This window comes from Quercus lobata, chromosome 6 (genome assembly GCF_001633185.2).
Source record: "Quercus lobata isolate SW786 chromosome 6, ValleyOak3.0 Primary Assembly, whole genome shotgun sequence".
NCBI lineage: Eukaryota > Viridiplantae > Streptophyta > Magnoliopsida > Fagales > Fagaceae > Quercus > Quercus lobata.
The window spans coordinates 29,483,053-29,555,141 of record NC_044909.1 but is presented as its reverse complement, the minus strand read 5'-3'; the positions used below and the strand labels follow the sequence as shown (position 1 = coordinate 29,555,141).

General features: G+C 37.0%; 3 protein-coding genes across 3 annotated transcripts; all 3 read left to right on the top strand.

Annotated features, from left to right (window-relative positions):
- The first annotated feature begins 23,441 nt into the window (after positions 1 to 23,441).
- On the top strand, positions 23,442 to 29,545 carry LOC115993965 (probable Histone-lysine N-methyltransferase ATXR5). Its single transcript, XM_031117963.1, has 6 exons — positions 23,442 to 24,067; positions 24,162 to 24,266; positions 27,294 to 27,523; positions 27,654 to 27,754; positions 27,843 to 28,055; positions 29,039 to 29,545. The coding sequence occupies exons 1-6, from the start codon at positions 23,731 to 23,733 to the stop codon at positions 29,196 to 29,198; spliced, it is 1,146 nt and encodes a 381-aa protein (XP_030973823.1). The 5' UTR covers positions 23,442 to 23,730; the 3' UTR covers positions 29,199 to 29,545.
- A 9,003-nt stretch (positions 29,546 to 38,548) lies between these two features.
- Positions 38,549 to 39,133, top strand: LOC115950089. The gene has a single exon (XM_031067339.1). It carries the CDS (start codon positions 38,549 to 38,551, stop codon positions 39,131 to 39,133), a length of 585 nt encoding a protein of 194 aa, XP_030923199.1.
- A 22,315-nt stretch (positions 39,134 to 61,448) lies between these two features.
- Positions 61,449 to 63,373, top strand: LOC115949932. Its single transcript, XM_031067192.1, has 3 exons — positions 61,449 to 61,799; positions 61,900 to 62,089; positions 62,702 to 63,373. Exons 1-3 carry the CDS (start codon positions 61,665 to 61,667, stop codon positions 63,169 to 63,171), a joined length of 795 nt encoding a protein of 264 aa, XP_030923052.1. The 5' UTR covers positions 61,449 to 61,664; the 3' UTR covers positions 63,172 to 63,373.
- The last annotated feature ends 8,716 nt before the right edge of the window (positions 63,374 to 72,089 follow it).

Sequence of the window (72,089 nt, the reverse complement as noted above, 5' to 3'; positions counted from 1 at the left end):
GAAAATTAGGGCCCCAAACCCACTTAGAATAGTGAAGCCTGTACCACCTAACTAGGTTTAAATGGATAAAAATTTGTTTAGAGAGTGGATAAAATAAGTCGGGCTCAAGTTTGAAGATTCAAATAGGAAGGGAATGAATATTAGTTAAGAACATGTATATTGATGGTTCATTACAAGCTCACCCGAGGACGATGTTTTTATGCAAGGATGTTTTTATGCAAGCATTCTTGGAAGTGACTTGTTGCTCTGCCTCTCTCAAGCGTGTTTGAACTAGGGGTACTGTGTCCACAACCCTCTTAAATTTAATTATTTAGCTTTAATTGGAAAAGGACGGTCCATGTAGACTAGAAGAGGGAGAAGCATTCTTACGAAAGTCCTTACCATTAAAAATAAGATGAAACAAAAAAAAGAATATTGTAGAGAAACAAAAGCATGAAGGAGAAAGAGAGAACATGATAAAATATGTGATTCTACCTTTATGGCCTACATCCATAATGTTAAGCCTTAAACAACTACATATTTGAGATATGAGTGAAGTACATGATACAACGAACCCTAGCAGGGCTTCTATTATAACAAAACTATCACCACTCCCTACATCTGTCATCTGTGCAGCCAAGGACAATAAATCTTGCTAATAGCAACATAGAGTTTGTAATTCGAAAATGTATATTTTTTGTAGGTTCTCTTATTGGGCATTGGCTCCATTTGCACCAATATGAAGGGCAAGCAGATAGTAGAAGCTTAAGTAGATGAAATTTTTTTATGATACTTTCAATTGAAAGCAGTCCACCTCTAACACTTAATCAAGCTAACCTCATTTGGGTAAAATCCAATTAACCATGAAAGGGTATAGAGAGAATGTCTACAACCATAATCAGTCGTCGGGCCCTACAAAATGTTGTGGACATATATATAGGTGATTGCAAGGTTGCTAATGTTTTCCTTGGTCACCACCTTGATGCTTTAACTGCTAGCATTCACACAAAATACAGTCTCTTCACATTGTGTTTAGGATTGGAAATGTAAAGGTTGTTATGCCCTGTTATTTTGATATTTCGAGCTAGCACTATGATGACATCATTTGTTGTAATATACTTTGGTTTGGCATATTGTATAGATATTTCATTGGATCTTCTAAAGCATTTCCTTTCCTTTGATTGGCTACTGCTTAGGGCCTCAGGCTGTTGCTGGGAAAGCTACTACATATATATGTTGGCACAAATGGCTTCTGCATTAATATTCCCCAATATATATATGGGTGGATATCAGTATATAATAAGAACTTTTATCATTTTCTACATTCATCTTAATTAATTTCTCTTTTGGCACCGACATTGTTAGTTGAAAGTCCAGTTACCAATAGATCAACAGATATTATTAGATTACCAAAATCCAAAGGTAAGCGCCACATTGTAAATATATATTGGTAGAGTTCGTAATGAGACGTGGACTGTTACAAAATAACACTGCTTTTATGTAATGATCGATGCCAAGTGTACGTTGTATCCATCAGTTGTGCACTCTAGCTGTCAAATTCAGGATCACATGATACATGTGGCATGCATAACGTACAACAACTCATGACTCATGACTCATGGGAATAATGATACAATTTAATTTTAGTATCCCGATCGATCGAGTATTTATTTTCTCCTAATTGATGAGAAATTGGAGTGTACGCTACTGTGCTAGTGCTAGTTTCTTCATTCTTCAGTGCAATTTATATATATGGAAATCCATATATATATATATATATATATATAGCTGAAACTTTTCAATATGCAGGCATCTTGATGAGTCAATTTGCCTTGTTATATATTAACATCCTAAGATCTAACACAAGTAGGTGATTAATTTCCTGCTTTATAATTGGACATCTCCATGCAGCTTATGTTAAATGGAAGTGTAACTTTGCCCCAAACATAATTTAGTTTTCAGACCAGGCTTAATTCTTTCAATTCGCTGACATAGTTCTTCTTTTAAGGTATTCCTGGACAACCACTTTCTGCATTCGTCAACATCCATGGAGATGGAGACTTAAAAAAGTGGCGGGCATCATTAATATGTTTGAAACTTTATGTTTGGTCAATATTTGCAATATGTATATATTTGTGCCTAGGCCGTAAGTTAGTTAGTGGATGTTATTTTTTGCAGCACTATATATACCATTTGCATTGACTGATTTGGAATCTAACAATTCATTGCACTATATATACCATTTGAAAAACCAAAGAATGCTAAGTTGCATCTGCACAAAAATATCTACATTATGTCACTAAGACTATGAAATATATTTGGATATTGGGAGCCTGGTGCAATGATGGTGATAGACGGAGCCTTTTCTCGCATGTAACTGTTCAATGGCAGGAAATTTTTTTTTTTTTTTTTCATATATTGGGTGCAAAGAGAAAAAATAAATATATTTATTTATACACTTACATTACTACATAGTAAATGTGTAAATATACACATTTATACACCCATTGGTATGAATAATTTTTGTGCAAAAATGTGTAAATTTGAAAACTTTTTCTATTATAACCATACTGATATATATAAATGCTCCAAAAGAGAAAATCGAAAATAAATTTGGCTAGTAAAATTTTAATTAAATAAGTAATAAGATAGAAATCCATTAGACAAAAATTTAATTTTCACAAAATATAATGTAAATACAAATTGTTATTTATTTTTTTATGTGCAGTGTCAATTAAAAGATATTTACAAAAAAAAAAAAAAATCAATATATATATATATATATTTATCAATTGATCAACATAATAACTTAAAAGAAAAATCCAGTACAAGAAATTTAAATAGATAATTTGATTACATAAAAGTCAATTGAGAAAAAAAAAAAAAAACCGTACAAGCTTTAAAATTTTGATATTTGTATCAATTTTTTTTTTTTTTTTTTCATAATATACTTGAAAATTTTCCAAGATAATCTATAAGCGCCATTAATTTCTTTTTGAAGTTAAACAATGGCTATCTTTCTTATTTGTACCTTAAGATCCTAATTTTTATTTACAATTATTAAAAACTTGGGTACAATAGAATGCCTTAAAAAAGGTATTGCGGTATTGTAAAAGGCTGAGATTTTAAAAAATAAATCAACAAAAAATAAAAAGGAGTACTCATCAATTCAGGTGTACCACTTTTTTTTTTTTTTTTGAAAAATTTGAATGGATCCCATTAAAAAAGGGAGTAGTAACTTTTAAAAATAAATTATGATAAGGAAGTCGAAATGCAAAATCTTTTATCATGTTTTTTTTTTTTTTTTTTTTTTTTTCATTTATTTTTGGGAGAGAGTTTCAATCTATGCGTCCGCTTCTGATAATAGTTCTCTATCATCAGATCAAGATATCAATCAGTTTTTGGTGTAGACGGGAATCGAACTCCAGATCTTTTATTCAACTATCAGAAACTTTACCATTTGAATTAGAATCCAATTTTTTTTTTCCCAATTTCAAATGTGATTTGTACCTAAAATATATATAAATAATAAATAGTTTGATAGACTGGAGAGGGGAGTGACATTTAAACCCCACTACATATAAAAGTAAGAATATTAATTGGAAGGTAAACTTATCGGAGGAAAAGGCCTTAGTGATAATTTTGATGAAGGGGGATGGGGAATGTCTCTTTTTCACCATTGCAGAGTGGCTTCACTCAATCAATGCTACAACATTTAGTTGAGTTAAAGAATGTGGTGTTTGCTCATGGATTGGAGTGGCTTCGCTATCCCATGCAAGTAAAGGGCTAGTCCTCCTATCGCGAACCTTCCCAATTATCTATCGCATCGCGGTGAACATTTCGGCTTTGCTAGAAAGCTTTTATATAGCAAAAAATTAGTAGGCCCGAGTTTTTCCTAAGGCCAGAAGGATGGGGTTTGTTTTGTCCATTCGATTGGCTAGACTAGCTTTCCCCCTTTTCTCTTAGTTTGTGTGTTGATCATCCTTTGAGTCCCCCAATTTGTAATAGGGGTGACCCACTAGATAAAACAAGTGTGTGTATTGGCTTGTCTTCATCTAAATCGATTTTGTGCCGCAATGCTAGATAAAACAAATGATTCATTGACATGACAAAACCTTGAAAGTTCTTTGGTCAAGTGTCAGTAGCAAAACATCTGTCGATCGAGGAAGGTTTTTTGTGACCACACCTAGAGAATATTTCTGTAAATGGTCTTATTATGCGTCCTATGCTAGGAAGCATTACTGCTCTTTTCATTCCAATTCAAGAATGCGACCAATAAGATTGATTGGTCTATGTGCCACTCTTATTAATTTTTGCATCCCCCTATTCCTCGTATATAATTGATATCCTTCTACGACCAAATCTCAATTTGTGGAAAGCCTTTGATCAGTTTGATGGCTTCCTTATGAAAACATCAACTTTTATTTGGGTATAGACGATATTACTTTATTCTTGGTGATATTGACTACATTTTTTTATCCCTATTTGCATTTTTGTGGGTTGGTCTGGTATGAGAAGTTATGGGAAATAGTATTGTCACGCCTTGAACCCAACTATAAATATAGGTACGTGACAACCGCTACATACTTATAAAGTAAGCCCTTTACAAGTGTGCAAGGCCTTCTTAGCAACTAAAATTTATCCTCAAAAATTAAATCAATTAAATCCAAAATACCTCAACAATTTCTTTATGAATAGGTCTCCAATAATTTAATAGGAACGAGATCCAAATCTTATGTACGTAGTGCCAATTGGCCAATAAATATAAAACTATTAGAAGACCATCCAATCCCAAAATCACTAAGCTTCTTTTCGCGCTCACAACACAACATCAAAACTCCCAAAACTTGTTATTCTTCATAATCTGAAATTGGAGGGGAAAAATGGGTGAGCTGACAACTCAATAAATAACCAAAATCCTAATAAGTTCTATCAAGCAATAGATCTATAAAGTAATAAGATGTAATATGAGCCTTCAAAGTTATAATATGCTATGGGTTTTCAAAAATAACTAAAGAAGTTTCACAGTCTTAAAATAATAAGTTGCAATTAGATCACATACTTTAATCTTACAAATATATCATAGATGGTTTAGAAAATAGTCAGTTTTTCATATATTAAAAGCTATAACTTACAATAAGTTCTGAAAATACATAAGCAGTTTTAATGACTCGAAATAGTTCAAATACTCAAACATTTTCAAAATCACACATGTAGTTTTAAGAACTCAAAAAAGTTCAAATGTTTATACGTAATTCATATTCTTAACAATCTTATGACTATGGTCACGCTATATCCCAGTGACTGGGTATCAGAGTACCAATGAATAACTCCCATTGGTTTGGGTATCAGAGTACCAATAACTAACTCCCATTGGTTTGGGTATCAAAATCGATTCATAGTCCAATTGTCCATAATCATATATATGAAATCGTAGTTTCTAACAAAAATATATCTTATTCAAATACATACATATATATATATATATATATATATATATATATAATCATATATTCAATATTCAAATATATTTGTGATATTTTTATATTCTTTACTTTAATTCAATATAGCTAAAAAATATCAATTAAATAATATAAATCTTATATTCAATGCTCATATGTATTTGTGAAAATTCTTTATTCTTTACTTTGAATCAATATAGCTAAAAACAATTAAATAAAATACATCATATATTCAGTAATCAGATATATTTGTGATAATTCTTTACTTGAAATCAGTAATACAATAGAAATAAAATTGTAACAACTGTAAACAAATTTTAGTAGTTAAAATACGCAAAATAAAACCAATTAGGATAAGATTACTTACCTCCAAAAGTCATACCAAACGAAACTTCTTCTTAACACTTCTTCTAATATCCTTAATTATCACCTAATTGAAGTATGGCTGTGTGAACTTCCTGGCTCCCTGAATGTAAGGATCTACCATTTTTTTTACCTTTATAACATGTGGTACTACAGAACTCTTAGATGCATGGTAGGCCTCAAACGTTTTAGCAGTAAGTGAATGAATATGTGGTTCAAGAGAGGTTACAAATGTCAACCATTGTTCCATCATACTTGGTAGCCATTTAGTCATCATTGTTTCAATGTAAGGCCCAGCCCACTTTTCAACTTGACCTTTATTTTCCTATGCCCTTTTGGATTAACAAATCCAAGGCTGGCCTTTCATGATCATTCCAGTGAGTCACTATATAGGATTGGAAATAGCGTAAGTGGACTGCAAGCCAATGTGGAACCCACCATCTATGGACCTTCACTAACTCTTCAGATATTGAAGCAGCCTCCAATTTTGCCATCAGCATCTCTTCCTTCGCCACTTTCAGAAGATGTTCAGCTATACGAACTCTAGTATTTTGTTCATCACCAAATTTTTTTTTTTTTTTTTTTTTGTTGAAGATTTTCTAGTTTTAAATTCAGTTCATGAATCTTTTTCTCAGCTACGTTTGCCCTGGCTTCCAACACATCTTTTATCAAATTTTGGTGTTTCAATTTCCTTTTTAAGTCTGCCAACCTGCCAAGAACTGTTGAACTTGGAGCATGTGTGCTACCCCTCATGGGCTCCTTAACATGTAGTGATCCTTTTTGCTGGAGCAAAAATGCAATGCTATTTGATTTCTCTTCAATGATTGTCTCCATCTGTCTGATACCCTCATCCTTGCTTCTCAATTCACGGGCTAGAAATAAGCTTATATAGCTAGGGTTTCAACCCTATTTTTCTAGAAAACTCCCTTATAATTATAAATTATAAAATTAACCCCACAAAAGGTTTACTTAAATACCCTTACTTTTAATTTTTTTTCCGGGTATTACAATCTCCCCCACTAATAAGAATTCAGTCCTTTGAATTCATCACAAGCTAAACGAATTATCACACTTCTAGTATGCTACTCTAAAGCCACAATTGTATCGATCTATACAAATTTATCACTCATCACCATAGTTCAAAAATATTTCACAACATATGCGTAGACTTTTCCTTCCAAAGATTTGTAAAATAAAAATTTCTGAAGCAAATGGAGCCATGATGCCTCCTCTACATAATACAATACCACTATAAAATCTCTTACTCAATTACCCATAGTTTAAGAACAACCATATTACGAAAAAATATAAGATTCTTTAAAGAAATACATATCTCTAGTCTAAATAGCTCTCTAAATTCCTTTCAATATGAATAAAAGTTCCAAGGCCCATTCATTTAGATTAACCCCAATAATTGATTTCCATCAATTATTAATTTCAACAAAATTCCAAGGCCTACGTAGTCTCCAAAAATTACAATAAGGGAAATCCACAATTTTGAGATTCACCATAGACCATTGAATGCTAGCATCCATTTAATTCTATACCTCAAAATTAAGTAGTGCATCCAAAGTAAAGTTCCAATCTTTTACAAGTTCAAATCTAATTTACAAAATATGTGTATATCACTATATCTTTTCTTCCTCAAGTTTTGTAAGAAAAAAAATAAACTCCAAAGTCTCCATAAATAATCAATTGCGCTACTCTAAAGCCACAATTGAATCGATTTATACAAATTTATCACTCATCACCATAGTTCAAAACTATTTCGCAACATATGCGTAGACTTTTCCTTCTGAAGATTTGTAAAATAAAAATTTCCGAAGCAAATGGAACCATGATGCCTCCTCTACATAATACAATACCACTATAAAATCTCTTACTCAATTACCCATAGTTTAAGAACAACCATATTACGAAAAAATATAAGATTCTTTAAAGAAATACATATCTCTAGTCTAAATAGCTCTCTAAATTCCTTTCAATATGAATAAAAGTTCCAAGGCCCATTCATTTAGATTAACCCCAATAACTGATTTCCATCAATTATTAATTTCAACAAAATTCCAAGGCCTATGTAGTCTCCAAAAATTACAACAAGGGAAATCCACAATTTTGAGATTCACCATAGACCATTGAATGCTAGCATCCATTTAATTCTATACCTCAAAATTAAGTAGTGCATCCAAAGTAAAGTTCCAATCTTTTACAAGTTCAAATCTAATTTACAAAATATGCGTATATCACTATATCTTTTCTTCCTCAAGTTTTGTAAGAAAAAAATAAACTCCAAAATCTCCATAAATAATCAGTTGAGCATTGATATATGGTTTTTCATAGAACCTCTATCTTAACCATAAATTATCTTCTCAAATAAGCAACATTTATTCACCTTTAATCTCCAAATGATTCTTGGGCTAGAACTCATTGAAGAGCTGGGTTCCTTATAATTACATTGCCTATTATGAAAACAAATCTCTAAGTATACATCGGCTAGAAGGGAATAGTCCATGAAGTATCTCAACCCCCTTTTTTTTTACCTTGAAAATAATAGTCCTAGCAGTTTAGAACTTAAGAGTACACTACAATTTATAATCACTAACCATTTCCCAATATAAAACAAAAGGTACAACAATTAACTATAATTCAAATTATAATAGTCTTCCAAAATAAACTCTCTTGCCATCCCAACTCCTTCAATATCCAATCAAAAATATGGTTCACTAGTCCAATTCAATACTACCACATACTTGTCTTCTATCCACTTCATTTTCTATTGAGCCAATCCATTAACTCTTATCAGTTAAATTCAAAGAATTACATTTCTGGCATCAAAACTTATTTCCCTAGGATATTACACAATCCTCCAACTCCATAGAAAGAAATTCAGGACCTCAAACTTCTAAGTAATAGAATATGTTTCAAAAACATTTAGGGACTACCTCACACATAAATTAGGCTATCGTAATCCATGTAGGTCAACCCTAACAAGAACAATGATCCCAAAAAGTTGGTCCTTAACATTGGAATCCAAAGAAGTCACCGATATATTACTAAATTCTTTAAACACCCTTAGAATTTATATAATAACATATAATATAATGTGAACTACAATAACCACAAATTGATTTTCCCCTCACACTACGAACTTTCCATTAATTTCCTAACTCCATATAAACTAAAATCAAGGAATTGTAGCTCTAACATCAAACCTTAACCCCTAAATAAAGTTTTGCAATTTCCAATTCCCCAAATGCACTCCAAATTTGGAATAGGACATATAGTAAACTATCATTCAATAATAGACAAAAGAGAATCCCCTACAAATCAAACTAACCTTAGATAGGTCGACTATATTAGGCAAAACTATCAAATGAGTTTTCAAAGGATCAATCATAAAACAGCAGGAAGATTTCCTTTGCCTGTTCTTTTCTCACTCTTTTATTTATTTATTTTTTTTATAAGAAGAAGAAGTTTTGATAACCAATCTGATCAATTACAAAATTTCAAGAATACAACACACCCACTTAATACTAGTATAAGAATATAGAAGTATATCAATTAAAATCATCCTTTTTGTAATTATAAGTCATGTATGCATAACCACATAGACATAAATATCAAATCCTTCAAATATGACCTAACAAATCATCATATGATGGAACCTCACCTATACTTCTCATCAAATCATCAAAAGAACACTATCTATGGCTTAGTAACCTTCATAAACAATGATTATAACCGTAATCCCTAGTGCGCAAACCTTATTCCAAATCAAATCCTAGTATAGAGTCTACAAGATCATAACCTGGCTCTGATACCATTACAATTGCCACGCCCTGAACCCAACTATAAAGATAGGCACGTGACAACCGTCGCACGCTTATAAAGTAAGCCATTTACAAGTGTGCAAGGCCTTCTTAGCAACTAAAATTTATCCTCAAAAATTAAATCAATTAAATCCAAAATACCTCAATAATTTCTTTATGAATAGGTCTCCAATAATTTAATAGGAACAAGATCCAAATCTTATGTACATAGTGCCAATTGGCCAATAAATATAAAACTATTAGAAGACCATCCAATCCCAAAATCACTAAACTTCTTTTCCCGCTCACAGCACAACATCAAAACTCCCAAAACATGTTATTCTTCATAATCTGAAATTGGAGGGGAAAAAGGGGTGAGCTGACAACTTAATAAGTAACCAAAATCCTAATAAGTTCTATCAAGCAATAAATCTGTAAAGTAATAAGATGTAATATGAGCCTTCAAAGTTATAATATGCTATGAGTTTTCAAAAATAACTAAAGAAGTTTCATAGTCTTAAAATAATAAGTTGCAATTAGATCACATACTTTAATCTTACAAATATATCATAGATGGTTTAGAAAGTAGTCAGTTTTTCATATATTAAAAGTTATAACTTACAACAAGTTCTAAAAATACATAAGCAGTTTTAATGACTCGAAATAGTTTAAATACTCAAACATTTTCAAAATCACACATGTAGTTTTAAGAACTCAAAATAGTTCAAATGTTCATACGTAATTCATATTCTTAACAATCTTATGTGTAATGACCTAAGGAAAAACGCTAGCCACATTTGCGCTATACCTCAAAAGGACTAGTTACAATTGAGACTCCTTGCAGTTGATAATAAAGCCCAGTTCAACCCAGTAAATACCCGATGTGGGACTCATCACACACCTACACACATTACACAATCAATCAAATTAGGGCATTACAATCTCCCCCACTTAAATCCCTAACGTCCTCGTTAGGGCCCACTTTGTGGGGTAGTGTCTCTGAGTCCACATGGGATTACCGAGCCGGTTTTGATACCATATGTAACGACTTAAGAAAAAGCGCTAGCCACATCTACGCTATACCTCAAAATGTCTAGTCATAATTAAGGCTCCTTGCAGTTGTTAATAAAGCCCAGTTCAACCCAGTAAATACCCGATGTGGAACTCATCACATACCTACACACATCACACAATTAATCAAATTAGGGCATCACAAGTATATTACAACATCTCCAATTTGTGAATTTCTAATGATCATCGTGTTCTACATGCTAGATCCTCTACTAATCTAAGTTCTTATTGAAAGCATGACTCTAACTGATATCAATCGTCTAATTATTTTCTTTAAAAAAAAAAACTCCAATTAGTATATGAGGCGAGACTTTTTTTTTTTTTTTAATAAGAATCAACACACAAGATGTTATAACGGAGGCAAGAAGTTCTCTCCTAAAGTAAGAAACTTAAATGATGGTTTGTATTGTTGTATTAAAGTGTGTATTCTTATAGGTTAGGAGGGTAAGTGTAAAAGAGGGTATAGTTTAGGGGGTAAGTGTAACTTTTTTTTTTTTAAAATAATCATAATTAGTAGTGTGGGGGCTGTTCGATCAATGGGCCCATAAAGTTCAGGATTGATTCAGGAATGTTGGGCCCGCGGCCCATCCGAGGATGCATATCCGTCCGAGGAGGCCAAGTCAGGTCATAATGTGGTTACTGAAGGCGATGGTAGTCAACATCACAAGGGTAGGGTTCTGTACTCGTCCGAGGACACCATACTCCTCGGCAGTGTGCGTCCGAGGACGGTTAGGACGTGGTCCTATCGCAACCAGACCTCAGAATTAGGTCATTGTAAAAGACAGGATGACCGACCAAGGACGAAAGAGATAAGGCAAACAAATATCTATCACTACAGCTACCTTCGCATTAATGACCTCTTAACCAACTCTCTGGCCGCATTAATGTGGAGGTGATACCTGAACAGTAAGGAAGCAGGCTTACAGCTGCCCATAGGAAGTTCCAGGGGGTGCTAGATGGGACAGAAAGAAATCCTCCGAACCCAACCTACACGTGTGCAGTGAGGATGGAGCACAACGGGGGGTACATAAACTAAAAGAAGAGCATGAAGACAGGGATCGAAAAGAGAAAAAGAAGAAGAGAGAGAAAAAGAAAGAAAAAAGTAAGAGTAGAGAAAAAGAGTTGCCTTGATCACTAAAGAAAAGGATTGCTGTACCAATTTTAGACTTTTAGTATGCATGGGAACGAATCTCTATAAGGGAGACCACAGTTAACCTAGCTCTTTACATCTACGCTCTACAAATCATATTGTCTGGGCCTTTTTACATGCGAACCCAATACTGTTTAGGTTCGTTACAAAATTGTGTCCTTACAATTGGTGCCGTTTGTGGGAAGAGCTTGTGTTAGCTTGTAGAACTTCCGTTACAACGCTTCCGATGGAAGGAGTTGAGCAACCTCACTCCGCGGTGGGACCGCATCAGGATGGTGTCAACCTTCATCAGGCGAAGTCAAGGGGCTCTTAGCATGGGGGTCCTCGAAGGAGTCCCGAACGAAGAGAAGTCCGGGAGGGGAGTATACATACAACTCATACCACCAGGAGCCATTCACGGGGGAAGAGTCACGTCTTCCACGCGAAGCGTGATAGGAATCTGCAACGTGAGATTGCAGACTTAAAGAGAGAGTTGCGCCATGCACGGCGGGAGCGTTCCCCACCTTGCTCCGAACCATCATTTGGGGAGTTGGATGGAACTAGTTACAGGCGGAGATCGAAAACTCCGCAAAGCGAAACTTTCTCTTTTGAAGAGGAGCGTCGCCATCGATGTAGGCGTAGAAGTCCAACTAGCAGGGGCTTGGGAAACGACGCCATGAACAGGGCCTTAAGTCAAATTTTCAAGTCACCCTTTACAAGGAACGTAGATGATGCTGCCCCTCCTCGGCGATTCCATCAGCCTACGTTCTCCCTTTATGATGGTCATTCAGACCCGGTGGAACATGTAAGCTATTACAACCAGAAGATGGCTATTCACTTCAGAGATGATGCTTTGATGTGCAAGATTTTTCCATCGAGTTTAGGTCCGACGGCGATGAGGTGGTTCAATGGCTTAAGAACCAATTCTGTTGGATCTTTCAAAACACTGACTCGAGCTTTTGGTGCTCGCTTTATTACCTACAGCCGAACTCCTCGGCCTTTGGGTTCCTTGTTTACGTTGTCTATGCGAGAGGGCGAGACTCTCAAGAGTTACTCGGATAGGTACTGGGAAACATTTAATGAAATAGAGGGAAAGAATGATCCTGTGGCGATAACCACTTTTAAGTCTGGCCTCCCAGCTGATCATGATTTGAGGAAGTCCTTGACGGGTAAACCTGTCACTAGTGTGCGTCAGCTGATGGACAGAATAGATAAGTACAGAAGAGTAGAAGAAGATCAACTACAGGGGAAAGGAAAGGCCAAGATGGTCCCTCAGGAGAGGAGGGATTTCAGGTCGGATCGTTATAATAACAACCGACCAAGGAGGGACTTTGGTGGGCAGTCGGGCTCGGCGAACGCCCAAGTTGTTAATGCAGTATTTTGGGAGCCTGTTCAGCAAGTTTTGGAGAAGATAAAGAATGAGCCATTCTTTAAGTGGCCGAACAAGATGGTGGGAGAGCCTACAAAACGCAATCCGAGTTTGTATTGCCATTACCACCAGGATCATGGGCACACGACAGACAACTGCAGGAATTTATGGGACCACTTGGAACAGTTGGTCCGTGAAGGGAAATTAAAGAAACTCCTACATCACTCCAGCGGAAGGGTGAGCCAGGGAGGTTCCGAGGTGCGTGGGGACGCTTCGTCAAGGCTCCCCCTGGGTACGATTAACGTTATCTTCGCGGCCCCGGGAAGGACTGGATCTTGCCCCTCCAGAGTGTTGTCGGTGTCCCGATCCCAGGCTGAGGATCATTCTCAAGCATTGAAGAGAGCCAAGAGGAGTGTCCCCTTAATTTTGGGTTTTTCAGATGAGGATCTGGTTGGAACCATACAGCCCCATGAGGATGTTTTGGTGGTAACATTGAGGATCAGCGGGTACAATGTCCGAAGAGTAATGGTTGATCAGGGAAGCGCTGTGGATGTGATGTATCCAGACTTATACAAGGGGCTAGGTTTGAAACCAGAAGACTTAACAACCTATAATTCCCCTCTAGTGAGTTTTGAGGGAAGGTTGGTCACCCTTATGGGGCTAATCAGGCTGCCCGTTCAGTTAGGCACAGATGTGGTGGAGGTGGATTTTATTGTCGTTGATGTTTTCTCTCCGTACACTGCCATTGTGGGCAGACCTTGGCTTCACACCCTTAAAGCAGTTTCGTCCACCCTGCATTAGAAGGTGAAGTATCCATCTGGAGACCAAGTGCTGGAGATAGTAGGGAGTCAGGCGGCCGCTCGGCAATGTCAAGTAGCTACTATACAGCATCGGCCAGAGGCAGAAACCTCGGTTACCGCCGATAATGAGTTATAGCAATTAAAGTCCCCAATATTAGGCTTAGACGTGCCAACCAATGGTGTGGAGTGTGAAGATCTGGAAAAGGCAGTTGTTGCTGATGATCCAGAAAAATTCTTCCGGGTTGGGGCCAAGTTGCCTTCCCAAGAAAAAATGAATTTGCTGGAGTTCCTCCGAGCCAATGTGGACGTTTTTGCATGGGATCCGTATGAAGCCCCCGGGGTGGACCCGAATTTCATTTGCCATCGACTCAACGTGAACCTAGCCGTTGTCCCCAGGAGGCAACCTTCTCGGCGACCATCGAAGGAGCATGCCGAGGCAGTTAGAAGCGAAGTTGCCAAGCTCAGACAGGCTGGGGCTATCAAGGAAGTTTTCTACCCTTAATGGTTGGCCAATATGGTAGTAGTAAAGAAGAAGACTGAAAAATGGCGGGTGTGCGTGGACTTCACGGATCTTAATAAGGCGTGCCCCAAGGATCCATTTCCTATGCCGAAAATTGACCAGTTGGTGGATGCGACAGTGGGTCACCCTAGGATGAGTTTCTTGGATGCCTTTCAAGGGTATCACCAAATACCACTGGCCGCCGACGATCAAAAAAAAACTGCTTTTGTGACCCCGATTGGGAACTACCATTACAAGGTGATGCCCTTCGGCTTGAAAAACGCTGGATCTACCTACCAACGCATGATGACGAAAATGTTTGAGCCACAATTGGGCAGAAATATTGAAGTTTACATTGATGATATGGTTGTAAAGAGTAAGGTAGTATCCGAACATGTGGAGGATCTCACTAGTATCTTCGGGATACTGAGAGAACATAAGTTGCGCTTGAATGCTTCGAAGTGCTCCTTTGGTGTAGGCGCCGGGAAGTTCTTGGGGTATATGGTGACCCATAGAGGAATTGAGGTGAATCCAGACCAAATTAGGGCCATTAACAATTTGCAAGCTCCTCGGAATCCAAAAGAAGTGCAGAAACTAACTGGGATGACTGCTGCGTTGAACCGGTTCATCTCCAGGTCGGCTGAGAGGTGTCGTCCTTTTTTCCGCCTATTACATAAGTGGCAAGGATTTGAATGGACCAAGGACTGTGCCGAAGCGTTCCAACAGTTGAAGGATTACTTGTCCAGGCCGCCTATCATGTCTAGCCCTGAAGTAGATGAGGTGTTGTATGCCTATTTGGTGATAACTACTCATGCAGTTAGTTTCGTCTTGATTCGAGAAGACAATGGCGTCCAAAGGCCAGTTTATTATGTAAGTAAATCCCTCTATGAAGCCGAGGTGAGGTATCTGTCATTAGAGAAGGCCATACTGGCGGTGGTCCATGCAACACATAAACTTCCGCACTATTTTCAAGCTCACACTGTGGTTATTTTGACCCAACTGCCTCTTAAGTCCATACTCAGAAGTGCTGACTACACTGGTAGAATTACCAAGTGGGGCACGATTCTGGGTGCGTTTGACATCAAATACATGCCCCGCACCTCTGTAAAAGGCCAAGTCCTCGCCGATCTGGTGGCTGAATTCGCTGAGTGCCCTGAGGAAATTAGTAGGAGTCAAGATCACATGGATGAAAAATCGGTTGGCATGATATCCGCACAAGGAGGGTCTGTATGGAAAGTTTACATGGATGGGGCCGCGAACCAACGGGGAGCTGGATTGGGATTGGTGTTGATATCCCCCGAAGAGGTCATCATCGAGAAGTCGCTAAGACTGGGGTTCTCGGCTACTAACAATGAATTAGAATACGAAACTTTGATAATGGGAATGAGCATGGTCCATAAAATGGGTGGAAAGGCAGTGAAACTATTCTTAGACTCGAGGCTGGTAGTCGGCCAGGTGACCGGAGAGTTGGAGGCCAGAGACCCAAGGATGCAAGGGTATCTGGACCGGGTCAGGCATATGCGGACGGAGTTCGAGTCTTTCGACGTATTACATATTCCACGAGGTGAAAAACCCCACGCTGATTCCTTGGCGACCCTTGCCACCTCTTCAGTACGAAATTTCCCCCGGGTGATTATCGTCGAAGTCTTGTGTACTCCTACTTCACCAGAAAAGGAGGTTTGTCAAATCCGCCAAGTTAGTTTGTCGCCAAGCTGGATGGATCCCATATTAAAATTTCTCGAAAGTGATATATTGCCCGAAGATAAGGCGGAAGCTGAGAAAATACGAAGGAGAGCTCCTCGGTATTGGTTATCTGAGGATAAGAAGTTATACAGACGGTCCTTCTCTGCGCCATACCTGCTCTGTGTGCCTCCTGAGTCGGCAGAGTCAATCCTGGAAGAATTGCATGAGGGCATTTGTGGAAGCCATACAGGAGGAAGGTCTCTATCATGCTGAGCCCTCACGCAAGGTTATTGGTGGCCAAATATGCGAAAAGAAGTGCAGGAGTACGTTAAGAAATGCGATCAGTGTCAGAGATATGCTCCGAATATCCACCAACCGGAAGGAGTTCTCAACCCTCTCTCAAGCCCTTGGCCTTTTGCGCAGTGGGGGCTGGACATTGTCGGCCCTTTTCCTAAAGCCATAGGAAACAAGAAGTACTTGCTGGTAGGCACAGACTACTTCACTAAATGGGTCGAAGCTGAGCCCTTGGCGAACATCAGAGACGTAGATGTGAAGAAGTTTGTCTGGAGGAACATCGTTACACGATTTGGAATTCCCCGAACTCTTGTCTCGGATAACGGACTCCAATTCGATAGCAATGCCTTCAGGGAATATTGTTCAGAACTGGGAATAAGGAACAGATATTCCACTCCAGCTTATCCGCAAGGCAATGGGCAGGCTGAAGCTGTTAACAAAGTAATAGTCAATGGGCTTAAGAAGAGATTGGATGACGCGAAAGGAAAATGGGTGGAAGAGTTGCCACATGTGCTTTGGACGTATCGGACAACACCTCGACGTTCGACGGGGGAAACTCCCTTCTCCATGACCTGGGGCAGAGGCCATCATTCCTCTGGAAACTGGATTCCTGACGTTAAGGACCAGTACCTTCTCTTTGGGTAATAACTATGCGATGTTGGGAAAAAGTTTAGATCTGATTGAAGAACGAAGGGAGAGCGCGATGGTTCGACTAGCTTACTACCAGCATAAACTCAAGCAGGGCTACGATAGCAATGTGAGGATGAGGCCGTTGGCCATAGGAGATCTGATGCTGAGAAAAGTCCTGGGGACCACTAGGAATCCAAATTGGGGAAAACTGAGACCTAATTGGGAGGGGCCATATCGAATCACCTCTGTAGCTGGAATAAGGGCCTACTATCTAGAGGACCTAGATGAAAAACCTGTACTCCATCCTTGGAATGTAAATAATCTCAAGAGGTATTATTACTAGTAAAGGAGTTTTAATTCAAATATTCTCTTTTAACTTACGTCAATTATGCATCCCGTAATCTTGCATCCTGTGACTTATATTGAATTGTTAAATAGAAACTGAGTTATGCCAGGTCCTCGGATCGCAAACTTAGTGGAAATTAACATCTCATCACTTATATTGAATTGTTAAACAGAGACTGAGTTATGCCAGGTCCTCGGATCGCAAACTTAGTGGAAATTAACATCCTGTGATCTACGTTGAATTGTTAAACAGAAACTGAGTTATGCCAGGTCCTCAGATCATAAACTTAGTGGAAATTAACATCCCATCACTTATATTGAATTGTTAAACAGAGACTGAGTTATACCAGGTCCTCGGATCGCAAACTTAGTGGAAATTAACATCCTGTGATCTACGTTGAATTGTTAAACAGAAACTTTGTTATGCCAGGTCTTCGGATCGCAAACTTAGTAGAAATTAACATCCTGTAATTTATAATTGAATGGTTAAACGGAAACTATGTTATGCCAGGTCCTCGGACCACAAACTCGGTATAAATTAACCTTCTATGTTGTATATTGAATTATTGAACGGTAAGAGAGTTGTGATAAATCTTCTAATCATAAACTTGATGGAAATAATGCTCTAAAACATTCATTGTGGAGTCGGAGAGAGAGCTTTGGACGTAAGACTGGCGTTTAATAAAGAAGGTGGTCGAAAGGAATCCATACAAAATTACAACGACGAAGTGAATGAGTGTAAAGATAACATAGAGCCGCCAGAACAATAAGTAAATGAGCATAAAAATTCATTAGTAAGTGTCTATTTTTAAGTTACAAAACGGGCTCTACTTTTTTAATTTCAACTGGATCTGTGAGGTCTGGCTAGCGGGTAGGTCTGCTTCCGAAGTTGCAATGTCATCTTTGGCTTCGGTAATTCCCCCAGTTGGTAGAACCGTGGAGTCCAATTCTTGTTGAAAACCCTGGGAGGCCGTCCCTGCCTCCAAAGCGGTGGTGATCTTGTTTGAGGAAGCTCCTGGAAGGGCAAGTCCCACTTCCGTCGATTCCAGTTGGCCGCGAGGAGGAGAATTGTGAGGCAAAACCTCCTCGTTAAGGTTAATAACTGGAGAAGGAGCATCACCTGATAGGGTTGAGGAGCTGAGGGGCGTATCGCCTCGGGGTAATATACGTTCTCTGGCCTACGTAGCTCAGATGAGGCTTCAACCCCAGCACGGTTAAGGGCCTCGCTCCAAGTTCTCGCGCAGTAGATGTGGCATACCTCCGGAACCTCGGCTCTCAAAGCCTTCTCAGTTTCAGCTATCCCAACTTCGTAGCCTCTCTGCTCGGCTTCATTCATTGCCTGCTCAGCATTGATTTTGGCTTTCTCGGCTTGCTCTTTAAGCTTTTCAGCTTGCTCCCTTAGCTTTTGAGTTTCCTCTAGGTGCTTCTTAAGAACAAGAACCTGCTCTTGAGTCTTTTTCAGCTCGGCATTCGTCTCGCGCAGAAGCCTTGCATGTTCCTCGGCCTGCTTCTGATAGCCTTCTGATAACGATTCTGCGCTCTTGCGAGCTTCCTCTTCGGCCTATAGTTTCTTCTTTGCGTCGGCCAAATCCTGCTCGGATTTGGACAAGGTCTGTACAGCCATTACCCTCCTTTTCCTTTCACCATCTAGCTGGTTGGAGCATGCATTGAGCATCTCATCTAGCTTGAAAGTATTTTGGATGATCTGTAAAAAAAAAAAAAGAGAATAACAATGATAATAAAAGATAATAATAGAAAAAAGAAAAAAGGGGGAAGCTAATATTATAATCAATAAAAAAGTGCGTGTTAGTGAATAACAGTCATATAATGAAACAAGGTAAAAGACAGCTTCTCACCATGCCCAAATATCGTTTGTTGTCAAGGATGAGTTCATTCTTCCTCATGTTCTTTATCTCGGCCATATCTTTTGGGAGTAACAAGGCTTCCTCTATGGCCGAGGCTACGTGACACCCAATGCCGCCATTATAGTCCCTTATAGATGCATCGTCTCGCAGTGGCTCCCCACCACGCTTGTGGCTTAAGATGAGGGGAATCAGATTTCTCTTGGCCCCGCGTGGCCGGGTGCTTAGTTTTCTGCTGCTTTGCAGCTCGATGGTCATACTACTCACGAGTGGGATGAGACTTACTCGTATCCGTCACCTCCTTGCCCTTCTAACCCCTGCGTTTTTTCTGCTCGTCAGCGCCGGGAAGCGTTGGTTGTGGAGATGAACGAGGAGGGTGGCGAGGAGCGACAGGAGGAGACCTGGCTGGAAGGGATGAAGCCTGGGATAGAATTGTTTTGGCAGGTACAGATTCTCCTGATTGACCTTCCATTAGCTCCTGCAAGCTTTTCTGGGGTTTCCTTTGTATCCCCATCTCGTCAGGGTCTTCCTTGGGGCTTGTGGGCTGATTAAAAACCCCGAAATCGTCCAAGGATTCAGATACTGCTACAACGGTCCCCTCGCCTTCTCCCTTTTTCTTTCCCCTCTTTGTTCCCTTTTTCTTGAGGGAAGGTAAGGGTAAAAAAGGTCCCGCCGAGACGCCGGCTACGAAAAGAGGCTCCGTGCGAGGTGCGTACTGGGGAAGCAGAATACCCTCTGGAACGAGAAACCCTTCGTAGGCAACACTGATACGGTGAAGCCGAGGATCGCGTGCTCTAATCACGCACTTCGGTGCCTGAAATGCGAAAGAAAGGGGGGTATAGCCAAGAATTAAATGTGCTGCCCGAAGCTGACCATCAGTCTCGTTCACGTATATTTCAGCTTTCAGTAACCTGTCTAGGCTCGCCTTATTGACTAATCTGAGATTAGGCTTTGTGTAGCGCCTATCTGCAAAACCGTTGATTCTAAAGTTAAAAGTTGCAGGATACAAAAATAATAGAAGCAAGTGAAATGTGCTCACAAACTAAATGTTATGGACTTATAACTTCACGCCCACCTGGTGTTCCCTCTACTGTCGGACAGGGTAAACCATCGTGCCATTCCCTAGAGAAAATAAGGAAATCCTCCTTTAGGTTCTTGTTTGAAGTAGGGAGGCACTGAATTAGCCTTACTTTAGGATATCTCGACTTGAGATAATAGTCCTGGTCAGCTAGGCGATGAAGGCTGTACACCCAATTCACGTCATGATGGGTTAACCCTAGGTCCATTCTCTTATTCAGAGCGTCTATGCTTCCCAAGATCCTAAACATATTGGGAGCACATTGGGTGGGGGATAGCCTAAAGAAACTGAGGTAACCCCTAGTGATACTACCCATGGGAATAGTCATCCCGCCCTCAATAAAGGCGATCATGGGGATAACCACTTCACCAGTTTGCCTGGCGTCAACCCACTCCCCTTGGGCTGTGTACCTCATCCCTACCGTTGGAGGGATCTTGTGCTTAGAGCAAAAGTTTCTAATACCCTCCTCGGACTCAACAAGACATCGAAATGGATTCTGCTGTTTCCCCATTTTTCTAAAAAAAAAAAAAAACTTAGTAGAAAAGACTTTTGGGCTTGAAATGAAAGAGGTAAAGACTTCAAAAGGACTTACAGGTTCAAAGGAAGGGTCTCGGACAGCGTACGATTATTTGTAGTCGCCAGGAGGATTATGAAGACTAGAAGAAGGTAGGTTCAATGTATGAGCTCTGGAACTGTGTAATCATCGAAGGAAAAGTACTGATTTAATTAGGGAATGCCTTTATAGTCAGGTGAGGGCTGTGGGCGGTAAAATTCCCGCTCACAAAACAAGGGAAGCCCTCTGCCGTAGATTTAGATCTCACTGTCGAACGTGGGAGACAATGGAGTTGTCAAAATTTAATGCTGCCAAAATCGGGATACTGAAGTGTCAGGCGCATGCCCCAAAACGCGCACAGGTACATGCTTGTGACTTCAAAATCCACTTTCACTCCCGAAGAGTCGAAAAGTAGGATTTTGAGGGGCTATTGTGGGGGCTGTTCGATCAATGGGCCCATAAAGTTCAGGATTGATTCAGGAATGTTGGGCCCGCGGCCCATCCGAGGATGCATATCCGTCCGAGGAGGCCAAGTTAGGTTATAATGTGGTTACTGAGGGCGATGGTAGTCAACATCACAAGGGTAGGGTTCTGTACTCGTCCGAGGACACCATACTCCTCGGCAGTGTGCGTCCGAGGACGGTTAGGACGTGGTCCTATCGCAACCAGACCTCAGAATTAGGTCATCATAAAAGACAGGATGACCGACCAAGGACGAAAGAGATAAGGCAAACAAATATCTATCACTACAGCTGCCTTCGCATTAATGACCTCTTAACCAACTCTCTGGCCGCATTAATGTGGAGGTGATACCTGAACAGTAAGGAAGCAGCCTTACAGCTGCCCATAGGAAGTTCCAGGGGGTGCTAGATGGGACAGAAAGAAATCCTCCGAACCCAACCTACATGTGTGCGGTGAGGATGGAGCACAATGGGGGGTACATAAACTAAAAGAAGAGCATGAAGACATGGATCGAAAAGAGAAAAAGAAGAAGAGAGAGAAAAAGAAAGAAAAAAGCAAGAGTAGAGAAAAAGAATTGCCTTGATCACTAAAGAAAAGGATTGCTGTACCAATTTTAGACTTTTAGTATGCATGGGAACGAATCTCTATGAGGGAGACCACAGTTAACCTAACTCTTTACACCCACGCTCTACAAATCATATTGTTTGGGCCTTTTTACGTGCGAACCCAATACTGTTTAGGTTCGTTACAAAATCGTGTCCTTACAAGTAGAAATAATACAGGAGTAGGGATTTGAATCATGGATGTCTCTGTTAGATATAGCATGAAGTACCAATTGAGGTACAAAGACTCTTGGTAGCTATTTGGTTAATTGACTGCATTGTTCTTATAGGTAATTTGTCCTAATATCTTTAGAAATTATTATATTTCCAAAAATAAAAATGATTAGGTTTTGTTTTTGTTTTTTAGGGTGAAAGTATAATAGTAACCATCAAAAACCTCATTTGGTGTGAGTTTTGAGCAGGACTTCCCCCTAAAAAAATAAATCCTAATCCAAAAAAGTTTTTGATTTAGCATCTTACACAACTTGTATAAAAAAATATTTTTCTGAAGTCTAACAAAAGTCATATTCTAACCTAAGATGATGTTGTAGACAAGAAAACTTTTAGGATTTGTTTAATATAACTTAAAATGTCAACTTATGTAAAATGTTTAAAACTTTACGCCTAAAAAAATGTATATATTTAAGTAAAATAAATTAATAAAATAAGCCCATCAAAGCATACAATAAATCGTAGACCCCTGACAATAAATTATGAGAAAAGTTAACAGATCTCTAAGGACATTAGTTTAAAAAATATTTTTAGAAACTTTTTATGGGAAAAGATAAAAGTAACTAATTTTTTGGGCAACTTTTTTATATTCTCATGAAAGTAGTATCATAACTTTCCACCACCGTACACTTTTGACGTAATGGTCACTCTACAAATATAAATGCTTGTGGGGTGTGGGGGGCAAGGACCGGGGTTCAAGTTTCTAAGAGGGAACTTCACACATATATACACTTAGATTAGGCTAGAATAGAATTCTATCTTGTTAAAAAAAAAATATATATATATATATATCATAACTTTCCTAAAATAACCTATTAACAAATACTCTAAAAACATCGATTAATATAACCCATAAATTATATAAGCAAGATTCTCCACTTTTAGCAGTATCAAGTATGTGCAATTTTTTTAAATGATAAAATTTAAATATTTTTTTTCTTAAGTGTAGTAAATCAGCTTTTCCCAATTAAATTTAAAAACATATCCGCAATGGATATAATAGTCCTTAGATAAAAATAGTAATTTTTATGCTTTATTTGTCAATACAATAGTTTTTTCGAAATAAATGTAGAAAGTTTCCTAAATAAAAGTTCGACTGTGCCCACTGCTACTCACTATTCACCAGTGGTTTTCTTTCGGAAAATTACTAAAACACCGCCAAAAGGTCATACGGAGAGATTACCAACATATGAGGTCATTTTCGTCTTTTTGGATTCACAAACGGCTACAAATATAAGAAATGAGAAACGGGGGTGGACTTACGAGGTGCGCAGGTTACCAAAAGTGCGCACCTTAGTAGAACCAATCACATAACTCCACGTCAGCACACACCCCCTCTCTAGACTCTCTCTGGTTCCCCGCGAGCAAAAAAGAGAGAAGAGAGAGAGAGAAAATAAAAACTCTCACACCAATTCGCCGGTCTTCTTCATCTACAGAGAGTCTATATATATTTATATATTTTTTCCCAATTCCGATTATACCCTTGCCAATAATCCCCAACCTGCCCCTATGGCTCCAGCTCAACGACTCATCCGATTCAGCGGCACGCTTCGGCGGACGGAAGCACCGCGCCGTCCGTCGACTCCACCGCCGTCTCCTCCGCCTAAGAAGCTGAAGCCGCTATCGGAAGTAATGGCGAAGGCTGGTTTCGCAGTTGTTGAGAAAAACGACTACAGCAACGTGAGCTGCGAGCAATGCGGGTCGGGCGAGCGTGGCGACGAGCTTCTCCTCTGTGACAAATGCGACAGAGGCTTCCACATGAAATGCGTCAGGCCGATCGTCGTTCGAGTCCCCATCGGATCCTGGCTTTGCCCCAATTGCTCCGGCCACCACCGACGTTTAAGAAGTACGCGTTTTCTTTTGTTTCTGTTTTTGTTGCTTTTTAGAATCACAAATGTGACAATGTGGTAAATTAATTTTTATTTTTTATTTTTTTGAAGGTTTTTCTCAGAAGAAGATAATCGATTTCTTTCGGATTCAGAAGTGTAGTCGTGATAAGAAGAAGGACAAATGTTCGATGATTTCTCCTATGCCATCTCCTCAAGGTCTTAATCCTTTATCTCGATCATCAATCATTGTTAACGTCGTTTTCATCGAAATTCGTGTGACTACTATTTACGTTTTTTCGGAAATTTTTTAATTTTTTTTTTTGTGATTGTTTTTTTTTTTTTTTTAATTTCTTTTAGTGTCATTTGTATCGGACTTGATCATTGTTGGTTTAATTTTTATTATTGATTGTTTGTCTTTCAAATTGTTTTCAGGGATTCTTACTGCATTAATTAAATGCAACAAAAAATGTAAGAAATTTGACAATTTCACTAAAGATACTACTTATCAAAAAAAAAAAAAAAAAAACTTGTTTTTTTTTTTTAGGGGGGGTGGGGGGGAGGGTTAGTGCTTAATCCAAAGTGAGGATTTTGAAGATAGAGACCATATATAGAGAGTATTTATAAACAAGATTGAGTTAAGGGGATAGGACAGTTAAAAGCGCCCTCAAAGCTCAATGCTCAAAGCTCAAAGCCTCAAGGTTTGAGCGCTTAGCTCATTTAATGAAGCACGCCTCAGGCACCCTTTTCTAGTGCTTTTTGAAGAAGGAAAAAGCACGCTTCAAGATCAAACTTCAAAGCTCATTTAATGAAACACGCCTTAGACATAGTTTTCTAGCGCTTTTTGAAGATGTAAAAGACACGCTTTGGTTTGTTTTTAATTGTTTGCTAAAAAAATATATGAATTGCTAAAATCAACTCCCTGATCTTGAAGGAAATGACATGGAAATTGGATATATTAAACAAACATTGTTCTCAAGGTGCTCCATTACACAAACAGTTTTTTCTTTACATATTGATAGACATGAACAAGGATAATTTACCATTCTTGTGGTTTTTGGTTTTTGCCTTTTGGATTATTTTCATTGAACCATATACTTCCTTATGTATTTTTATAAAGCACAAGAGAATTATCCAAAATGTTATTTCTAAACTTTCTATTATTGGATTATTATCATATTGTTTTTGATTAATAATTGTTTTCAATTTTACCATATGAAAATTTAAAAAAAATTGAAATAACTTGTGTAAAATTTAAACTTACAAAGTGTGCAATTGCACCATCCAATTTAGCTAATTAGCAAAATATATTACCATTTTGAGGTTATTAACTTTTTTTCTTCTTATTATATGCTATGTATCTTTTTATTAGAGATTATTATATATTATATTTGAAAAATCTGTGCTTTACTTCAATCATGCGCATAGTTGCGCTTTGCACCCTGGCTCCAAGAGGCTTGTGCACTTAAGTACGCTTGACGCTTTTACACATTCCAAGTGTTTATTTACTCTTGTCGGTAAGTAGAAAGTTTTATCACAACAAACCTCCCACACCACAAACCCCCCCCCCCCCAACCCCCCCAAAAAAAAAGGATACACAATAGCATAGAATGTGCCTCATGGATTCCTAGTAATCCTTAAGCACACTGAGGTATGCCCTAGGCAAAGTGTCTGTTTACATTATTGCTTGCCAAATTTAAAAATATTTGGAAGTAAAGATGTATGTAACTCTTTGAGGTTATATATTGAATGAATAAAAATAGATTTTTACATTATCTGGATTGTAGGATTATGTATTGTAATCAAGCGACTTGAACTTGTGAAAACTAAATAAGGTATTCACATATCTGAAGAGAATGAATCTCATGATTTGTGAACTTCAAATTTGTTAATATATTCACTATATCTATGATAATGTATACCTACTAAATGTATAGGATTGAACTTCAATTGCATTCAGCATTTGCCATCTCTGCCTTGGACTTGTGTGGTATCTATAATTTGACCAAAAGATGCTAATCTCTGTCTCTCTATGCATAGGTTTGTCTCTATGCATAGGTTTGTATGCATGCATGTGTGAGTATTTACATATTGGACATTTGGAAAAGTTATGATACATACGTAGTACTTTTATGAGTCATAATCAATGTTGACAGAATCAAAAGGAAGCATAAATTTATAACGCTTTTCCTTATTTTCCCCCTTCCTTTTCGAAGCAAATTCTGATTATACAACATATATAACTAAATCCTTTCTGGATTTGTATCATTAATGGTTTGCAAGCCATGAGGGCAGTCTCTTCATGCAAAAATAGTGAAGGGTAAGACAGTATGCAAGTCAGCCTCTTAGGGTTCTAACTTCTAATTAAATGTCGCCAACACAGGGTATTGATCCTATCTCTAATGCAAACAGTGCATTTTATTCATGACACAATTCTAAAGAAATTAATAAAGTGTCTCACTCCACCTACTTCATCTATCAGTTTTAAGATGTGAGTAGCATGCCCTACCCCTTAAGAAGGTAAAGGGGTCTAGTATAAGTTGGTGAAATGTTCTCATCTAGAATTTTTCCTTGCATCGTGCTTGTTGGCCTTGTTAAGTTATAGTCTTTTCCAAGATAAAATGAAATAAAGTGTTATAATGATGCCTAATCATTCATTCAATGTTTTTATAACTATTTCCCTCTTTAACATGATCTTTTCAAAGACCATCTCTCTCTCTTTCTCTTTGCGTGTTGCATGTGCATGTGTGTACAACCTCTATACTAAAGCTTAGTATCTTGTGTGATAGTACAATTGGTTGGGGACCATGCCTCATTAAGCAGAGGTCATTTGTTCGAATCTCGCCTTCTCCCTCCTCTTGGTGGTGAAAGCTTATTTGAAAAAAAAGAAGGTGTTGTAATTCACTTACATGACTCTCTCAGGAGGGTTTGATGTATCATTAGAGGCTATAAATATAGCATTATTTATTTTTTTTGAGCTCTCTTTTGGATTCCTTTATTTGTAGATTTCTCTCTTTTTTCTTCATGCCTACTTGCCCTGAATTTCAGTGTTTAATGTCAAAATTAAATTTCTAAAAGACATGGGAGAACCATGAATCTTCGTTTGATTTTTTTAATTTTTGATTATATGAGCACTTTTTTACAGAGAATGAGATAAATCTTAAACCAGGTAGTTCCTAAGTTTGACATATATCTTCATGCATTGATTGTAAGTTGATGCTTATGTATATTTTGAATTGACTTCAGATGCTAGAAAGCGTAGGAGACGCTCAGGATCATTGGTGTTGCAAAAGAAAAGAAGGAGACTATTGCCATTTGTTCCAACAGAAGATACTTCCCAAAGGCTGAAACAAATGAGTTCCCTTGCTTCTGCCTTAACAGCACTGCACATGGAATTCAGTGATGATCTCACTTACATGCATGACATGGCTCCCAGATCAGCCAACAAGGCCAAGTTTGAAAATGGTGGAATGCAGGTTTGAACTTGAAATTGCTCCTTCAATTTTGTTTCCCATTTGAATTTTTGGTCTTCTTTATTGGGACATATCGTTAGTATTTTTTTTTACCATCTAGCATGTTAGTTATAGTATGTGGTTTTTCTATTAGGTTCTTTCCAAAGAAGATTCCGAGACCTTGGAACAATGCAGAGCTATGTGTAAAAGAGGAGAATGCCCTCCCCTTATTGTAGTTTTTGATTCATGTGAAGGGTATCTTTATCTTGAACTCATTTGTAAAGCTAGTAACTATATATGATACCTGCATATTGAGTAGGTTCATTGTCATCTCGTGATGTAGTTATACGGTAGAGGCTGATGGCCAGATTAAGGATATGACATTTATCGCTGAATACACGGGCAATGTGGATTATCTTAAGAATCGGGAACATGATGATTGTGATAGTATGATGACCCTTCTCTTGGCAACCAACCCATCTAAAAGTCTGGTCATCTGCCCTGATAAACGTGGGAACATTGCGCGCTTTATCAATGGCATAAACAATCATACTCCGTAAGAACCTATCTCTTTTTGTCCACATTCTGGCTAAATTTTTAAAGAATAAATAACTAGTGTTGGTAAAAGTGCGCTTAAAGCATAAACTAGTGTTAGTTTAGCTATTTTTGCTTCTAAAGCGAAGCACTTTGCTTAGGCGTGCTTTTTGGAGCTTCTTCATAAGTTTTATGATATGATAAATGGTAAACATAAGCCCATCCCTCAACCCCTCGTTACAAATTCTAGAAGACAATAAAAATATCTATTAGGAACATGCAATCTCATCACCACACAGCATGAGATGGAAGACTCTAGAGCCAAAGACAAAGTGTTCCTTTTCCCTTTTACAACTTATGTCTCTTTCAACATTCTGCTTTACTCTCTCTCTCCCTCTCCTCTACTTGATCTAAAGGCTAGTTGACCTTTTTTTCCCACTTGTTATAACCCCCCCCCCCCCCTTTTTTTTTTATTTATTTAAAAAAAAAAGTCCATTCATACCCCAAAAAAAAAAAAAAAAAAAAACTGTGATTTATATCATGGCTATCATAATCATACTTTATTCAATTTTGTAAAGCACAAGAGAATTATATAAAATGCTATATTTCAATTTTATATGATTAGTTGATTACTTGATCATCATATTATCCATTAATAATTGTTTTCAAATTTACTATACTATTTATTTTTTTTAAATTGTGCTTTAATTTAATTAGGTGCATGATTGCATTTTGTGCCTAGGCTTCAAGAGTCATTTGAGCTTTAGTGCGCCTCACACTTTTACCAACACTAACACTATAAATAAAAATATTCTCAATTCTTAGTTGTACAACTTATTAAATTGCCTTTGGCTATATTTTTGTCTATCCACAACACTTCTTTTCCACTTTAATCCCCAATGAACTTAACATAATTAAAGTATCTGTTTTCCTTGTATTAAGATTTACCTTTCAATTAAGAATATCTGAGTCCCTTATGCTTTAAATGGATCCAATTCTTTGCAGGGAAGGTAGGAAGAAGCAGAATTGTAAATGTGTGAGATACAGTGTTAATGGTGAATGCCGAGTCTTTTTGGTTGCTACTCGTGATATTGCTAAGGGCGAAAGGCTATATTATGATTATAATGGATATGAGCATGAATACCCTACTCACCATTTTGTCTGAGATAGCATAGAGTTAGTATTGTCTAACATTCCTACACAAATGGGATGTAATTTTGGATCCCAATAGATCCTTTTCTTTATCCATTTTTTCAAAGCTTACTCAATATTTCTGTGGAGCAACAGTTTTCTTCTACAATTAGCCATGGGCTCTTCATTGTAATTTTTTATGTAGAGCTGGCCCAATATGTGGCCATGAGAGAATAGTTTAGGCAAGGATGATTTTCCTTGAATTTGGCATATGAAGAAAGATTTCTTCGTATTTAAGAGACAAATCTTTTATGATACAATTTTAAATGGAAATCTTATTGTTTTTTCCTCAAATATTATAATGACCATCATTTCATTGCCTCCAGGATAATTTATGGATAATTTGTTAGACTACCTTCTTTTATCATTCATTTATCTATTTTTCTTTTCCTTTCCTTCACAACACTCTGTAGAAGATTGAATTTGACAATTCGCTTTTCTGCTTGATTTGCTAAGTGGTAACCCATTCCCACAAGATATATGTACAATAATGAATATGGGGAGAAAATGTTGTGAATAATTGCTCTCCATTTGAAATCACACAGTGATAGTGATGAAGTTTGTCCCTTCATATGGAAATGACATATGGATTCCTCAATCGTTAGAATTGTATTTAGTGCTCAATTGCAGAGACATTTTAAGATGAAACTATCATCATCAGGTCATGCTGGACGTTCACAAATGTGGGATTCTAATAAAATAAAATAAGGTAAAACCCTTCTCCTAATTAAACTATGCCAAGACTCTATCTAAACTGGTCTTTCTTGTAGTTCTGAATGTTCTGTTTAGTACTAATGGCTTTCATTGAATTGGAAACACGTTCCCAGTTACATGCTTTAGTCTTTTAAATGATTACTCTCCAATTGTGATTATACTTGAAATATACTAGAATTTTTATGACTGTTGCTGGTTCTGGGACAGGTGTGAACTGGTTCACAAGTTAGTGATAAAGAAATTGTACTTGCCTCCCCCTTCTTTCTTTTCTCTATTATGTCATACTGCACTTGGGAGGACTATAGATTCTCCTTTATTGGAATCAGTTTAAAACCCATGGGAGATAACTCTACTGTTGGTCATTTCTTTAGGAATCCTCTGGCAATTGATTTGTTTTCTTTGGCTGTTGCATATACTATCTGTTTGCTCTTCGCTAGTTCTTTGTTTTGGGTTGCTTATAAAATGTTTTAGGTGCTTCATGTCAAATCTAGGAGTTAGTTTGATACCATGCTCGCGTGCACACACACACACACACACAAATTGTTATGGATGCTTAGGCTTATCAGCCCAAGTGTGTTGTATTGATAGGCTATACAATAGGTAATATGCAAGTATTTCTCTTGGATGTGTCCCTCTGTCCATTTGAAAGTCACGTATTACATTTCAATTATTCTCTGCCACTTTCTTAGAGGTTGGACCTTAGTGTGGTGGCAAGTGCCCTTTGCCCAAGTGACTTCAAGTCCAGGAATCATTCTCTTTAAATTTTGGGGGGTAAGGCTGCCTGCCAGCCTCCTTTCCCAGACCCTGCAGAAGCTTCCTCACCTTGTGCACTGGGTATGATATTTTTCTGCCACTTTCTTCTAATGTCAGAAATAGGTGATAATTTACAGATTTGAAATACATTATACATTCTTTTGTGATTCATCAGACTACAATGGTTTAAATTATCATAGTTTAAGTTGTCAGAGAACACCCATCTGACAGTTCCTTTTTTTAGTGAGGAGATTTCAACCAAGGGTCTCAGAAATCCCAGAGACAATAATTTATTCTCGCATTCTATTGTACAGCAGAAATGTGGATAAATTCCCATACCTTCTGCATGGTTGGCTGAAAATATCTGGAGACTGTCACATTTGATGTGAGGATATTAGTTACTCAAATCAATTCCAGTATTGCTGTCAGTTAGGAATTAAGTGAGAGTATTTTACCTCCTTTAAGGTGCTTAAGATAACGCCATTAGATCTGCAACCCAAAAAAAAAAAAAAAAGAAGGATTTTTCCATTGGATGTAATCAATCGTTTTGTTTTGTTTTTTGTTTTTTGTTTTTATTTGGAGCTAATGTATTCTTGGGTTGCTGGAAAAAATTAAGAAGCAGTGTTAATGGCAGAGAGGATAAGGGGATTTTTATTTTTATTTTTTAACTAAGAATGTCAGAAAACAAGCATTCAATCATGTATCAGTTAAAGTTTTAAGCAAGGTCTTGGGGGTCTTAGGCAAAGTTGATTTTTATAGATTATATTAATATTACATGCTGGAGTATTTGATGATTGGGTTGGTTATAACACTCAGCAGGATTTTGTATGTTTGAGAATTGGAGGAGAGAACTGAGTCAAAGCTAATTGATGAAAGTTGATCAATAATTAATCTCCTTTGGATTGAAGATTTGATGTACCATCTGGATATTATGCTTTTCATTGTTACACATTTTCTCCAAGACCAAAGAAAAGCCAATGTCTTATGGGCTTCTACATTTTCTACTGTGCTTGCAATGGTTTTCTATAATAAGAATGAGGAAGGATATTGGTGAAAGGTTGAATGCCATCTATCTGGCTCGTCCAAGGGTAGGCAGTATTGTTTAATAGATAGGTAGTCCAAATTTTATTTTAGGAAGAATGTAGGAGACTACTACTAAAGTGTTCTTTGTTACAGAGATGTTTCAGTCCATAAGGTACTGAGAGAGGCCATAGATGGTGGATAACCAAACCATATTCCATTTGCGATGGGTTTTATTAATTTGCACTAGTCTTATATTTCTTTATTTCAACAAGATTCTAACTTCTCATTTTACCATGTACAAGGACACGGTACTATTGAGAGCAATTTTTCTAGGTTCTTTTGCAGTATGGACATTCTTTAATCTTTTCATCTTGAAGCTTTGTAACTGTAAACTTACCCCAGTCAACAGTTCCTCCATGCTTTTATTAGTAGGCAACTAGCATAGAATGCATCTGCTTGAGCATGTTAGGACCATTGTTAATGCAATGCTATTACTCTGCATTGATGTACTGTTCACTGTGCTATAGTTGTGTTGTGTTAGCTAATTGTGTGGCTGTGTGAGTTAGTTGCTGGTGGGTTAGTTAGTTAATAGTGGAGGGAGGTAGTTAGAGTTAGTTGGTAGTGGTGGCAGTGGAATTGCAGTGAGTTGCAGAGGGGAATTGTATAAAGGCAAGACCATTGCAAATGATTGTTAACTATTGATCAACAGAATTATTTATTTCCCTATCTACGTTTTTTCTCTCTTCTCTCTCTCTCTCTCTCTCTCTCTCTCTGTTCTTTGGTGGTCCCAGCTGTCCTCAAATTCAGCTACAAATACAAGTTCCACCTTTCAGAGCACTTGGCTACTGATAATTTTCTTGATTCCATAGTCTTCTACTTCTGATGTGTATCCCGCTATTGAAGGCTGTGAGGATGCCATTATCGTAAATGAGTTTTTTGCCGTAGGAAAAGTGAGAATCAAAATGAGTACCTGCCTCCAGGACTAATCTGTCACCACAAGAAGGAAGATGGGATCAATATGTGCAACTCATGCTAGCTAGGCCAATAGCTGATTCGCTAAATTTGCTAGAATATAAATTAGGCTGTGTGACAACATTGTTGTTTATAGGTATAAGGTATATACTAGGGCAAAATTTGCCAAATAGTAGCTTTTTAGAAAAAAATTTGGTGCATAGCATGCGGATGAAACATTTTAGTAAGCTGGACTATTTTTGGAACTCGAGTTCCAACCCAATTCCCTCTTGCATGAAGTCTGACATGAACCAAAAAAAAAAAAAAAAAAAAAAAAACGTGGAACTTGAGTCTGGGAAACTCGAGTTCCATTTGAACAAAACTCGAGTTTCCTAAACTTGAGTTCCTTGCGAAAAATCTTGGAACTCGAGTTTCATAGACTCGAGTTTCACTTAAAAAAAAAAAAAAGTCTAACTTACTAAAATGTTTCATCCGCATGCTTTTTTGCTAATATTTTTCCAAAAAGGTCTTTTCAGCAAATTTTGCCTATATACTAGTGTAAGTTGTAATATGTGAGTAATCTACATTGATAGTAAAAGAATGTGGGGAAAATTTAAAAATAAAAATTTTTGTTTTAATGGCTCGGATAGTGTCGTGTCGATCTGGAAATAAAGTTTCCGAATTGGCACTTCAATTGATCCATTATTGAAGAGCTCACCTGATTCTCGTTAGAGAGCCACTTGATTGCAGAAATCTATTAAAAAACGAGGGGAAAAGAGGGTTTTTCACTTCCTAACATAACAACCAAGGCAACGTTTTAGAGTACTTGTATCAATCAAAGTGACATTTCAAGTGTGTCTTTGCGAAGTAATTCTTCATTTGCACATCTTTAGAAAAAATCACAGGTATCTCCAAGTTTGATTCTTGAAAATCATGGCTTAGTTGTATTCTAGAGACAACTTCACTAGTAATCCTTTAGCAAACTCATTTGAGCTAGGGGCAAATATTGTGTTAAGGATAACTCGAGCCTTTTAGCCTACTGTTCTTGGGTTTAATCTTATTAACAACTAGCCTCTTTGCACGAGTGATGTACGTACTCAATGGCTCTTTTATTTATTTATTTTTCCTAAAATACAAAACTTTTCATTCATCATAATTTGAGGTTGATGCATTTTTCAATCACCAAAATTCCTAGGTGTGTGATGAAATGTAACACAAAATATAAATACATCTGGACATGAATAAATCTCATCACACCCCTAGGTATATTTGTAATTGAAAAATGCATCAAACTTGAATTATGATTAACGGAAAGTTATGTATTTTAGAAGGAAAAAAAAAAAAAAAGCCTTGGAGTACATGCTTGGGAAGAGGCCAGTTTTTCCAATAATAAAGAATGTATGATTAAATGTTGATGCATTCTAAACTAATATATATATATATATATATATATATATATATATCAATTGTCCAAAATTTATAAATGGCAAGCTTTCGTCAAGCCTCCACCTTAAGTTTGAGGGAGTGTTAGAGGTATTACGTTTATATGAGTAGGCCTAAGATGCCTAATCTTGTTATAGGCCCATGTATGCCCAATCCTAACTCCCTTTCCCTATATAAACTTATATAGGGTTCATTATAAGATTATAGTGGAAATATAAGCCGTTGGGTCAAACTATGTAAACCTTGTGTTTTTTCTCTTTTCTATGTACTCTCTCCACTCTCATAAAATCTAACATACGAGATGAGAATCAATGTTGCTTGATATCGTACTTCCTTAATTATTGTTGCTAGCTCCTTTTGTCTTGTTTTGTATTAGTCGTATATTATATAAATGATTCCATGGCTTAGCAAGAGAATGAGTTTTGAAATCACAAGTATTAAAATTTACTAACAATTGGGTTTATGGCCCCAAACTAATATGGGCTACTGGAAGCTAAGGCATAAGAAGGATGCATGGTCAATTGGATTCATAGCTGCATATATTGCATAGAAGGGCTTTAAGGTGGCAACTGGCATGAATTAAGTTGCTACTTTTGCAGGATCTAAAAGAGGTGATTGGTAAATATGATCATAATTGTCGAATGATATTATTTTTTTTAATATATATTTTAAAAAATGAATGTTGAGTGACATTAAGAATAACAGAGCCATCCAAACCAATATTTAACGGAAGCAGATTTACAAAGCATGGTGAGAGTTGAGTGAGTAGTGGCAAGTCTTTGTCAATTGAGAAATTATATGACGAATAGAATAGTCTAGGAAAAAATAAATATTGACTTTTGTGTATTTATCATTTTCAAGAACTGATGAATGTGGATCTATTTTGTCTTTTCATTTCTCCACCTAGAGCTCCTTGGTTCTTACTATTTATTGTACATTTGTGAATTGTGACAAACATTTTTTTTCCTTATAATGCATGATTATGTATGTTTACAGTTGGCTACCACAGTTCAATAAGTCCCACACAAGATATGTGTAGTACATCAATCTTAGGTATCATATCTCATTTGATTTAACATGTCTCACAATCTCATCAGTATCACTTGTTGGAATGTTTGCCATTACCCCTCATTCTTATTTTGAAAAATCTAGGTTGAGGGATTTGCTCCCCCCACCACTCCACCCAACTCATATCCTAAACCGACCTAACCTAAGCTATTACTCCACACAAATTTATTCTAGTCTTTAGTTTAGGCTTCAACTTAAAATTTTGAAGTTCAATGCAAATGCATCTCTACGGAGAAATTATTCAATACATTCAATGTATAACATCTCTCTCTCATATAGTAACTCGTGTGTACTGAACAATTTCAAGTTTCAACTCTCTCTCTCTCTTTCTCAACACAAGCACAAAAGGATACAAGATACCAGATGCAAAAGTGTCAAGAAACAAAACACGTCTACTTCTAAAAAACAAGAAATAAAACATGTTTGCTTTTGAAAATAATCTCAAATCCATAAGGGTCCTTGAATTCACAAAGAGAAAGGATTCTGGAATTCACTAGAGAAAAAATAAACAAAAGTCTAAATTTTTATTAATATCAATAATTGTTAAAACACGTTTACTTTTGAAAATAACCTCGAATCCATAAGGGTCCTTGAATTCACAAGGAGAAAGGATTCTAGAATTCACTAGAGAAACAATAAACAAAAGTCTGAATTTTTATTAATATCAATTATTGTTAAAACACGTTTGTTTTTTAAAATAACCTCGAATCCATAAGAGTTCTTGAATCTTCAAGGAGAAAGAGTTCTGGAATCCACCATAGAAACAATAGACAAAAGTCTGAATTTTTATTAATTTCAATAATGGTTAAAAAAAAAACGTTTACAAACTTGGAGACCTATTTAAGGTATTCTTAAAACTTGACAGACAAGAAAATATATGCAAAATAAGTCCTAATTTATATGTAACCATAATAGGAACCAAATTTGACCTAAAAAGCATTAAAAGAACCTAAAAATAAGGAAATAAATAACATAAACCTAAACCAACGAAAATTACATAAAGATATCAAAATTAATGAATTATTAAAATTAAATTGTAGATTTCGTCCTATATTAATACACTATTGTGATGATTAATCTAACATGTTAGTAAGTTTCAAAATCAAAATCAATAAGTTTTGGGACACAACATTCTTCACAATTATTGATGTAGGGGTAAGGGCTCAAGATCGTATATTGGGCTTTGGGTTTTATCCGAGAATTTAAATGGGTCCGAGGAGGAGCAAATAATTATTAGATATTCTCAGACCAGGTCCCATAAGTAGGGAGCAAATGAAAGGTTGTCCGAGGAGTAGCTCTCCTCGAACTTGATGAATATGGTTCAAAATATGTAATCCAACAATTAAAGTGACCTTTCAAGAAACTTCAATGATAGGGACATGCCTCATGAACATACGAAAAGGGAGGAGACCTAAAAATATCTAAGGGAAAGCTGCCACCACATTAAATGCACTGCAGCTACTTTTCTGGCTGCATTTATGTGGAGAAGACCTCTGAATAGTGCTACCTTGGCTACCGCAACTCACAGAGAACTAGAGAGGGTGTTTGATGGGACAGGTACTCAAGTGAAGGCTCGGATGATCAACAGGTGTAGGATGAGGATAGTCCAGAGGAGGATATATAGTGTGAAGGATTCTTCATAAAGTAGGGGATCAGAAAAAATAGGGAGAGAACACTGTAGCAATCTAAATTGTCTCTGTATCCAACTGTGATTAATATATACAATCGTGGTCTCCTCGGACTAGAAGTCCATTGATATCAATACCTCTTATTCATGCTTGATTGTCATTTAATTCAATACTAGCCGTTGTTCAACTTATTAGGGCCTAATTCTTTGACCCATTCTCTACAAATTTATTGTATTGGGCTCATTGGGTCGAGATCCCATACACTGTGGGTTTGGGTCATAAATCGGGACCCTACAATTGGTGCCTTCTGTGGGAAGAACTTGTGTGATAGTGAAAACAACGGTCAACTATGGCAAATTCAAGCTCACATCGGGCAGAATCCATAGCATCTCAACGTGAAAATCCTTTCGCTAACCTTGAGCGTAGGAGAGACTAGGAAGGCAGCGTGCACATTACGCACACGAGTAAAAGCCACTCATGATTTAGGAGTCACGTCTCTCAAGAACAACACAATAAAGCCATGTAAAGGGAAATCGACCAGCTTAAGAAAAAGTTACGCCATGCACAACGAAAACGAACTCCCACCCTATCTGATTCCTCTTCCAACGATAAGAAGGATAGCGGTTATCGATGTAGATTAAGGACTCCTCCTAGCAAATCTTTCTCATATGAAGAGGAGCATCACAGTGAACATTGATGCAAAAACCCCAGTTTTGAACCAGATTGCCAAGTCACCATTCACGCACAGGATTGAAAGGGTAGCTCCTCCTCGGCGTTTCCATCAGCCAACATTCACCATCTACAATGGGCGAATAGACCCGGTGAAGCATGTGAGCCATTTTAATCAGAGAATGGTTGTCTATTCTAAGGATGAAGCCTTGATGTGCAAAGTGTTCCCATCCAGTTTGGGACCTGTGGCGATGAGATGGTTTGATGGCTTGAGGACGGGTTCAATAAATTCCTTCAAGGAGCTTACTCAGGCGTTTAGCTCCCGTTTTATCATGTGTACCAAGGTCCCTTGGCCCTTAGACTCCCTACTGTCTTGTCCATGCGAGAGGGTGAGACCCTGAAAACATATTTGGACAGGTATTGGGAGATGTACAATGAAATAGAGGGTAACTTTGAGGACATTGCCATTAGTACCTTCAAGAGTGGCCTTCCAGCCGAGTATAGTTTAAGGAAGTCCCTAACAGGAAAACCAGTCACCAGCCTGCGCCAGCTTATGGACCATATTGAGAAGTATAAAAAGGTTGAGGAAGATCAACAACAAGGTAAAGGAAAGACTAAGGTTATCCCTCAGGAGAGGAGTGATTTCAAGTTGGACTAATTCAATAACAACTGGCCCCGGAAAGGTTTTGCTGGACAATCCGAATCTACCAACACCTAGACTGCTAATGCAGTATTCCGAGAACCATTGTAGTAGGTTTTAAAGAAGATTAAGAACGAGCCATTCTTTAAATGGCCAAACAAGATGGCCGAAAACCCCATGGGACGCAACCAGAGCCTTTATTGCCAATATCATCAAGACCAGGGGCACACTATGGAAGACTGCAGGAATCTGTGGAACCATTTAGACCAACTGGTCTGAGAAAGGAAGTTGAAGCAGCTGTTGCACCATTCTAGTGGCCAAGTGGGGCAGACAGGTTCGGATCCCCAGGGAGATTCTTCTTCAAGACCTCCTCTAGGGATGATCAATGTCATCTTTGCTGCCCCCGGTAGGACCAGTTCCTGTTCCTCTAGAGTAATGTTTGTGGCTTGTCTATCAACCGAAAACAGCAATTCAGAACCAAAAGAAGCCAGAATAGAGGCCCCGTTATTCCTGGGCTTCTCAACCGATGATAAGATCGGAACTATCCAACCCCATAACGATGCTTTGGTGGCCACACTAAGGATAGAGGGGTACGATGTGAAAAGAGTGTTGGTAGATCAAAGAAGTATTGTCAAGATAATGTATCCTGACCTATACAAGTGGCTGAATTTGAAACCTGAGGACCTAACAGCTTATGATTCCCCAATAGTGAGTTTCGAGGGGAAAACAGTTACTCCAAGAGGTCAGATTGGACTGCCCATACAGATCGGTTTGGATGTGATGAAAGTGGACTTCATTGTGGTGGATGTTTATTCACCTTATATGGCTATTGTGGCTAGGCCTTGGTTTCATGCCTTAGAAGCTGTTTCTTCTACCCTTTACCAGAAGGTGAAATATCCGTCCAACGACCAAGTTAAAGAGATAGTAGGGAATCAATCCATGGCTAGACAGTGCATAGTGGCTGCCATCTTACATAGGCTCAATACAGAGTCCTCGGCCTCTACTGAAAGGAACTTATAGCAATCAATAATTCCGGTATTGCCTAATAATGGACCAACCAAGGAAGCAAAGTGCGAGGATCTAGAAAAGGTTACTGTTGGTAATGATTCAAAGAAGTTCTTTCAGGTCGGCTCCCAGCTGCCTCCCCAAGAGAGACAAATGCTAATCGAATTCCTAAGAAAAAATGTAGATGTATTCGCATGGAATGCTTATGAAGCCCTAGGGGTGGATTCAAGTTTCATTTGTCACCACTTGAATGTTAATCCATCTGTTACCCAAAAAAAAAAAATCTCTTCGGCGCTTATCTAGAGAATATTCTGATGTTGTCAAAGATGAGGTGATGAAATTTAAGCAAGCAAGGGTTATCAAAGAGGTTTTCTATCCTGAATGGCTGGACAATACTGTGGTAGTAAGGAAAAAGACTGGAAAATGGCGAGTGTATGTGGATTTCATGGATTTAAATAGGGCTTGTCCAAAAGATCTCTTTCCTATGCCTCGGATAGACCAGCTGGTAGATGCTACTGTAGGCCATCCTCGGATGAGTTTTTTAGATGCCTTTCAAGGATACCATCAAATACCGCTAGCACTAAATGACCAGGAAAAGACAGCTTTTGTTGCCTCTATTAGAAACTACCATTACAAGGTAATGCCCTTTGGCTTGAAAAATGCAGGATCCATGTATCAAAGGATGATAACTAAGATGTTTGAACCTCAATTGGGCAAGAATATTGAAGTCTATATAAACAATATGGTAGTGAAGAGTAAGGTGGTGTTTGAGTATGTGGGAGACCTTAGAAATATTTTTGAAATACTGAGAGAACACAAGCTGTGCCTTAATGCCTCCAAATGTTCTTTTGGTGTGGGATTGGGAAAATTTCTAGGACCCATCGGGGAGTTGAAGTTAATCCCAACCAGGTTAAGGCAATAAATATTTTGCAACTACCTCGGCCTCGGAATCCCAAAGAAGTTTAGAAGCTAATCGGAATGACTGCTACTCTAAACTGGTTTATTTCTCGGTCCACAGTTAGATGCAGACCCTCCTTCTTATTGATGAATAAATGGAAGGGATTTAAGTGGATTGAGGAGTGTGCTTTGGCATTTCAGCAACTTAAAGAATACCTATCTCGGCCACCTATCATGTCCAGTCCTGTGACGAACGAAGTCTTGTTTTCTTATATTGCGGTGGCCCCTCATGCTATGAGTTTGGTATTGATACGGGTTGACAATGGAGTACAACGGCCAGTCTATTATGTGAGAAAATCACTACATGAGGCCGATGTTCACTATTTACCGCTGGAGAAGGCCATCTTGGTGGTGGTACATGGTACCAGAAAGCTCCCCCATTACTTTCAAGCATATATAGTTGTCATCCTAACTCAACTTTCACTCAATGCCATACCTCAAAGTGATGATTACACGGGGAGGATTGCAAAGTGGGGCATAGTTCTAAGGGTATTTGATATCAAATACATGTCTCGTACCTCTGTCAAGGGTCAGGTACTGGTAGACCTCGTGGCCGAGTTCACTGAACCCCCGTTAGAAGAAACATCAACAACACAGAACATGGATGGAAAATCAGTTGGCACAATCTCTCTACAAGAACCTTTATTTTGGAAGGTATACGTTGATGGTGCAGCAAATCAAAGGGGCTCTGGAGTGGGGCTAGTTCTGATCTCGCCCGAGAAGCTCACCATAGAAAAGTCACTGAGATTGGGCTTCTCGGCCACGAATAATGAAGCTGTATACGAAGCCTTGCTGGAGGGAATTTCTATGGTTCAAAGAATGGGAGGAAAGGCAGTAAAGATGTTCTCAGACTTGAGGTTGGTTGTTAGCCAGGTGAAAGGCAAACTAGAAGCAAGAGATGAAAGGATGTAAGGGTATTTAAGTCAAGTTAGACGTTTGCAATCAGGATTTGAATCCTTTACTCTTTTGCATGTCCCCAGGAGTGGAAACACACACGCCGATTCCCTAGCCACACTGGTGACCTCCTCGGCACAAAGCCTACCTTGGGTTATCCTTATAGAAGATTTGTGTAAACCCCCAGAGGTCAAAGGACTAGCGGTTCATGTTCACCAGATCAGGGTAGGGCCTAGTTAGATGGACTCCATAGTACTATATTTGAGAGAAAACATCTTGCTGGAAGACAAATCAGAGGCTGAAAAGAGAAGGAGAAAAACGCCTCATTTCTGGTTATCCGAGGACCAAAAATTGTACAAGCGCTCTTTTTCTAGGCCATATCTACTTTGTATTCACCCCAAAGTAATAACGCTACTCCTTGAGAAGTTGTATGAAGGAATTTGTGGAAGTCACACAGGAGGCAGATCTTTGTCTCAAAGAGCCATCACTCAGGGCTACTGGTGGCCAAATATGCAGAAAGAAGCAGAAGAGTATGTGAAGAAATGTGATCAGTATTAGACGTTCGCACCAAATATACACCAACCAGGAGGAGTTCTTAACCCCCTGTCGAGCCCTTAGCCTTTTGCTCAATGGGGCTTAGATATAGTTGGCCCTTTCCCCAAAGTAGTAAGGAATAAGAGGTATTTGCTGGTCGACAATGATTATTTCACTAAATGAGTTGAATCTAAACCTTTAGCAAATATCAGAGATGTGGATGCTAAGAAGTTTATTTGGAAAAACATTGTTATCCGGTTTGGGGTCCCTCATTCCTTTATCTCGGATAATGGTCTTCAGTTTGACAGTAAGTCCTTCAGGAGATACTGCGGTGAATTGAGAATTACAAATAGATATTCTACCCCAGCTTATCCTCAGGGAAATGGACAAGTTGAGGCTGTTAATAAGGTCATAGTGAATTGACTCAAGAAGAGGTTGGATGATGCGAAGGGAAAATGGGTGGAAGAACTGCCACATGTCTTGTGGGCTTATCAAACCACGCCTCGCAGATCAACAAGGGAGACCCCCTTTTCGATGACTTATGGAGCTGAGGTTGTTATTCCCTTAGAGACAGGCTTCCCAACATTAAAGACTAGCTCATTCAGTCCAAGTAGTAATAGTGAGTTGCTAGAAAGGAGCTTGGATCTTATTGAAGAAAGAAGAGAGAGTGCAATTGTCCAATTGGCATACTACTAACACAAACTTAAACAAGGTTATGATGCCAAAGTAAAGCTAAGGCCATTAGTGCCTGGTGACTTGGTATTCAGGAAGGTTTTTGGTACTGCAAAGAACCCAGCATGGGGAAAGATAGGACCCAATTGGAAAGGACCATATTGCATCACCTCTGTGGCTGGTATAGGGGCCTATTTTCTTGAAGATTTAGATGAACATGTAATACCACATCTGTGGAATGTAAATAACCTAAAAAGGTATTATTATTAATGAAAATTTTATTTATCATTAAATTATTTTGTTGTGAAAAAGCGTCGTGCTTCATATTACTCAATTTGTTCAAGTATTAAACAAAACCTAAGTCCTGCATGGCTTATCGGACCACAAGCTTAGGGAAAATTAACTACTTTTGGCATCTATCCAAATATTAAATGAAACCTAAGTCCTGCATGGCTCCTTAGACCACAGGCTTAGAGGAAATTAACTACTTTTGGCATCCATCCAAGTATTAAACAGAACTTAAGTCCCATCCAAGTATTAAACAGAACTTAAGTCTTGCATGACTCTTCGAACCGCAGGCTTAAGGGAAATTAACTACTTTTGGCATCCATCCAAGTGTTAAACAAAACTTAAATCCTGCATGACTCCTCGGACCACAGGCTTAGGAGAAATTAATCACTTTTGACATCTATCACAGTATTAAACAAAATCTAAGCCCTGCATGGCTCCTTGAACCACAGGTTAAAGGAAAATTAATACTCAAGGGCATATACATAAGTGTTTAAACAGATCCTAAGATATGTTGGGTCTCTCGGACCACATGTTTAGGTGAAATTAACATTCAAAGGTATCCTTATAGATGTTGAATAGAACTTGAAATACAAGGAATAATACTTATTTCCTTTAGATTCAATACTCATTGTATGAGGGTTAGTTCACGATGTAAGTGGATAATAACTCTCTATTGCTAATACTTAGATAGATTTCTGGAAATGTCAATAATGATTTGTTGTTAGAATATGTTGGAAATGGAGCAATAACAGTTTAAACTTGTTTTCAATGATAGTAATAAGTACGAAAAGCACAAAAAGTAAAGACTCAGAGAATAGAAGGAAAGTTTCATTCATTAATTTCAAAGAGGATGTATTACAAGCAACGAAATAAATTTTAGGAAGAGAAAACAAAAGAAAGTGAAAATTCTACAACTACTTTTTCTTTAACTGGGGATCCTCTTTAGTAGTAGCAGTCTTGGACCTAACATCCCCATCATTAGGCTTCTCAGCTACCTTAGCCTGGGAGACCACATCCCTAATAGTGAGAGTGTCCTCAGACTAAGCATCACTGGCTGGAGGAAGGCCCTCTCTACCCATATATGCTCCGGTAGAAGTCTTAGCATCAATAGTAAGATCTTGAGTACTAGGAACCTGCTCAAGAGGGGGCAAGGGCAAAGCAGTTGAAGAAGGATCGGCTGAAATCTCTCTTATGTGTTCAGGGAAGTACAAGTTCTTCGCCTTCCTCAACTTGGAGTCTGTCGAGACCCCTGCACTATTAAGGGCCTCATTCCAGGTTACAATGTAGTAGTCCCTGCACACTTTGGCCACCTCCTCGACCAGCCTCTGCTCCGTTTTGAGCATCCTCCGCTCGTAGGCTGCTATCTTTGCGGCTTTAGTAGCTTCTTTGATTACCTGGGTTTCTGCTTTGGCCTTTTGCAGTTCGGCCTTCAGACTTAAAACCGTTACTTTCTCTGTGGCTAGATTCAGCTTAGTTGTATAGAGAAACTTGTGCAGGTCCTAAGCCTGGGTCTTAATAGTCTTAAGCCCTGCCAAAGAGCTTAAATGCTCATGCTCAGAGGTCTTGAGCTTCTCGGTTAGCTGAGTCTTTTCCTCCTTCACAGTCCTGAGCACTTTCTCTACTTCACGCCAAGAATAAGACTCTGCTTCAAATTTATTGTGGGCATTTCTAATGCATTCCTTGGTCACATAGACTTGTTGAGTGACCTGCATAAAAGCACCAAAGGGATTACACATAAAAAAATATATATGCGAATCGAAAAGGGAAATGAATTAAGGTACTGATAAAACCATACTCACCATTGCGAGGTCTCTTTTTAGAGACATAAACAAGTTAGGTTGCCTCATCTGCCTCAGGGCTTCCATATCCTTCGGAAGGAGGAGAGGCTGCTCTAGGGCTTAGGTCAGATGCGTAGAATGCCCTTTGCTAGATTCCCTTATCTTAGAATCATAAGGGATAGGGGCTTCGTCCATCTCTATTACGGGTGCCCATGTATGTTGTTGTCAGCGTACCTCAGCGTTGTCTCGGCTATCCATGGATTTAGCCCTCTTGTCTAGAGGGTCTTTGGTCTTTTGTTGTTTGGTGCCCTTCTGCGGGAGCATCTCCCCCTTTTCCAGCTCCTGAGGTGGTCTTTTCTTTTTTGGATCAGGATTGACGCACGAACCTAGATCAGCAGGAGAAGGAGGAGGGGGAAGAGGAAGGTTAGCAGAAGTCTGGGTCTTGGGAACTTCGGGTGGATTTGCTCCTTTGTTCCTATTAGCAATCAAACCCCTCAAGCTCGGCCTCTTTTTAAGGTCCATGTTCTCTGCTTCTTCGGAACTTGTTTCAACCAAATCAATGGTTTGTCCTGGCTAATGAGTTGTGGAAAGCCTATCGGACTTGGTCTTAGAATCCGAAAGCTCCACGGGCCTCTCGGGTGTTCTCTCTTCCTTTGCAAAATGAAATCTATCTATCTCCTCCTCAAGTGACAAATGTGAGGAAGAGGCTATCTCTTCTGCTATTGTTACGGCTGTGAACGGAACTTGTTGGAGCAGTATCACAAACTGGGGGGGTTTTATTGAGCAGGCAATACCACAAGAGGGAGATCCTGCCTCGCTAGGAACCCCGGTTTGGAAACGTCTGTCCGAGCGAGCCGAGGGTTACTTGCTCTTAACGCTTGGCCCTTTGTCCTAGTATATACGCGACAAGGGCTTGTAACCTAGGATGAGGTGCGCAGCCCAAAACTGATTATCCTCACTCATGAATATCTCTGACCTCAGCAACAAGTTAAGCCCAAGAACGTTGACTAAACTGAGCTTCGGAGAGACATGATCTTTATCTGCAAAAACATCCGAGAAGGTAATTATTGTTAATCCAATAATGAAAATTATCCAAGAAGACAAATTACCAAAAGTGAATAAAGAGAGAGCTCAAAAAAGTAAGGTCTCGGTTGAGAGACCTGATCCTAGGGTACCCACCTGGTGTTCCTGCCCTAACTAGTCAGTGAAGACCGTCGTGCCATTCCCCGGAGACAACTAGATAATCATCCTTCAAGTCTTTGTTGGACTTAAGGAGGCAGGATATCAGTCTCACCTCGTCAAACCGAGATCTAAGGTAATATCCCCTTGAAAGGGAGTGACACTTGTACAAATGAGCAACGTCATGCCATGTAAGACCGAGGTTCATCTGGTTGTTTAGCGCATCTACACATCCTAAGACTCTAAACATATTGGTGGTGCACTGATATGGGCATAACCTATGGTTAAGCAGATAGTCTCTAATTATCCTACCCATGGAAAGTGTCATTCTTCCCTCTATAAAGGCGATCATTGGAATGACAACTTCGCCTTCTTTTCTATCCGTGAGTACACGGTCTAGGGGACAATATTGTAGGCCTATTCCTGGGGGGATATGGTACTTAGCCCTAAAGCTCTCCATACTAGCCAGAGAGTCTACCAAATACTTGAATCTACCCATTTAAATGAACGGAAATGACGCAGGAAGAAGTTTCTAAAACAAAAGAAAGAAGGCCGAGGAGGATGGCCGAGAATAAAAGGGAGAATATAAAGAAATAAGAACTTAAGAGAATGAGTATGTTTATCTCTGTTGTTTTTAAAATATTTTCGAAGAAATCTTGAAGAAAAGGTTTGGGAATCTTTGTAATTTGGAGAGTTCTGTGAGTTGGAGTGCTGGAAATCATTAGAGAGCTTGAAGATTGGTAAAGTAAAAGGAAAACAAGTTCCCTCGAGGCTTTATATAGGAAATGGAAATGAGTGAGAGTTATCCTGCTCAAATTTCCAAGAAAAGGCTCAACCGTTGGATCTGAGCTTCGCCATTGGATCTGGGGAACAACTCGCCGCCTGGAGCAATTAATGATGCTTCGCGGGTTGCAAAACGTCAGAGATAATCATGAGGCATAGAAAACAGAATTTCCACACATGCGAGCAACAAAATCAAATGGTGTTAGCTCTTAAATAATCAAAACCTCACTTTTCTCCTCCAATGGGGAAAAAACCGGGGTTTTAAGGGACTATTGTAGGGGTAAGGGCCCAAGATCGTATATTGGGCATTGGGCTTTATTCGAAGATATAGATAGGTTCAAGGAGGAGTAAATAATTATCAGATATTCCCAAACCAGGTCCTATAAGTAGGGAGCAAATGAAAGGTTGTTCAAGGAGTAGCTCCTACTCGGACTTGATGAATATGGTTCAAAGTATGTAATCCAGCAATTAAAGTGACCTTCCAAGAAGTTTCAATGATAGGGACGTGCCTCATGAACATATGAGAAGGAAGGATACCTAAAATTATCTAAGGGAAAGCTACCATCACTACATTAAATGTACTGCAGCTACTTTTCTGGCCACATTTATGTGGAGAAGACCTCTGAACAGTGCTACCTTGGCTATCGCAACTCACAGAGAACTAGAGAGGGTGTCTGATGGGACAAGTACTCAAGTAAATGCTTAGATGATCAACAAGTGTAAGATGAGGATGATCCGGAGGAGGATATATAGTGTGAAGGATTCTTCATAAAGTAGGGATCAGAAAAAATAGGGAGAGAACACTGTAACAGTCTAAATTGTCTTTGTATCCAATTGTAATTAATATATACAATCGTGGTCTCCTCGGACTGGAAGTCCATTGATATCAATACTTCTTATTTGTGCTTGATTGTCATTTAATTTAATACTAGCCGTTGTTCAACTCATTAAGGCCTAATTCTTTGACCCACCCTCTACAAATTTATTGTATTGAGCTCATTGGGCCGAGATCCCATACACTGTGGGTTTGGGCCATAAATTGGGACCCTAAAGTTGACATGACATGTCATGATCTGGGCATAATAAAAGTTGGGTTATTGGTGGGCCAAATGATGGTGTTCAAAACATAACATGTCATGTCAGCAATTGTGAAAAATATTGTGTTACTAACAATGACAATGACAGAGTCAGAATTTAATTTAGGGGCAAGATTAAAAGATAGAGTTGAAAATAAAATTGATTTAAAACATGTTAATTAATATAAGTAATAAAATATAAATAAAAATCTAAACAATAATTTGATTTTCACGTAAAATGAAACATAAGCATAAATTTTAATTTATTCTTGAATATTAGCAAAAATAATTATCAACAAAATAGCTTTAAAAAGTAGTCTAATTTAAGCAATTAAACAAATGTTTATTTATTAAAATTTTGATAATACACCTATAAATTTTCAAGAAAATATATATGTCCAATTACTATTACATATATGTGTATATATTCTCTAAAAAGGTTGTTAAATATTGCAAAAATAATTACAAAAAAGAAGAAGAAAAGTTAGATGCATTAATTTTTTGACAAGTGACAGTCTATCCATGTTGTGTACCACACTACCGCCTCAAAAAAATAAAAATAAAAAGGATGTCCTATTATTAATGGGGAAAGTGTAACCTCAAAAAAAAAATGTGAGTGAGAAATAAAAATGCTTAAAAAAAAAAAGAAAAATTCTTTTCTTATTTCAAGTGAGTTTTTTTTTTTTTTTTTTTGGGAATTCGGATGCAACTTATATAAACTGAAATCAGCCAAAATCGACTAAAGTACATCAGCGACTGTGGTGGAACATCCTCCATCCATACATAAAACCATCAATATATAAAAATATAATAAAGGAAAGGAGGGAGGGGGGGGGGGGGGATTAATCTTAAATCTCACTATTTTTAAAAGCGAGAAGTCATTGATTGGAAATTGGAAGAGGGTTTTTGTTTTTGTTGTATACTTTTTCTTTGCGATGGAAATTGTAAAAGGGAGAGGAGTTTTTTTTTTTTTTTTGTTGGTAATTTATTGTAGTAGTTAGGATTTAGGACGTTGAACTTACTTTACTTGGGTCTTGGATGGAAATTGGCAAATGGGTTAACCCCAATTTAGTAAAATTGTAAAACAAATGTAATTTGGGGGATTTTATTTTTCTTTGCTTGTAGTGTTTTTTGTTGTTGTATTGATCTTTGATTGAGGCAGCCGAAAATGAGATTGTATTTAATAAAATCTTTTTTTTTTGAGTAGTCCATGTGGTCGGAATTGTTTGTCATCTATCCAAATATTGCTCAATTTTTGGGGTGTGAATTGTAAGAAGATGACCCAAAGGATGTCTTATTTTGTTTTGTTACTTTGCTCAATGTAATTGGTGTTATATTCCCATTCTACACGACACAAGTCTTGGGTAGTATATGCTTCTTCGTTCTTTTCTCCTAGTATTCTTCTTTGAAAAACGATTAAAATCGATGATTTTATAGGATGAATTGACAAAGACGAAAAAATATATATATATTTATATATATATATATATGCTTTATTTGTTTCGTTGAAAAATCTTATGTAAAGATAGTTTTTCACATTTTTTAGTATTTGGTAACACCAAAAAAAAAAAAAAAGTCATTGGAAAACTATTTTTTGTCAACAGAAAATCCTAATAAAAATAAGGCTTATTTTCTATAGGTTGTTTCTCCCAAAAAAAAAAAAAAAAGGAAAAAAATCTCGCTCTTTCACTTTTTGCATCTCTAATAAATATTATATTCTTCTATAGTCGCGGGAAACATAATTTTTTTACGCCTTCTCTCTTTCGCAGTAAGCCCTCTCACTTTCTCTCTTTTTTCTTTGCTTTTTCTCTAATCATATATTCTTTACTTTGAATTTTAAGCTTGAATTTTTTTTTTTTTTACGAAATTTTCAATTTGATGGATTCTAGGAAGAAGTTACTTCTTTTTATGCATAAAAGTACAAAAAAATATATATATAAAATAAGGATGAGACCCATTGCTTTTTATGCGCTATGTTTGCAGAGATGGCTTAATGTATTTGGAGGCTTAATGTGAAAATTGAAATTGAGGCATTTTATATATTTAAATATGATTTAAAAAAATAAATATTACTTAAACTTTATAGTCTATTTTTAGATGCAAAAATTACTACAAATAACATTAACTATGTAGATATTGTAGGGTCACGTTTTGCAGCCCAAGCCTAAGATATATGGGATCTTGGACTAGTGAGCCCAGTACAATAAATTTGTAGAGAGTGAGACAAAGAGTTAGGCTTTAGTGCATGGGCAACGGCTAACGTGGCGTTTATCACGGTGAAGCAAGGATGAATTGGGTTTGTCATAGAGGGTTGGTCCTCGGCACGACCCGAGAAGCTTTTTCTGGAGTCTCCTGAGTGATAGGGGCGCCCCCCCTCCCCCTCTCTTCCGCTTCCCTTCACCCTCTTTTATAGTAGTTTCCTTCCTCTTGAATTAGGTTCCTAGTACTGATACTTGTCCCATCTGCCTTTCCCCCAAGTTGTTGGGAGTGGTTGTAAAGGCAGAAAAGCATGGCTATGTTAGGTACAAGGCACTGAATGCAATAGTGACAGCTTTTCCCTTAGACATTTCTATTTTCCCCGTTGTCTTTTTCTATTTTAGTGCTTTTCCTGTTCCATGGAGTGACCCAGAGTGCCTCTTTCAGTGATAAGCCGTTCCCTTTGTCCTCGGCCATATCTGGCCGAGGAAGGGTTCTTCCTTGGACTGGGCCCTTGGCCCAATGTAGACACTGACATGGGTTTCTCGGTCTTTTACTCCCTACGATAGCCCCTCGAGATTCTTCTTTTCTTCCCCATGGGAGGAAAGGAGGATCTCGATGTGATGATTGCCCTTTCGCGCCCATTTTGCACTATTCCGGGATGTGAGACATCCTTTTAGTTTATCCAAGCCGCGTTCCTGCGTTTTGGTACATGAGGCGCACTTTTATTAAGGACTTTTTACGAGGTTACGCAAATCTAATGACTGAAGACTGCTTTGGAAATTAAGCGCGATTTATCTCGTTTGTAATTCTTTCTTGGAGATTTGGGCGAATTGATTGCCACCAGGTCTGCCTCCTATATAAGACACATGGGGGGGTCGTTCTTCTTTATTCGTAGATCCTTGAGTTCTGTAGGAGTTTTAGGCTCTTAACTCTTCAAATGTTCCCAAGGGCCCTACCAAAGTAGTGATTGAGATTTAGGGAGTGAAATGGTCAAGGATGAGGGTGAGGGTGAAGGAATCAAGCCCTCTTCAGAAGCCACGAGCATCGCCAAGATTTAGAATGACACGGTTAAGGTAAGGGAGGCAGAGGCCAAAGATATTTCTCCCCTTCGACTGGACAAGAAAGAAGTCTTTCTTCCTTCAACCAAAATCCGAAGTAGGTGTAGGTCGCATCAGATTCTTGGTGCGGCAAAATATTTTCAACGTTTACGATGATGTTTATAGCTTTAACTTGCTTTAGGCGTTTAGTCCGAAGACCGAGGCATGATTGAATTTAGCTTAACCGCTTAGAAAGTTGCCAGTGCTTGCTAGTTTCCACAAAGCAAGAGGTCCGAAGACCATGCAAGATCTTGGTCCTGTCTAGGTTTGAGTCCGAAGACTAAACAGGACCTTGGTTCTGTCTAGCACTTAGATTCTTCTTTGAAGTAACTAGTTTCCCCCATAAGTTTGAGCCCGAGAACCATGCAAGACCTTGATTCTGTCTAGCACTTACATTCGTCTTTGAAGTGACTAGTTTCCCCATAGGTTTGAGTCCGAGGACCATGCAAGAATTTGGTTCTGTCTAGCATTTAGATTCTTCTTTGAAGTAACTAGTTTCCTCATAGGTTTGAGTCTGAGGACCATATAAGACCTTGGTTCTATCTAGGACTTGGGTTCGTCTTTAAAGTGACTAGTTTCCCCAGAGGTTTGAGTCCGAGGACCATGCAAGACCTTCGTTCTGTCTAGCACTTGGATTCTTCTTTGAAATAACTAGTTTCCCCGTTGGTTTGAGTTCGAGGACCATGCAAGACCTTGATTCTGTCTAGGAATTGGGTTCGTCTTTGAAGTGACTAATTTCCCCATAGGTTTAAGTTCGAGGACTATGCAAGATCTTGGTTCTGCTTAGGACTTGAGTCCGTCTTTGAAGTGACTAGTTTCCTCAGAGGTTTGAGTCCGAGGACCATGGAAGACCTTGGTTCTATCTAGCACTTAGATTCTTCTTTGAAGTAATTAGTTTCCCCATAAGTTTGAGTCCGAGGACCATACAAGACCTCAGTTCTTTCTAGCATTTAGATTCGTCTTTGAAGTGACTAGTTTCCCTAGAGGTTTGAGTTCGAGGACCATGCAAGACCTTGGTTCTGTCTAGCACTTAGATTCTTCTTTGAAGTAACTAGTTCCCCCATAGGTTTGAGTCCAAGGACCATGCTAGACATTGGTTCTATCTAGTACTTTGGTTTTTCCTTGAAGTAACTAGTTTCCCCATAGGTTTGAGTCCGAGGACCATGCAAAACCTTGGTTCTGTCTAGTACTTAGATTCTTCTTTGAAGTAACTAGTTTCCTTATAAGTTTGAGTCCAAGGACCATGCAAGACCTTGGTTCTGTCTAGTACTTAGGTTTTTCCTTGAAGTGACTAGTTTCCCCATAGGTTTGAGTCCAAGGACCATGCAAGACATTGGTTCTGTCTAGCACTTAGATTCTTCTTTGAAGTAACTAGTTTCCCCATAAGTTTGAGTCTGAGGACCATGCAAAACCTTGGTTTTGTCTAGTACTTAGGTTTTTCCTTGAAGTAACTAGTTTCCCCCATAAGTTTGAGTCTGAGGACCATGCAAGACCTTTGTTCTGTCTAGTACTTAGGTTTTTCCTTGAAGTGACAAGTTTCCCCATAGATTTGAGTCCAAGGACCATGCAAAACCATTGTTTTGTCTAGCACTTAGATTTTTCTTTGAAGTAACTAGTTTCCCCATAGGTTTGAGTCCGAGGACCATGCAAGACCTTAGTTCTGTCTAGTACATAGGTTTTTCCTTGGAGTGACTAGTTTCCCCATAGGTTTGAGTCCAAGGACCATGCAAGACTTTGGTTCTATCTAGTACTTAGGTTTTTCCTTGAGCTGGGCTACTAGACCCACGAGAACTAGCCCCTTGACATATGTACGGGGCATATACTTGACGTCAGAAGCCCCTAGAACTGCGCCTCATTTAGCAACCCCTCCACATAATCAGTACCTCGAAGAGTAGCCTTGTGCGGAAGCTGAGTTATGACAATAACTGTGTATTCTTGGAAATGATGGGGAAGCTTCCGTGTAGCATGTACCACCATCGAAATGATCCTCTCAAGGGACTCTTGCTGATAGGAGCTTGATCCCACCATGATTAACCGTTGCATTCGCTAATGCACAAGCCCTCCCCACAAATGGTGCCAATTGTAGGGTCACGTTTTGCAACCCAAGCCCAAGATGTATGAGATCTTGGACCAGTGAGCCCGGTACAATAAATTTGTTGAGAGTGGGATGAAGAGCTAGACTTTAGTGCATGGGCAATGGCTAACGTGGCATTTATCACGGTGAAGGAAGGATGAACTGGGTTTGTCATAGAGGGTTGGTCCTCGGCACGGCCAAATGAGCTTTTTCTGGAGTCTACTGAGTGATAGGGGTTCTCGCGCCCCCCCTCTCTTCTGCTTCCCTTCACCCTCTTTTATAGTAGTTTCCTTCCTCTTGAATTCGGTTCCTAGTACTGATACTTGTCCCATCCGCCTTTCCCCCAAGTTGTTGGGAGTGGTTGTAAAGGCAGAAAATCATAGCTATGTCAGGTGCAAGGCACTGAATGCAATAGTGACAGCTTTTCCCTTAGACATTTCAATTTTCCCTGTTGTCCTTTTCTGTTTTAGTGCTTTTCCCGTTCCATGGAGTGACTCGGAGTGCCTCTCTCTACAAATTTATTGTACCGGACTCACTAGTCCAAGATCCCATACATCTTAGGCTTGGGCTACAAAATGTGACCCTACAATTGATGCCGTCTGTGGGAAGGGCTTGTTCATTAACGAATGCAACGGTTAATCTTGGTGGGATCAAGCTCCAATCAGCAAGAGTCCCTCGAGAGGATCATTTCAACGGTGGTACATGCTACACGGAAGCCTCCCCATCATTTCCAAGAATACACAGTTATTGTCAAAACTCAGCCTCCGCACAGGGCTACTCTTCGAGGTACTGATTACGCGGAGAGGGTTGCTAAATGGGGTGCAGTTCTAGGGGCTTTCGACATCAAGTATATGCCCCGTACATACGTCAAGGGGCTAGTTCTCGTAGGTCTAGTAGCCCGGCTCAAGGAAAAACCTAAATACTAGATAGAACCAAGGTCTTGCATGGTCCTCGAACTCAAACCTATGGGGAAACTAGTCACTTCAAGGAAAAACCTAAGTAATAGACAAAACCAAGGTCTTGCATGGTCCTCGGACTCAAACCTATGGGAAAACTAGTTACTTCAAAGAAGAATCTAAGTAATAGACAAAATCAAGGTCTTGCATGGTCCTCGGACTCAAACCTATGGGGAAACTAGTCATTTCATGGAAAAACCTAAGTACTACACAGAACCAAGGTCTTGCATGGTCCTCAGACTCAAACCTGTGGGGAAACTAGTCACTTCAAAGACGAACCCAAGTCTTAGACAGAACCAAGGTCTTGCATGGTCCTCGGACTCAAATCTACGAGGAAACTAGTTACTTCAAAGATGAACCTAAGTCCTAGATAGAACCAAGGTCTTGCATGGTCCTCAGACTCAAACCTATGGGGAAACTAGTTACTTCAAAAAAGAATCTAAGTGCTAGAAATAACCAAGGTCTTGCATGGTCCTCGAACTCAAACCTATGGGGAAACTAGTCACTTCAAGGAAAAACCTAAGTACTAGACAGAACCAAGGTCTTGCATGGTCCTCGGACTCAAACCTATGGGGAAACTAGTCACTTCAAAGATGAACCCAAGTCCTAGACAGAATCAAGGTCTTGCATAGTCCTCAGACTCAAACCTATGGGGAAACTAGTCACTTCAAAGACGAACCCAAGTCCTAGACAGAACTAAGGTCTTGCATGGTCCTCGAACTCAAACCTATAAGGAAACTAGTCACTTCAAAGATGAATCTAAGTGCTAGACAGAACCAAGATCTTGCATGCTCCTCGGACTCAAACCTATGGGGAAACTAGTCACTTGAAAGACGAACCCAAGTCCTAGACAGAACCAAGGTCTTGTATAATTCTTGGACTTAAACCTATGGGGAAACTAATCACTTCAAAGACGAATCTAAGTGCTAGACAGAACTAAGGTCTTGCATGGTCCTCGGACTCAAACCTATGAGGAAACTAGTTACTTCAAAGAAGAATCTAAGTGTTAGACAGAACCAAGGTCCTGCTTGGTCCTCGGACTCAAACCTATGGGGAAACTAGTCACTTCAAAGACGAACCCAAGTCCTAGACAGAAACAAGGTCTTGCATGATCCTCGGACCTCCTAATTTGTGGAAACTAGCACGCACTGGCAACTTTCTAAGCGTTTAAGCTAAATTCAATCATGCCTCGGTCCTCGGACTAGACACCTAAAGCAAGCTAAAGCTATAAACATCATCGTAAACATTGAAAAGAACCTTAGTACCCGATGATCCCCTCAGACTGTTTACTTTAAATAGCACGTCCTTGGGCGGTTGCACTATTTGCAATGTAGAGCACGCAATTGCTTTCCTGGTTAGTCCTATATAGTTAACTTGTTTAAAGTTAGCGGTCGTGAGCTCGTCAGTTTTGACAAATTCGGGGTGACAACTCTTTACCATCAGTGGCATCAATCCTAAATGCTATTCGAAAGAAAAGGCACCAACACACCCATTCATAAAACAATTGTCCAGAAAAGGAAAGGTTCACAAAGTAAAATAAAGTCATCTTTTTATTAGATAAAGAAGAAGTACATTGTACATACAAGGGCATAGACAAGTCTATTTCAAAAGCTAACTATAAAAAGCAGTCCACGAGAGCGATAAATCCTCTTGTTTTGGCAGCAATCGAGCAAGTATGGATGGTACCGGCGTTGGGAAAGAAAAAGAAGCAGAGATGCCAGATCCACAATCTTGCTTCAGTAGCAATCGAGCAAGTATGGATGACACCAGCGATGGGAGAGAAGAAGAAGTAGAAACGCCAAATCCACATTCTTGTTGTAGCAGCGATCGAGCAAGTATTGCTCTAGCAACAATCAAGCAAGTATGGATGATACCGGCGATGATAAGTCCAAATCCGCACACGCGTGACACACGACGTCGGGTGAAATCCAAATTTTACGGCACCAAAAATCTAATGCGATCTACACCTGTTTCAGATTTTGGCTGAAGGAAGAGAGGCTTCTTTCTTGTCCAATCGAAGGGGAGAAATATCTTTGGCCTCTGCCTCCCTTGCCTTAGCTGTGTCATTTTGAATCTCGATGACGCCCTCGGCTTTTGAAGAGGGCTTGATTCCTTCACCCTCACCCTCATCCTTGACCATTTCACTCCCTAAATCTCAATCACTGCTTTGGTGGGGCCCTTGGGAACATTTGAAGAGTTAAGAGCCTAAAACTCCCGCAAAACTCAAGGATCTGCGAATAAACTAAAAGGATGTCTCACAACCCGAAATAGTGCAAAATGGGCAAGAAAGGGCAATCATTACATCGAGATCCTCCTTTCCTCCCATGGAGAAGAAATTAAAGAAGAATCTCGAGGGGCTATTATGGGGAGTAAAAGATCGAGAAGCCCATGTCAATGTCTACATTGGGTCAAGGGCCCAATCAAAGGAAGAACCCCTTCTCGGCCATGGAAAGAACCCCTCCTCGGCCAGATATGGCCAAGGACAAAGGGAACGACTTATTACTAAGAGAGTCACTCCAGGTCACTCCATGGAACAGGAAAAGCACTAAAACTGAAAAAGACAACGGAGAAAATAGAAATGTCTAAGGGAAAAGCTGTCACTATTGCATTTAGTGCCTTGCACCTGACATAGCCATGCTTTTCTGCCTTTACAACCACTCCACCGCCATTATTGCACTCAGGGCCTTGTACCTGACATAGCCATGTTTTTCTGCCTTTACAACCATTTCCAACAACTTGGGGAAAATGCGGATGGGACAAGTATCAACACTAGAAACTCAATTCAGGAGGAAGGAAACTACTATAAAAAAGGGTGAAGGGAAGCAGAAGGAAGGGGGGGGGGGGCGCGAGAACCCCTATCACTCAGGAGACTCCAGAAGAAGCTCCTCGGGCCGTGTCGAGGACCAATCCTTTATGACAAACCCAGTTCATCCTTGTTTCACCGTGATAAATGCCACGTTAGCCGTTGTCCATACACTAAAGCCTAGCTCTTCATTCCACTCTCTACAAATTTATTGTACCGGGTTCACTGGTCCAAGATCTCATTCATATTGGGCTTGGGCTGCAAAACGTGACCCTACAAAAACCAAATTAATTCTTGGTTTTTTTATTTATATTGATGACATTAGTTGGTTTACATAATACACATGTTTTAAATTATATAAGAAATATTTTATAAAAAAATTGCTTTCCAAACACCAGAAAACATTCTAAGCTCATTTTCATGGTCATTACCAAATACTAGAAAATGAAATAGTTTCCCTGAAAATCCTATTTGGAAAATGAACCATTTTTCAAAAAATGCTAATACTAAAACAAACAGAGCGTTAATTGAGGTAGTAACCATAGTATTTGACTCATTGATTGTGAAGAAAAGAAAAAAGAGAGTGAGGAAATTTTATGCTTTTTGGGAGATAAGTGTTTGGACTTTAAATTTCAAGAGAAATTTTAGACATAATTTAAGGACTTTAAATTCTGATTATAAATTCTATCTCTTTAGGCCCCCTCATACCCTAGTTTTGTCATTAGTTTTTAGCATTACCTAAGTTTTGTAGCTCAACTGACATTTTTGCGTTTTCAACGAAGATGTTCAAGGTTCAAAATTGAAATCCCCCTACTTCCAACTATCGAAATATAAAAATAAAATAAAATAGACATGTCAAGATCCTTGTACTTCAATGAGTCCTTTTTGAAATTTTCAATAAAGAAGGAATTTAAATCCTCACCCTCCCAATATTGTAACTACTAAATTATTCACACACAAAAAAAAAAAAAAAAAAAAAAAAGACGTTCTTTAGATAAAATGAAATAAATATATCAAGAAATTTGAAGATGGTTGGGTAAGACTTGTAATTGGACAAGGGAAAACCAATTCAAATTCACAAGTGAAAAGTCTCATAAGATTTTCATCTTTTTTATATAATTTTGTATTCTTTTTTGATAAATTTATAAAGTTTTATTTTAGTTCCAAGAAGAAAGTGCTGACTGCCGAGATATTACCCAATCATTTGACTGTTTTAGACAGGCCACTTAGATCCAAAGGACAATTTGTGGTCCTTTTTCCTGTAACTAATATAAAAATATAGTATGAAACTAGAGTTCATGTTTAAGGTAAAAAATTCACACTTTTTTCATTTTGTATTGTGGTGAACCCAAGTGAGGTGCATGTGAGCGATGAGAGTGTGAATTTGTGGGTGAAAAATTCTTTGCTGGTAGCAAGGTTGATTACTTGATTCACATATAGGTTGGTAGTATAAAAGTGAAAAACGAGAAAATTAATTTGCATATAATATTCTGAATGTTTTGTTGCTTAGATAAGGTTTTAATTATTATTTATTTTTATTATTTTTAGATTTTGTTTGATTGTTGATCTACAAGGTTCTGGACACTTCAATGGTTGCAAGATTAAGGAAGTGAGAAATTATTTTTGTTGATTTTCCTAAGAAACAATGGACATAACAAGTATGCCAAGAACCAAACTCCATTCTAGCATTTAAATTAAGGCATAATGAAATGGAGTATATTTTGTCATAAGTTAATGTAAATTAATTATGGCATGTCAAGTGTAAAGTTTGAGATGTTACTACTATTATTTTTAAATAAATAAGATTTGAATATATGATATCCGCTTCATGATAATTGTTCTTTATTATTAGATTCATACACTAAATGGTTATTAGATAGCATGAAATTTTGTTAGTTTATTTAATTGGAACCCACTAAAAATTTGAATGTTCATTTTTTTTTTTTTTTTTTGAATGCATGCAAAGGAATTGTCTAACTTTCAAATTCAGAAGAATAAAACTTAATAATACATCATATCCATACAAACTAAAATATAGTAAGTTTATAATAAATGTAGTATGATCTACCAAAAATATCACAGTTGTGACCAAATGGAATAAAATCACAAATAATCTATATAAAAAAGAGAGAATAAAATCACAAATATTACCTGACTAATTAGAAATCAAATAAAATATATATTATTGATTTCAATTACCGTCTACACCAAAAACCGATTGGTATTTTGATATGATGATAAAATGTATAATCATTAGAAGCTAATGTCATAGGTTAGAACTCTATCAAAAAATGAAATATTATTCCATTTAAGATGAGTTTGGACTTAAACAAATTATCTTTGTTAGGTTTTAAATTGACAAATTCCATAACAATATAATAATCAATAAGTCTATAATAGTATAATGTATTATACGATTAGACGTGGCAAAAGAGATCAAGACTTGACAACCTAACCCAAACTCAAATTTTAGACCTAAAGGCATTGACCCTCTACTTGTCCTTTTTTTTTTTTTTTTTTTGGGTAAAAAAATAATAAAATTAAAACATTATTGGTTTACTTGTTTATTTTGGGTTTTACAATGCGCAACTCAAACTCAATCGAAAAATATAATGCTAAGTATCACATGATTATTATTATTTTTTAACATTTTTTTGGATAAAGCCATTCACACACACACACACACACACACACACACAATGGCCTCAAGAAAACAATTGAAACCTTTATCTAGCTAGTTGCATGCAAGTGAATTGAAAGATGAATGATTGAGGCACATTCATTTTTCTAGAATAATGCAATAAGTAAAAAAATTTAGACATCAAATGACAAAGTACATATCAAGATAATTTAGTTGCAGTAGAGTACAAAAAACATGTTTGAAATTATAGATATATATGAGAAGCATCCATAAGTGTGAAAAAAGTGAAACTGAAGCAATGAAATTAGTATAAATTATGGATATTTAGGCCTATTTATTCCATATAGTGTGATCAAAGTTTGAAACCACATAACCAATTAATCCAGAGTGGCACTATAGTATCCAAATTTTTAAGAAGGGTCCCTGGAGTCGGCTAGAGGATCTAATCATGATCAAGGATGCAAATTGTGAATAAAGGTGTTCATGTACGAAGAGTTCATAAGGTTTGAAGCTAGTGTGGGGTCGCATCGATAAGTTAACAAGTGAGTAGTTTCTAAGATCAAGGGTTTGGACTAAATTGTAAAACTTTTCTTTTATAATGAATTGCTTATTTAGGATAAAGGTACCATCACAATGTTTTCTCTTCTGGAGTGTTCTCCATATATTTTGCACTTCTTCACCGTATCGCCTGTCTCATATTTTATTGCCTTTATTACCTTGCTTTACGGTTTGGTGACTTGTTATTTTGTGGCTGTTCATATTGATAATTCAAACTACATAATTTAGTTAACTGAAACTTAATTGACAAATTCATTGCAAATTAACTTTGGCTTTTGGGTCTAAAAAATTCTTTTTCAATCTCATTGTTAGCAAGCTCAAATGGTATATGTATTTTATATATTAAAACGGAAAATGCATGTTAATTTTTTTAAAGATATATAACTATGATAATTACTTTTTATTACGAAACAAAAATCCAATTAATATTTTGAGCAAGCAAAACTTAATCAGGATTAGAGATTTTACCATTTAAACTAACTTGAACCGTTCTATAAATGTATAATAAAAAAGATGAATATCTTTTCTAATTTATTTTTAGAGAGAAAAAAGGGGAGAGAAAATTCTCAGAGAGAGAGAGAGAGGGAGGGGCTAGGGCCATGAATTGAATTTCATAAAGGACAAGTTTAGCTACAAAATTGGTTGTAATTGAATGCTACAAACTTACTTAATAAAATAAATATTACAACTTACTTTGAAAATCTAACCATTGAATTTTATGTTCTTTACGCTCTTAATACACATGTTAAATTTTGTGTCAATCAGATATTATTTACTATATGATTCATAAGATTAATTTTGTGCATAATTTTAAATTACAAAAACTTAAAATTTAAAAAATTTATTGATGACAAAACTATTGATCTTTAATTTTCTTGAAATTTTGCAAATATGGAAGATATAAGAAGAATATGTAATCCAATGGTAGATTTGTCAAAATTCATCTCTAATAAAAAGATATTAAGTAAATTTGTAGGTTAAGACTACAACTAATTTTGTAACTAAAAATTGTCCTTCCATAAATCCATATGACCTCTTCAAGAGGTATCCATCTATTATACACATTCATTCAATTATATCCTTAATCATTCATAACAAAATCCATTGATTACACACAGAATTATATATATATATATATATATATATATATATATATATATATATATATATATATATATGTAAACAGGTTACTTATTCAAGCATCAAAACAAATACCGACAGTGATCAAGTCGTTGGAAAAAAAAAAAAAAAAAAAATCTGCAGCGTGCTGAGTGCTGAGAGTGAGATCATTCGATCCATCAAAATGGAGTCGTTCTTAAATCTTAATTAATTCCTATACAACAAATCTTTGGCGTAAACAGATAGTGCTTCATCCTTTTTAAAACGATCGATCAGGGTCTTAAGCGCAAGAACGTAGGTTGAGTACGTACGTACGTACCACATCCGCAAGATTTCTCCCAATTAATCCCACTTTACACGTACCGTACGCAAAGGAATTGATTAAAGCCCTTATTAAGGGTCTATGACAAGGTCCATCTACCCTTATATATTAAGCAGTTAAAAGTGAAAAAATTGGAATAATCTTTGAAGTAGCTTCTGGATCAGATACATATACCATGCCACCTTTTTTTGTGTGTGTCATTTTCACCTTATATATTTATATACATATGGAATATTCTCCATTAATATTCCCTAGCTACTGGAGCTACCCACATACATTTTTACTCACCTTTAATTTATGGATTATATTTACCATTTCTTCTATTTTTATTTACTATATATATATATATATATATATGCAAATGACCTCATCTGTCACCATATGAATGTGATTTCCACCGCCCTATGCCCCAGTCTGAGTCTGCCATATATATAAAGAAACAATTGAACACCATCTTCAAGAACCCCACAATAAAACCATATATGTTCTACTTATTAGTCTTCTACAACACCCAACAACTAATCAAACTTTATCTCTACTTTCTTTTTCTAGTCCCCAATATTACAGAATACATCAATCAAAGCTCCATCTGCACAGAGAGAGAGAGAGAGAGATGAGCAGCTCAGAAGAGGAAAGACTGGTTCAGATGATAGAGGATTTTATAGAATCAGAATCACCATCTCCCATTTTTTCTGCTTCCTCAACCTGCCTTCCTCTTAACTATCATACGCAATATCTCACTTTACAGGTTTATATGTTTTTTCTTGTATTTATTATATATTTGTTTTGTTGGTTTTCTTTGTGTGTGAGAGAGAGCATATATTTTGCTGATTTTTGTGTGGTTTCAGGAGATTGTTGGGAGTAGGACACAGGCTGAGGCTGAGGTCCTAGAGTGTGTGTTGAGGCACATGAGAAACAAAAGGGACGCTAAGAAAACGACTAGTCTGAAAAAGTGGCTTGTAATGAAGCACAAAATAGATGGCTATAATGCTTCTCTATGTCAAACATCTTGGCTCACTTCCTTGGGATGCCCAGCTGGTGTGTCTCTCTCTCTCTCTCTCTCTCTCTCTCTCTCTCTCTCTCTCTCTATATATATATATATATATATACCCCTCTTTTGTGGCTCACTCAATTTGTCAATTTCTTATTTTTTGCATCAAATTCCTTATATATGTCCCTTCTATTCCACAACTCTAATAATAATGTTTCCACTTTGGTTAGAAATTAAAGTTGTGTTCGGTTTTAGCACAAACAAAACATTTTTGTATAAGTACTATAATACGGCTTGTGAAAGTTGATATGCAATTTGTCATTTATGGTTCAGTTCCCAAAAAGAGGAAAATGCCCAGAAAGACATATCATGAAGTTAAAAAAAAAAAAAAACTTTTATATGGTAAACCTTTGAAAAGAATTGTTGTTCTTGAGAATATGTATATGTCCCACTACATGCATATCTGTTCGAACATCCTTATCTTCCTGAGGAAATTCTAATAAGTTGTTACCAAGTGCATCTTTGAATCGTTTTGGTCACCCAAATTTGAAGCGCGTGGGAGATACGCGCTCAAGTTCAGGTGTTTTTGGTGTGGATCCCACTTGGGTTAACTTAACACTATTCTTGGGTTTTTTTTTTTTTTTTTTTTTTTTTAACAGGTGATTATGACTACATTGATATCACAATGAAAAATGAAAATGGTGATCCAATGAGGCTCATAGTGGATATAGACTTCAGGTCACAGTTTGAGCTAGCAAGGCCTACACCAACCTACAAGGAGCTCACAAATATACTCCCACACATCTTTGTAGGGACTGAGGACAAGCTCAACAAGATAATCTCAATTCTATGCCCAGCTGCCAAACAGTCCCTTAGAGAGAGAGGCCTCCACATACCCCCTTGGAGGACTATCACTTACATGCAGTCTAAATGGCTCTCTGCCTGTCACAAACTCCCTAATGCAGTAGGATCATCAGAGAACAGTAATAGAGAAACAAAAGGTGATGCACAAAATTACAGCAAGTGGGCACCTTCACCTCCAATGGTGAACAAGTCCAAGAGAAGCAATTTGGCTGGTGGGTCTGGCTTGTCTAGTCAGTTTTCTAACATGAGCATAAATTGTTGCTGACTTTGATTTTTGGTTCTTGGGTTCTAATTTTGGCATAGGCCGTGGATGCCCAATTTTGGTCCTTTTTTTTTTCTTTTTGGGTCTTTTTGTCCAAGTATTTGTGTATTACTTAGATCCTTTTTGTACCGAGGCATGAGAGCAATTCAATTTGTCTGCGATTTCTTTTCTTTCTCTTTCATTTTTGTTACATTTATTTTTATCTATTTATCAAAATTCTAGGTTCTTGGGTCCATTTTTTGCTGAGATATGAGAAATGGCACCAACATCTCAATTCTCAATCATGGTTCTTTGCTTTGGATTAGTTAGTTATTTAATGTATGTAGTACCCTCTCAATTTGGATTATTGCTAACCTCACAACTCGAATTTTTTTATCTCCAGACCCTCAAGTATTTTGTATATGAGGATGTATCAATTCAACTACAAGGTTTTTGGGGTCCATTGTGACTTTTGGATAAAAAAATTTGAAACCAAAATGAATATAATCACAGAATCTCTCTTATGAATGATATTTTCTAAGTTTTTTTATTTTATTTTTAAATGCCTGTAAAAAATAAATTTGGATACGCTTTTATTTTCAAATCTTAATTGTTTGATGAGATTCATGAATGGGCTCTAAGCTTTGCATTTTGTGCTGGATGAGTCATGACAACAAAGGAGGGTGACCTAACAGGAAATTTTCATTTCCTAGCTAGTTTGGGAGTAATAGTCACGTTTTGACATTTAGGGAATGTTTGGTTGGGATGAAAACAGAAATGATGAAAAAAAATGAGAGGAAAAAAATTTGAAAAATGTCATTTTTTACCATTTGGTTGAGGAAAGAAAACAAGAGAGACAGAAAATAGGAGAGAAATTTTTCCTCCAGACTCACCTTTTTTTATCCTCCCAATTTGGGAGGAGGAAAAGTGCTGAAAGATGCACTTTACACAAATACCCTCAATTTAAGTTACATTTTTTTTTCTTTCTTATCTCTTCCCTAGGCAGCAACGTTGCCCCTTTTTTTTTGCTTTTTTCTTTTCTTTTTCTGGGCAATTACATTGCCAGTTGTCACTTTTTTTTTACTTTTTAAATTTTTAGGGCTTGGGCATGATATTTTATTTTTATTTTTACTGGATGTGATTTTTTTTGGAATATGTTTTTTATTTTTATAAAAAATTTTGGGTGATTACTCTTTTTTGTGTGGTTATTTGTCATTTTTTTTTTTAATAATTTGGCATCATTCTTTAACAAGGGTATACGAGGAAATTTATTCAAACTCATTTTTTCTATCTCTCCAATTTTCTACTTCCAACCAAACAAAAAAGAGAGAAAATAAAATCTTTTCTATCCTCCCACTTTTTCACCCCTCCAACCAAACAGACCCTTAAGGTACTACCCATATTAATGTGAATTCCAGTAGTATGGCTTAAAGCTTAAGGAGTTGAAGCCCATTTGGTACGTGTGTTTAAACAACAATTTTCAGTTTTTTTGAAAATACGTGTGGGTGAAAAAGTGTGTAAAAATACGTGTAATGTTGTTTAAAAACTAAAAATATGTGTTTAAAATAGTGTATCAAACAGGACCAATAGGTAGGAGAGGGAGAGAGAGAGAGAGAAAGAAAGAGTGTTTTGAATGATTACCTCAAAAGAATAGTTTGGGATTTGAGTAAAGCTTTTCTAGGATCCCAAATTTACATTATTATAAATGTTGATGTTAAGAAAGTCGGTTAGCCTTATCTCATGGTTTTGATCCTTTCATTGAATTTCTTAGTCCATTTTTTATCCTATCGTTGATAGGATAATACAAGTATACAGTCTTCTAGAAACATGTAATTGAAGTTATCAACAAAAGATTAGGCAATAATTATACAAAAAGATTTTTTTTTTTTTTTGGGTTAAATTGGATTTCATTCAAAGACTAACAGAGTTCCAATATTACAAACGCCGTCACAAAACAAGTCAAAGTTGTCTAAAAATAACAAAAGCAATAAGATGGGGGGTTATCAAAAGTTACAGTCATATTACAACAAACAAAGTTCCCCTCGTTGCTAAAATATAAGTACAACGGTTAGCTTCTTTGTAAGAAAACATTCCCAAACAACATCCAACATTCATCAATATTCAAACAATATCTTACATTCATCAAGATCTACTACTAGATTCTGAATATTCAAATAAACACTCAATATTAACCCATCTCTAACTCTAAGAACCCACAGTTAAGCATCTACGTTGTTTTTAAACCCAACAGCTCTAGAATACCTCTAAATCTAAATCTAATGATTGAAGGGGAGTGGATCAAGGGGTATTTTAGATCAGTTGCTGGGTTTGTAACCAATGTAGCTACTTAATTGCAAGTTTTTTACTTCACATAATGCATGAGAGGGTAATAATAAAAAGTCTTAACACTTCATCTTCACCTCAATTTAGAAAATAAATAATAAAAAACTTCATTCATTTTATATATATTAATAAATTTTTAAGACAAAATAATTCATTAAAATTTTACCAAAATACACTAATTATATTAAAATATTATAAATTTGATCACTTTTATGATTTGCATAAGTATGGATATTATTATATTTATTTTTTATAATTTAATAATAAGAATGGAAGATTTAAATTCTAACTGTCTCCATTAAGTTGAACTACAAAAACTGTCGCAATAGTATAATATTTATAGATATTTAACTGCATCCCTATTTGGCATGAAAAGGAGATTAGGAGAGGAGCCTAAAAGCATCTATGAACTGATTTTTCCACTCTTACTAAATTTATGTTTAGGTGAAATAAAGGATATTTTAAAATCACATAAATGAATTTATTTTGTTTGTAGACTTGCAATTAAATGCTTAAAAGGTACCCTTTCATGTAGTATGTAGACTTGCATGATTTTTCTTTTTATAGAAAATAATTTTTGCATTAGTTTCTCATAATTAAAGTGACAAAGACAATATATATATATATATATATATATATATATATATTTTTTTTTTTACATTATATTTTGAAAAAAAAGCCATTTGTTATATGATACATGTAGGATTACTATTTAAAATCTTATACCGATCCATTGGTCACAATATTTTTTCATGATTTGATGAGAAGGATTGTTAATAATGAACAATTATTTATACATGGATCCACTACTTTTTTCTTTTTCTTTTTTACATATAAATTGACAAAAATTATGCTCCTAAACTTTTTTGATGGTACTATCTTCCATGCATGGGATAAATTAAAAATTTTCAACATTTCTTTAAAATTGATTCATTTAGAAGAAGTGCTTACCGAAAGCACCTTTGAAATCAAATAACAGTCTGAGATTATAATAGTATGAGATTTTGTCATTATAGTAATGATTCTTTTCTTTTATATTAATTGTTTTTTAGACTTTAGCCAAAAATAATAATAATTGTATATTTTATACCCCTTCTCAATTATAAATAGGTCTGTAAACGAGTCGAGTTTTGTTGAGTAATGAATGTTTAAGCTCAGCTTTACAGCAAAAATAGACTCATTTTGTTGAGTAATGAATATTTAAGCTCGGCTTTACAGCAAAAATAGAATGTTCAAGCTTGGCTTGAGCTTGAGCTTGAGCTTGATATGAGCCTACAAATAATATTCAAGTTTGAGCTCATTATAAATTATAAAAGTTTGAGCTTGACCTCAGCTTGGCTTGGCTTGATTGATCAGTCAAGCCAAGCTCTAACTCAATATCAAGCCCAAATTCAAGCTCGAAATCATGCTTTTGAGCTTGAAATCCAATATAAGTATATTATCAAGCCTATATCACGTTTATTATCTAGTCTATTTGGTTTGGATGAGTGGTTTGAACTTATAATTAATTAAATTTTTAGAAGGATATGAGTTTACTTGTCAAGTTTATATCAATTTTATTACCAAACTTATAAATAAGCCTGGCTCAACTTGTTTTATTACTTTTGTATCGAGCCTTAGTGATCACGAACTTGTTCATGAATAATATTTTTTACTCGGGCTCGGCTCGTTTATTAAACAAGTCTAAGACTAAAGTTTAAACTTCGCTTGTTTATAAACAAACAAACATGAACAAGTTTTTTATTGAGTCAAGTCTAAACTGTTTATGAACAATTTGGTTCATTTACCGTCCTAATGGATTCGTTTGGATTGAACTTATTGTTGCTGAAACTGAAAACTGAAAACTGAAAATAGTGTAACAAAATAATTTTTAAATGTGTGAATTGTATCGTGGGACTCATTTTTAATATTTTTTTTCTGAATAAAGTTTCTATGGGTCTCATGAACAGTACTGCTACAGTATATAAACAGTACTACTACAGTGAAAATTGTCCCCTGCTTTCAGCAAAACGCGTGAAATGAAATGAGAAAAGAAAAAAAAAAAAGAAAAAAAAAAGAGAAGGAACGCAGACGCATACGCAGGTTCAGCGCAATCCAAACGTTATCATAATGGTTCATAAACATATTCCACCGGTTCCTATCTTTCATTCTTTGATTTAAACGCAACTCTTCTTGTTGTTGCTAGTCGCATTTCTCTTTAATGTTCTTGCATGTACCCTATTCAATTTCATGTCTTGTCCCCAACCCATTATTATTATTTTTTTATTTCCCCTTCCAATTGGCACTTCTCGTGTGTTACAAACGCTTTTTCATTTTTTTTATTTTATTTTATTTTATGAAAAGTGTGTCACAAACGTTGAAATGACAAAATGACAACAAATTAGGGCGGCTCATTTTAACCCAAAAATTGGAATAGCTCTATTACTATTATTTTGGGATGGATAATGACCTCTTTAAGTTAAAAATTCTTTTCCTTCCCCCAAAAATAAAAAGCTATTAGTATTAGTGATTAATTTTCTATAATTATTATTTTTTCCTCTTTTTTTTTTTTTTTTAGTTTATAAAAGATAGTATTGAATAAACAAAACTCATACTATTTGTAAGTTTTGAGAGAAGTTATAGTAAACAATCTTTTATTCTTAATTTGTTTTGGAGAGGTTGATTTTTGGACTTAAACTTACAAACCGTCACTTTTAATAAAAGGCACTTGCTATCTTGTGGACCTCTCTTTTATTTAGTTTATAGAAAAATAATAAATTTCTCTTAGTGATTTACTTTCTATATAAATTATTTTTATTTTTGCAAAATTACTTTCTATATAATATCATCTAAAGTACCGGATGCATTTGCATCCTAGCTAGGATATATACTGATTGATGTTTTCCTTTAAAAAAAAAAAAGAAAAAGATAGTGATTGATGAGCAGTTCAAGGTAGATTCTTTGTCTGATCCGAGAGAGAGATAAATAAATTAAGAAAGAACCCATGATAACCCCATCCCTATCCAAAAATGACGTAGGGCTACAAGCAACAAGTCAAAAAAACCAAGACATGAAATAGAATTTTGAAGAAGAATTGAGGAAACCACTGGCACTTCGAAAACAAGTGGCACAAAACAATGGGGGAAGTGAGGGGTCTCTACCGGTACAATTAGTAAAACAACCATGCCTTTGTCGGATCAGATGCATATATTTGTTCTCTTTTCCCACCTTTCCTGAGTGAAACTACTCCATGTATTTCCATACCCTGCTATTTTATTCTTTCTTACCAAGAACATGATAGCATACATCCAGAAACCGAACCAAGCAGAAAGCAATTCAATTGATCAATTATTCACTCCAGAAAAAGATGCAATTTATTTATTGATTATAGTTGGTTTAAGTTAGCTCAATTGGTAAATTTTTTTGCTCTTAAGTAAGAGATCTAGGTTTCAAAAAACCAATTAGTGTCTTAGTCTAATAATAAAGAGCAATAATCATAGAAAGGACATCATAGGTTGAATGTATATTCTACAGTCCAGCGTCTACGAATCCGCCAGCTGGTTTGCATCAAATTGTATTGATTATTAAATATTGAATTGAACTTAATTTTTCTTTTTGAGAAAGCACGCCGTTATCCTTTAAAATTATTCCAATTGCAATGCTAAAAAGTAAAATCACTCTAAAAAAATTCACATCACATTTGCAAGATATGATTGATCTAATATCACTTTTACATGAATCTATTACTAATATTGTTTTCATTATTTTACATCAATCATAAAATGTCAATTCAATAAATGTGAAATTTTTAATAGCTAAGTGCTTTCACAAAAAATCACCTTATTTCTGATAATATCTTGGTAGCTTTTGAATCTCCTCATAGTATGCAGAGATATAATCCAGCAAAAGATAGTTTTATGGTCCTCAAGCTAGATATAAGTAAAGCCTATGATAGAGTTAATCGGTCATTTTTGGAGGCAATCATGCGTAATTTGGGATTTAATGAGAAGTGGATTGCCTTGATGATGCTATGTCTTTCCACTATTTCTTATTCAATTTTTGTCAATGGTGAACTGAAAGGCTTGATTAATCCAACCAGAAGTATTAGGCAAGGAAATCTATTATCTCCTTTCCTCTCTCTTTTATGCACAAAAGGTCTCCATGGTCACATTACAACAAGGCTTCCCTCCTTGCAAAAATATAAGTACAACGGTTAGCTTCAATTCCCTGTAAGAAAACATTCCCAAAAACATCCTACATTCATCAATATTCAAATAAACATCAATATTCAAACAACATCCTACATTCATCAAGCTCTACTACTAGATTCTGAATATTCAAATAAATACTCAATATTAACTCATCTCTAAGTTCCCAAAGTTAAACAACTACATTGATCTTAAAGCCAGCAGCTCTAGAATACCTCTAAATCTAAATCTAATGAGTGAAGGGGTTTGGATCAGGAGGTATTTTAGAGTTAATGGGTTTATAACCAGTGTAGCTATTCAATTGCAAGTTTTTTTTTTTACTTTACATAATGCATGAGAGGGTAATAATAGAAAGTCCAACACTTCATTTTCACCTCAATTTTTTTTTAAACTTCATTCATTTTATATATATAAATAAATTTTTTAAGACAGAATAATTCATTAAAAGTTTACCAAAACACACTAATTATATTAAAATATTATAAATTTGATCACTTTTATGATTTGCATAAGTATGGATATTATTATATAATTTAATAATAAGGATGGAGAATTTGAATCCTAAATACTTTCGTTAAGTTGAACTACAAAAACTTTCACAATAATATTATATTTATAGATATTTAATTGCATCCATGTTTGGCATGAAATGATTTTTCTGCTCTTAATAAATTTATATTTTGGTGAGTTAAAAGATACTTTTTTTTTTTGAAGACGAGTTAAAGGATACTTTAAAATCACATAAATGAATTTATTTTGTTTGAAGACTTGCAATTAAATGTTCAGAAGCTACCCTTTCATGCAGTATAAAAAGTCACATAACTTGATTGCATTATTGTTTTATAGAAAAATCATTTTTACATTAGTTTCTCATAAATAAAGAGACAAAGAAAATATTTTTACATTATATTTTGAAAAACAAGAAGTCATTTTTTATATGATGCATGTAGAATTACTATTTAAAATCTTATACTGATCCATTGGTCACAAATTTTTTCCTCATGATTTGATGAGGATTGTTAATTGTAAGGACACGATTCGTGGCGGACCGTAACGGTGTCGGGTTCGCACGCAAAAAGGCCTAAACAATATCATTTGTAGAGCGTGGGTTTGGAAGGCTAGGCCTTGGTCGACAGGCGGTGGGTTTTTCGTGGTGTTCATACAAGGTTAAGTTTTCCTTCACCCATGGAGTCTTTCTCCTGGAGGTGGGCTGGGAGGCTCTGGTTTTTGGCCATTTTTCCCCAACCCCTTCCCTAGATTACTTATTTTTCCTTTTATACTAGCCTGCGTCCACTGTCCTTCGTCCACGTATAGGGTCAACATTTCCAAGACTGATACTTGTCCCATCAGTCTAATCCCAGAATTGTGGGGGATGATCGATAAGGCTGGAGAATACGGCTCTGCTAGATGCAAAGTCTTATCTGGGAAGGGTCATAAGGGTAACTTTCCCAAGATATTTTAGGTCTCTTTTCAAGTTTAGTCCAATTCCAATTTTACCCCTTTATTCCAGTAGGATTTTGGATCTGCCGAGGACTGAACTGTCCTCGGCTATATTCCAAAACAGTTTTGTGCTCCGTGTTTATCGGGCTTGGGCCATAGCTCTCCTCGGCTTGGGCCTTCGGACTCTCCACGAGCAAATGGGCCTGGCCCATAGATTATTGGGCCCCACATTAATGATGAACAATCATCTAATCATTTATACATGGATTTACCACTTTTCCTCCACATATAAATTGACAAAAATTGTGTTCCTAGACTTTTTTGGTAATACTTTCTTGCATGCATGGGGCAAGGTTGTCAAACCCGAACTGAACCAGGCAGTCTGATCGGGTTAACTGAAAACCGGATTTTCAAACATGCTTGTTAATTAAGAAAAAATCGAAAAAGTGTGCTAACCAGGTTTAGAACCATGGCACGGTTAGAGTTGGAGCTAGAGTCTAACCACTCAACTAAGCTTGCAAGTTGATGCTCAACAAAAATAAAAAAATAAAAATAAAATACTTGAAGTAAACTTAACACAATTTTTTTTTTTTTTAATTTATAAAAACAACTTAACACAATTCTATTCTACTGAGTTAAATTATCCATCTTTTAAAAGGAATATATAAAAAATTATAATTAAAATCCTTCAAAGATATTCAACTTTATTTCAAAAATTCATCATAAATTTTAATGTTTTCATGGTTATTATTTTATTTTATTAACTTTCTTATTTAATTTGTAAATATATGTTTGAAAATCATTAAATTTCTCTCACACATATATATATATATATAGATATATTAGTCAATTTTGCAAGTTTTATAAATTTAATATATTTATTTATATTTTAAATAATTATTAAATTAATTATGACATCATCATGGTTCGACCTCGGTCCGACTTTGAAAACCTTGAACCTCTCCCTTTAAT

What these genes read in the sequence shown, in the direction of transcription:
- LOC115950089 (XM_031067339.1), top strand. Translation starts at nt 38,549, where the DNA reads ATGTTTGTGGCTTGTCTATCAACCGAAAACAGCAATTCAGAACCAAAA.
- LOC115993965 (XM_031117963.1), top strand. Translation starts at nt 23,731, where the DNA reads ATGGCTCCAGCTCAACGACTCATCCGATTCAGCGGCACGCTTCGGCGG. An exon ending in TTGAAAATGGTGGAATGCAG is followed by an intron (nt 27,524 to 27,653) that starts GTTTGAACTTGA and finishes TTTTTCTATTAG; the next exon opens with GTTCTTTCCAAAGAAGATTC. An exon ending in GTTTTTGATTCATGTGAAGG is followed by an intron (nt 27,755 to 27,842) that starts GTATCTTTATCT and finishes CTCGTGATGTAG; the next exon opens with TTATACGGTAGAGGCTGATG.
- LOC115949932 (XM_031067192.1), top strand. Translation starts at nt 61,665, where the DNA reads ATGAGCAGCTCAGAAGAGGAAAGACTGGTTCAGATGATAGAGGATTTT. An exon ending in CGCAATATCTCACTTTACAG is followed by an intron (nt 61,800 to 61,899) that starts GTTTATATGTTT and finishes GTGTGGTTTCAG; the next exon opens with GAGATTGTTGGGAGTAGGAC. An exon ending in TTCCTTGGGATGCCCAGCTG is followed by an intron (nt 62,090 to 62,701) that starts GTGTGTCTCTCT and finishes TTTTTTTAACAG; the next exon opens with GTGATTATGACTACATTGAT.